The 72,089-nt window shown below is 36.1% G+C and overlaps 5 protein-coding genes, 1 long non-coding RNA gene, 1 other non-coding gene and 1 pseudogene across 8 annotated transcripts; 6 read left to right on the top strand and 2 right to left on the bottom strand.

Annotated features, from left to right (window-relative positions):
• The first annotated feature begins 4,662 nt into the window (after positions 1 to 4,662).
• Positions 4,663 to 5,769, top strand: LOC113324052 (bifunctional protein FolD 4, chloroplastic-like). The gene has a single exon (XM_026572390.1). The coding sequence runs from the start codon at positions 4,663 to 4,665 to the stop codon at positions 5,767 to 5,769; it is 1,107 nt and encodes a 368-aa protein (XP_026428175.1).
• A 1,521-nt stretch (positions 5,770 to 7,290) lies between these two features.
• Positions 7,291 to 7,364, bottom strand: TRNAE-UUC. Its single transcript has one exon. It is a non-coding gene; the product is annotated as a tRNA-Glu (tRNA).
• Positions 7,365 to 8,372: 1,008 nt separating this feature from the next.
• LOC113323200 (glucomannan 4-beta-mannosyltransferase 9-like) lies at positions 8,373 to 10,537 on the top strand. Its single transcript, XM_026571476.1, has 8 exons — positions 8,373 to 8,630; positions 8,707 to 8,805; positions 8,896 to 9,148; positions 9,237 to 9,484; positions 9,566 to 9,679; positions 9,760 to 9,959; positions 10,068 to 10,286; positions 10,378 to 10,537. The coding sequence occupies exons 1-8, from the start codon at positions 8,451 to 8,453 to the stop codon at positions 10,535 to 10,537; spliced, it is 1,473 nt and encodes a 490-aa protein (XP_026427261.1). The 5' UTR covers positions 8,373 to 8,450.
• A 12,330-nt stretch (positions 10,538 to 22,867) lies between these two features.
• On the top strand, positions 22,868 to 23,974 carry LOC113324051 (bifunctional protein FolD 4, chloroplastic-like). The gene has a single exon (XM_026572389.1). The coding sequence runs from the start codon at positions 22,868 to 22,870 to the stop codon at positions 23,972 to 23,974; it is 1,107 nt and encodes a 368-aa protein (XP_026428174.1).
• Positions 23,975 to 27,282: 3,308 nt separating this feature from the next.
• LOC113325429 lies at positions 27,283 to 30,613 on the top strand. The gene is made up of 3 exons (XR_003348029.1): positions 27,283 to 28,584; positions 29,325 to 29,452; positions 30,315 to 30,613. It is a non-coding gene; the product is annotated as an uncharacterized LOC113325429 (long non-coding RNA).
• Positions 30,614 to 31,445: 832 nt separating this feature from the next.
• Positions 31,446 to 33,885, top strand: LOC113322726 (glucomannan 4-beta-mannosyltransferase 9-like). Its single transcript, XM_026570867.1, has 8 exons — positions 31,446 to 31,847; positions 31,918 to 32,016; positions 32,079 to 32,331; positions 32,425 to 32,672; positions 32,742 to 32,855; positions 32,936 to 33,135; positions 33,225 to 33,428; positions 33,511 to 33,885. The coding sequence occupies exons 1-8, from the start codon at positions 31,503 to 31,505 to the stop codon at positions 33,668 to 33,670; spliced, it is 1,623 nt and encodes a 540-aa protein (XP_026426652.1). The 5' UTR covers positions 31,446 to 31,502; the 3' UTR covers positions 33,671 to 33,885.
• Positions 33,886 to 46,753: 12,868 nt separating this feature from the next.
• On the top strand, positions 46,754 to 50,016 carry LOC113323357 (glucomannan 4-beta-mannosyltransferase 9-like). 2 transcript variants are annotated; one of them, XM_026571648.1, is made up of 8 exons: positions 46,754 to 47,262; positions 47,684 to 47,782; positions 47,933 to 48,185; positions 48,356 to 48,603; positions 48,697 to 48,810; positions 48,899 to 49,098; positions 49,197 to 49,400; positions 49,600 to 50,016. In XM_026571648.1, the coding sequence occupies exons 1-8, from the start codon at positions 46,861 to 46,863 to the stop codon at positions 49,760 to 49,762; spliced, it is 1,683 nt and encodes a 560-aa protein (XP_026427433.1). In that variant the 5' UTR covers positions 46,754 to 46,860; the 3' UTR covers positions 49,763 to 50,016. The 2 variants fall into 2 exon arrangements, with proteins under 2 accessions (XP_026427433.1, XP_026427434.1); XM_026571649.1 differs by having other exon boundaries at positions 47,052 to 47,203; positions 49,600 to 50,014.
• Positions 50,017 to 50,192: 176 nt separating this feature from the next.
• Positions 50,193 to 52,783, bottom strand: LOC113323542 (annotated as a pseudogene).
• Positions 52,784 to 72,089: the final 19,306 nt, after the last annotated feature.

The raw sequence follows: 72,089 nt of genomic DNA, 5'->3' as shown, positions 1-72,089 counted from the left end.
GATGTCTTTAGTTATTGCCTTGACTTTTACTTTTCTGTTTTCTTGTTTTTGCTTTGGTCGAGTCCTTGCCATAAAGACTGTCGGAGATACTAGATCATGGAAGCCAACTAGCCATCTCCTACAGTCCCACAAGGATCTTGGCCTCAAAGGAGCTGGATAAGGCCTTATATGAAGACTCACCAAAATGGGAACAATATTCGGCTACGGGACGGTCTTTTGAGTCACCTTAAGATTTAATTTTAGATTACACAACAAATTTCAGGTCTAAAGATAAATATTGGGTGACAATATAATACTTCCTTAGTCCCAAATTAATTAAGCTATTTATAATTTGCACAATATTGTTAAGGCAGGGAGAAAATAAGAGTATGTTTAAGTATTTTTTTACAATTATACTCTTATAGATAATAACTAGTAAAACTTAGAAATCATTTATCTCTTAAACTATACCAAGGTTTTTCGTAAATGTTAACACCATTAAAAAGCATTTTAAAACACCTACGTAACGAATATAAACATGGATATCAAATTATACAAATTTCTTATGGTAACAATAATCAATTAAAAGGGTAGCTTAAGAATACCCCCTTGATTAGTGAGATAGTTCAATTATTTGTGGCACAAAATTTAAAACCAAATATCTCTATTAATTTGGGACGGAAGGAGTAGTATCAGGTTAAACAATAGAATCTGGACTGCTAATATAGCACTTCTTTTCTTTTTTTTTGGTCGACGGTTATCACAGATTCATCCATAAAAAATAAAAGTACGGTACAAGAACACGAAACCCTATAAACTCACGTTTCTTTAATAGTAGTAATTTGTATTACCTTTGTCGAAGCCACTAGGCTGAGGATCTTTCATCCGGCAAACCTTCAATTTTCTCCGACATCCCAGTCTATGAATTTTGTTTCTAAGCTGATGAGTATGAGATAATCTATTAGTTCGGTGTCCGTACCTTTACTCTGTTTTTTTAAATAGTTCTCTATATCGAAATAAACTGATTTATAGGAAAACAAACATGTAAAACTTACCAGTATTTTGTGTTTCATACATGATTTATTTTAGAAGATCCTAATCCCTAGAGAAAAGCATATCACAGGTAGCCTTCTAGATATAACAAAATCAGAAATTTTAGACTATGGTAACTTTTTTTTTAGATAAGAATTTCTTTTATTAAGAACTAATATGGTTCAGGCACAGAGTACCTTGACGATAAACTTACAATCCATGGAAAGAAGTTAGAGCTGTCAACGGAGCAAGCTAGAGTCAACTCGGCCCTAGCTTGACAAGCCATGGACGGGTTAGGGTCAGTCCTAGTATTGTTCATGTAAAAGCCAAAAACCCCAATCCTAACCCTAGACGGGTTGGCTTGTCAAATGGGGTGGCTGAAACGTAAAATCACTTAAACGTATAAAAAACTCAGTGGGCAGAGGGATTCGAACTCATCCCACCTTGGTTCATATTTGAAAACTATAACCACTCTTTCATTTCGTGGTTCTTGATTACTTTTGCTTGTTATTTTATATATAATGGTATATTTATGTTGGTCAATCCTTTACAAAACGCTAAGAAAGCACCCACTACTCCGTAACCCTAAATCAAATGAAATTTGGATCGTATTAAGAATATATGAAGTTTGATTTCTAGTACAAAACCCTAAAATCATCCTAATATTCCTAAATTAGTAACTTAAAATTCTTAAATTAGTAATTCATAGGAAATTGACGGGTTGGTGGGTAACCCGCTGGTTGACCTTATTGCCCGACTTGTTTTTACTAGGGTTAGATATGACAACCCTAACCCGGCTTGTTTAGACAACAGGCCAAGCCGAGCCGGGTTGAAACAAGCCAAGCTAGGTCCAACCCGCGGGTCGGGTTAGAAATTGACAGCTCTAGGAGAAGTCATTATACTCTTCCACATAAAATTTATCTAATATAACTTTCCTAGAGATGGCATCAGCAATGTGGTTACCATCTCTTCCGATAAAAGAAATTTTAAAATGTTTAAACGAAGAAAGAACAACTTGAATATCTCTTATAAACTTATTATTTTCCCATCTGACTTGAATGGAATCAGTGGTTACTGAATTAACTACTTCTTCTGCATCTGCAATTAGGTGAAAGTTGTCGACTTTCAAAATTGATAACCATCTTAGTGCTACCATCATATCCATACATTCTCCACCTTCAGCATCTATTACTCCAGCTGCATATGTGCCTTTGATCCCAACACGTTGTCCTGCAGAAGTATAAAGCACCATGCCAGTGCCAACTACATTAGTAATGTTATCAAAGGATGCATCCACATGAACCTTAAACAGGAAATTTTCATTCTGTATGACAATTGACTTTTGTACGGGAAAAACTTCAGGCATGTTTAAAGACATGTTAAAATTATGCAAGTGGTAATTAATTCTAGAAGCAGTAGAAAGAGGGTTGAGAGTTTTATCCTGGAATCCTTCTTTCCAAATAATCCAACAGCCAACCATGAGAGAGTTCCTCCAGCCATTTTGATCAGTAGCACTAGCATTCTGTAGATTATTAAACCAACATAGAATCCACTCCATAACTGAATTGCAGATGGCTCTAACTTGATCTATATCAATATTTACCAGTCTCCAAACAGCTCTAGCATGAGTACAAATGATTAGCAGGTGGTATAGAGACTCCTCTTCATTATTGCAGATGCTGCATTGAGTGTCCAAGCTGCTGTTATGGATGGACAGTCTGAGTTTAGTAGGTACAATCCCCTTGAGAGACTTCCAGATGAAAAACTTGATTATGTGTGGGAGCTTCATTTTCCATAAGGATTTTGAAGTACTTTTAGGAACATTGTTGAGAGCAGCTTGACTGTTGACTCTATTTTCCATCAGTTTATTATAATCACTCTTCACAGTAAAGGTGCCATCCTTTGTTGGTCTCCATTTGATAACATCATTCTCATAAGGAGTAATAATCATATTCTTGATTTTGTTTACTAGTTTAGTAGAAAGAGGAGTTGCAGCAAAGGCACATTCCATCCAGCTGTATCAGGAATTATAAGTTCACTTACCAAAGAATAAGAGAGATGTGTTGGACAAAGTGGAGATGGTTTAGTATCCAGACCAAAGATCCAATTATCATACCATATTCTTGTGACCTTGCCATTGTTGATCTCCATACAATAGTTTTCTTGAATAATGGCTAAACCAGTTCCAATCCCTCTCCAAACCCAAGAAGAATTATGTATCTTTTTATCAATGTGAAGGAATTCTTCATCCGTGAAGTATTTTGGTTTGATAACTTGACCAACCAGACTGTCTTGCTTAGTACAGATTCTCCAAGAAAGTTTAGTAAGAAGAGCATGATTTAGCATTTCAAGGTCTCTAAAAGCTAGACCTCCTAAACCCTTTGGTGAATGCATAGATTTTTCCACCCAATGAATTTAGTGCTTTTAATATCTTTGTATCCCCACCAAAATTTTCTTTGTTGAGTATCAAGTTTCTTGATTAATTTCTTTGGCATCTTGAAAATACTCATCTGGTACATGGGAACTGAATTAAGAACAGATTTGACCATAGTAGTTCTACCTGCCTGACATAAGTTGATTCCCTTCTAGTTAGATAGTCTTCTTCCAAAAGCGTTGGAGATCATTAAGAGAGAAAGATGACCAAAAAGATTTCAAAAATTTTGATCATAGGTTTCATTGTTTGATTTTGATAAGAAGAAGAGAGGAAGAAATCGGTGAATTGACGTTGGTTTTGAATTTCGAATTTTGAATTAATTTGATTTTAGGTAAAATAAATATCTAATGGGTAAATTTTACTTTTAACACACATTTGGTCTCCCCATATCCACATTATGTTATTAGAGTCCTATGAAGCCCCCAAACCAAAAAAGAATTCATCCCCAATAATAAAATTCTATCATGGGGAAATTTGACTTTTAATCCACGTTTGGTCTTCCCCTATCCATATCTAGGATATTAGAATCCTATGAAATGTCCAAACCAAAAATAAAAATCAGCCCCAATAATAGAGTTATATCCCCTATCCACATTATGTTATTAGAATCCTATGAAGCCCCCAAACCAAAAAAGAATTCAGCCCCAATAATAGAATTCTATCATGGGAAAATTTGACTTTTAACACACATTTGGTCTTCCTCTATCCATATCTAGGATATTAAAATCCTATGAAACGCCCAAACCAAAAATAAAAATCAGCCCCAATAATAGAGTTATATCACTAGGCTCCAAATTGGGCTTGCAATACTGGGAAATTAGTCGATAGAAGGTGAGCAATAGACCACCCATGACAATGGCCGCCTCGGGCCCTGTTTTTCCGAACTTGTACTTTGACAACATTCAAAACTATGGACCTTGATATGCTTGGGCTGCCTTTTTGGTATATTAATAGGACCCCCGGATCTCACCGGCCCTTAACATCTGTGGGTTGTTTCAGACCAATACGGTTTCTCGTATTTAGCAATCAATAAGCGTAGAAATTTGGAAAGATGTTGCTTCTTTTTTTTAGTATTTAAGAGAAACATCTAGCTTAATTAATTTACATCAAATTACGTTCGCTCTAAAAAAACCTTTATATTCTTCTAAGCCATCTCTCGTCGTCATCTTCGCTTGAGCACTTCTAAGCCATCTATCATCATCGTCTTCGCTTGAGCAATGGCGTCAACTATATTTTCGAGCTGTTCTTCATCAACATCAACAGCTCGTCTTCCCAAGTTCGATACAATCCGAAGAAGTGGTTCTGTTCGTCTAAGACCACCACCAGCTTTTCTTTCTTTCAAACCTCCAAATCCTGCTGGCTTTGGTGCCTCCTCGATCAGCATGCAGCGTCGAAGTTCTAATTATAGTATTACTGCTGTGGCGATGTCAATGAGTACTAGATTTCCTAGAGTGAAACTTAACGGAAAGGCGGTGGCAGAGGAAATCATAGATGAAATCACCGATGAAGTAATGGAGATGAGGGATGCAATTGGCGTCACACCAAAGTTAACTGTTATTGTAGTTGGGGATAAGAATCACTCGCCGGATCTTCTTGCGAACAAGTTGAAGGCTTGTGAAGCAGCAGGGATCGAAACCGATGTAGTTCGTCTGCAAGATGATTCCTCAGAAGAAGAAGTTGTTGATTATATTTCGCGATTCAACGAGGAACCCTCTGTTCATGGTATACACATTCAGCTGCCACTACCTCGTCATATGGATAAAGCGAAAATCTTGAATGCTGTTCGAGTTGAGAAAGATGTTGACGGATTCAGTTCACTAAAAACACGAGATCAAGAGCTTAAATTTCCTTCCGTAATTCCATGTACAGCCAAAGCATGCATGGAATTGTTGTATAGATGTGACCTTCGTATAAAGGGGAAATCAGTAGTTGTTATTGGTAATGGAACTGATACTGACATCGTTGCACCTCCTGCCGCATATTTACTACGGAGGCACGGTGCCAAGATCACTGTTGTGCACCGTGGAACAGAGAACCTCAAGGAGATCGTTGGCCAAGCAGATATCCTTATCTCCGCTGCAGAAAGAGCTTATCTGGTGAGGGCTCGCTGGATTAAGCCAAGAGCAATTGTCATTGACACCGGCAATAACATGATGAAAAGTCATCTAGGGTCCTATCAATTTGTTGGGGACGTTTGCTACGAAGTGCCTTATGAGTGGGCTTCAGTTATAGCTCCAGTACCAGGAGGAGTGGAATCCATGACCACCGCGATGCTTCTCTCAAACACGCTTCTCATGGCTAAGAGGGCTCTTAAGTTTGAATGACCTGCCTGGGACATATATATTTTCTGCAATTACGCCATCTTTTTCTTTCGGTTTTAAATTCTTTTGTATTTTGTGGGATGAGATTTATTATTAATAAAATTCTTTATAGGGATTTTAATAGTTTACGGTGTGATTCCTCTACTGTTTTATTCACTTCTCTCTTTTAAGCTTAATACCTACCTACTGCGACTGCATCTTTTGACTCATCAAATTATTTCCTGTTCGTGTATGATTTTAAACATTGAGTTCAATCAATCTTTATCACGTATTCAGTGTTTTAGTTGAGAAGCACAACAGTGACACACGATATATTGATCAACTAACCTATTTTGAGGCATACTTATTTATTATCCCATCTAGGGTGGTTTTATAAGGGGTGTCTGAAGGTAGTGCAATAACCTATATATCCTTAAACAATCTAATTACTAGATTTTCCTTATCCTCAAAAACCTAAAATCAAAAATCAAAGTAACCTTTAAACTTAAACATCTTGGAACCCAATTCAATCAATCAAACAATCAATCAATCAAAGGAAACGCAAATCGAAGTGAGCGATGTTGGAGTGCGAAATCCAAATCTCAGTTGCTCTTAGATGTATTTTAGAATGCATTTGTAACAAACCCATCTTGTTTTTGATTGATTTTATTTTGTTTGATCGATAAAATATGATTTCAAAGATGAAATTAGGGTTTCAAGAAGATCAGTTCCGCTGATCTTGGAATATCAATTTGAGCCGAACCTAGTCTATGATTTAGAGAAACACTATGTTCAGCTAATGCGATTTTGCTAGATTTTGTTCGAATCAACCGAACCTAAATTCGTTAGTTATAAAGTGAAGTTCGGCTGATAACTTGTCATCCGAAACTCTGTTATTTGAAAATACACCTAGGTTCGGCTAGCAACGATTTTTTTTCGAAACAGCCGAACCTAAATTCGTGAGTTACAGAGTGAAGTTCGGCTGAAAACTTGTCAGCAGAACTGTTCATCTGGCCTGTAGATCTGGGTTTTAAAAATTCAATTTTTTGACCGATTCACTTATAAAAAGGACATTAAACCTCGTATAGAAGTCTACCTCTGATTTGAATCACACATTTTGGTCACTTCTAATCACTAAAATCTCAAAACCCAAGTGTTTTTCACTTCTTCTTCTTCCTCTCAAAAATTCCAACTCTCTCACATAAATTTGATTTCTCTACTAATTTAACACTAATAATTTAATTTTTAATCAATACTTAAAATTCCTAACTAATCAAATCTAATCATAATTATTGTCACTAATTATGTAAGGGTAGTTATGCCATTATCAAAAAAATGGATAAGGAGTGATGTTGTTTTTTATCTAATGACCCTATTTTAGCATTATTTAGTATGCCTCAAAAAAATCCAATATGCCTCAAAACAGGTTTCTTGATCAAAACATGCTATATTGGAGGCACGGGATATAAGAGCATACAAAAAGAAGTTGCAAGTTGATAGAAGCATTTGCACTGTTTGGATACGTTGTGGTCAAAAAGGTAAAAGTTCCATTGCCGGGATTTGAACCCGGGTCGCCTGGGTGAAAGCCAGGTATCCTAACCGGGCTGGACTACAATGGATTGTTGAAAGTTTTAAGAAATCTACAACTTTGTCAAAACAGATTTCTAACATATACAATGATCCGCTTACATATTCCATCATGAACATAGATCTACTTCTGTTAAGCTAATGCTGAGATAATCAACATGTGGTAAGTTCCTGCTAAGATCCCCTATATTATTTCTTTAAATCCAAAGAAACAAAAACAATACTAAGAACTAAGGATACTCACATTTCCTTTAGTTTTTGTTTTACTGACAAGATCCATCCTGCTCGCTCTAAAATCCAAAAATGAAAATCGCATGTTTAGCTAGGAGCCAACTGTTTGTAAAAAGTTACATGGCTAGCTATGGGAGCTCAGTAGTTTCTTCCGGTAATCAAGAGAAATCTGAGAAAAAATTACGAACAACTTTCACAGCTAATTTAAAACTACGTCACTGAAAAGTTTTGAGAAAAAAATTATTGGAATTTCTCTCAATTGTGTATAGAAACCTTACACTGAAAGAAAGAAACACTTCAACAAGCACGTGAGAGCTCAACTAGTAAGAACAAACATCAAACAGACCAAGTACATTTTTTTATATCGAACCACTCAGGCATCAACCCCCATGTTCGAAAAACCAGCTTATGATAAAGATTCTTCAACCAATAATGAAGTACTAAGATGCAAACGAAGATTAATTGAGAAATTTGTCCTACATTACTACTACTACTAGTTGATTATTAGCAAGTGCAGTGGGAAAAGTTTGTGCATGAGACAGAATTATACTGTTAATTACAACCAGCTCAGTTTTTTGCACGCTACTGTTTGTCTCACTATCTTTTTGATATCTTTCTCTGTTTGGATCTCGGTAACTAAGAGAATTCTATGTAGTGGTTTTGGTTTATGTAAGTGTAAGAAGTGAGAAATCCAGTGGGTTTCTTTTCCTTTCACTTCTTTGAGTGAAATGGATTGGTTTCCATTGCCAACAGAGTTTGTTACAGAAACAGTGGTACTATATTTCACGAAAGATGATGCGGTTCGAGTACTTGGAGTGACATGGGGTTTTGTAAGAAGTTCAGTGTTAGCTCCATTTCTGAATATATGTGTTCATGTGTGTTTAGCAATGTCTATAATGGTATTCATTGAAAGAGTATACGTAGGTTTTGTAATTCTTTTCGTGAAGTTGTTTGGATGGAAACCGGAAAAGCGATATAGATTTGAAGCGATTCAAGTTGATGTAGAGAAGGGCAACTCGAATTATCCTATGGTTCTTGTTCAAATTCCAATGTACAATGAAAAAGAGGTTAATATTCTTCTGTCTCTGCCTATCTAGCTCCTTGAAATTGTACATGGCCTTATGGTTAGTTTAATGTTCGCAGGTGTATAAGCTCTCAGTTGGAGCTGCATGTGGTCTTTCATGGCCATCGGATCGACTCATAATTCAAGTTCTTGACGATTCTACTGATCCAATCATCAAGGTCTTTCTCCATCTCACATTTTTTTCAGTGTTTTCTAAACAACTCAATCAAAAAGTTACTGAGTAATATTTACTGGATATTTTTGTATAGGATTTGGTGCAAATAGAATGTCAAAAATGGGCAAACAAAGGAGTTAACATCAAGTATGAAATTAGAGATAATCGAAATGGGTATAAAGCCGGGAATCTAAAACAGGGTCTGAAACACAGCTATGTCCAAGAGTGTGACTTTGTTGCAATCTTTGACGCAGATTTTCAACCCGATCCCGATTTCCTTGATAAAACAGTACCTTATTTTGTGCACAACCCTGAAATCGGTCTAGTTCAAGCTCGATGGGAATTTGGTAACTAGCTTAATAACCCGTAACTAGTGCATGCCATTTATTCATCCATAAAATTGACTTAAACTGACTCGGATGTAAATTCGTCCAGTGAATGCGAACGAGAATATGCTGACCAGATTCCAGGAGATGTCGTTCAATTACCATTTCAGAGTTGAGCAAGAAGTTGGTTCCGCTACTTATGCTTTCTTCGGGTTCAATGGTACTGCTGGTGTTTGGAGAATGTCTGCTCTTAATGAAGCTGGCGGATGGAATGACCGGACAACAGTTGAGGACATGGATCTTGCTATTCGCGCTAGTCTCAAGGGATGGAAATTCGTCTATGTTGGTCATATCAAGGTACAGAACTAACCACTATGCCCTGCCGCAGCATTTTAGTCTGCTCACAACTAAATCATCCATTTTTGTAAAAAATTGAAGGTGAAAAATGAATTGCCAAGTACTTTCAAGGCATTCCGGTTCCAACAACATCGATGGTCGTGTGGACCTGCCAATCTATTCAAGAAAATGGCAATGGAGATCATTAGAAATGAGGTAATCAAAATTTCAACTCTGACTGTTGTAACTCTTAGTTTTAAATGTTGTGGTAAAGAATATTTATTTCCTGAATGCAGAAGGTTAACCTATGGAAGAGGCTTTATATAATCTATAGCTTCTTCTTTGTAGGGAAGATTGTCGGACATCTTAACACCTTCTTCTTTTACTGTGTCATAATTCCTGCAACCGTCTTCGTTCCTGAAGTCGAAGTTCCAAAATGGGGCTTAGTTTATATACCTTCTATCATTTCAATCCTCAATGCAATTGAAACACCAAGGTACATACGCATACATAATCAGTTGGTTGAGCTCAAGTTGCCATTCTCTTTTAACACCTTGCTTGAGCCCTTACAAGTTTTCGTATTCCAATATTTGAATCTTTGCAGGTCATTCTACTTGGTTTTTAATTGGATTTTCTTCCAAAATGTCATGTCAATGCATCGAACCAAAGCTACATTTATCGGTTTACTGGATGCCGGGAGAGTAAATGAATGGGTTGTTACTGAAAAATTAGGAGATGCTTTACTCAAATCCAAAAATTCTAACAAACAAGCTGTTACTAAGGATCCATCAAACAAATCTCGAATGACAAGATTCAGAGAAAGGTAATATACGAAACAAATTCTTTCGTCAAATGCAATGTTAATTGCCCATGTCTACTTACTAACTCTCTTCTTCTTGAATGAATATAAATAGAATCTATCCGTTGGAGCTTTGGGTCGGATTGTATATCTTGGTATGTGCATCTTATGATCTTGCATTTGGGAAGTACTGGTACTTCCATTACTTATTCGCTCAAGCTATCGCGTTCTTCGTTGCGGGTTTTGGTTATATTGGCAGCCAAATACCAAATTAAGCTATCAATTTTTTGTAATGTATTTAGTTAGTACCATATATATTTGTATATATACTAGGACTATTTGTATTTAGCTAGGATTCATTAATTAGTCCATGTTATATAAGATTGTCGATTCTGGATATGATTTTTTGATGTATCTACAAACTTGTGCATTGTATAAGCTTAAATAGGCCAGTTCACAGAAATTCGGAGATTGCAAAAGGCTGGTTGAGTAAAATCACAACCGAAATTCGCATATTTCTGCAGAAAATTGCAGGCTTACTTACCCTTTACGGGCATAACTGCAGAGATTTTCCCAATATACAATCGGCCGGAACTCGAATCTTTGACCTTAAGTTTGACCCTGACCAACTAGAGAAAATAAGTTTCATTAAAGAAGGGTTTACATAGGCTATTCCTAGAAAGTTTAACACTCTTTATTTATACAAACTCTTTTCTTGTTAGGGCTTTACAAACCTTCTTGAAAACCCTATTTTCTTCTTCTTCCTCCTCCTCCTCCTCTCATGCGAGATGAAGTTCAAGAAGAAGAAAGAGGCAATTGCGACAATTTCATGCTTTCCTGAAGAGATTCTCGAAGAATTTTTTTTAAGGCTACCAAGGAGGTCTCTTATGCGATTTAAGAGCGTAAGTAAGTATGTGTGTACCTTTATTGGTAACCCTAGTTTCCAAGATATGCATCACGAGCTTAGCAACATAAAAAACAACACTAGTATTTTGTATTGTGAATCTACACGCAACAAATTACAAGTCAGTATCATCTCTATTGCCATTGTCAACATCATCAACAACTAACTGTGAATTTATTAATCAGATGAAATTCCCATCTATATTTCAAAATTGTGAAATTGAGTTTCTGTAATGGCTTGGTTTGGGTAAGTCTTTTACTAGAAGTGATGAAGAATTTTATATCTGGAATCCGTAAGGAAAGTATACAAGAACATAACCATGGTGGGACGAGAAGTAAACAACAGCGACATATGTGGGCTTGGATTTGGTTATGATTACAAGAGTGACGATTACAAATTGGTCAGGCTTGTGGATAATCATGCTTCAAAGTGTGTTGATGTTGATGTCTATACGTTAAGTTCAGATTCATGGAAAACAGACTCAAACTCGAAGAATGTCTTGGGATCTATACAACACCGGGCCAAATTTTGGTGTGTTCTTTAACGGAGCTCTTCATTGGCTTGCGGGCACCTCCGAACAAGACTCCATGGTACTGGTCTGTTTTGATACTGCTAATGAGATACCAGTGCCAGAATCACCTATGCCATATCCAGAAGAACCTTTGAAAGGAGATATGTTTGATATAAATGTTGGAGAATTGGGAGGGTGCCTATGTTTGGTTTTTAATGTTTATGATGTACGCGTTGATGTTTGGGTGATGCAGAAATATGGAGTAAGTGAATCTTGGACTAAAAGTTTTTCCATTACGGAGAAGAATATAACCAGTAGCAAGTATTTGGAGTTAATGTGGAGTTTCAAGAACAAAGAAGTTTTGTGGGGAGATCAGCAGGGGTTTATGAACCAAAGAACAAAGTATACAAAGAGCTGGTGTTGGATTCTGATGTTGCTGAAAGGTTTGCTATAACACATAATTTATATGGTTAGTTCAGTTTCACTTTAACCAAAATACTTAAACGAAGGGCTAATATTTATGTGAAAGCAGAAGGAGTATCTGTTGTTTGGTTTTTATTGTCCCAAACAGTTAGCCAGTCGGAACAATTTGTGAATTTAGCTTTGCCCTCCTTTTTGTTCAACTTTTGTAAATCTCTCTTTGGGCGCTTGCAGTCCGAGATTTCTCTCTTGTCACTTCATCTTTTGGTTCTTTTCATTTGGTTTGGTATTTCTTCCTGGTTTCTTGGATTCCTTTTTGTAAATGTGAAATTTGCTTTACATAATATGAGCTTAATTAAAGTTTTGATTTTTAAGGTTTAATCTCTTGGTTGTTTCACAGATTTGGAACTGATTTTATTCGATTTGGTTTATACTTCAATGAATGCCTGGTTAACATGATTTCCATGTGCTTTGACTAAATCCAGACTTCTGGTGAGCTCTTTCTGCAGTCACCAACTACCGCTACAGTCGTAGTATATTTTTGGTACGGTAACTAGACATAATTTCAGCTCAGCGACACCTTTAATCAGTAGATTCCGTACTCCCCTGCCACTAGCTTCTTTTCCCAAATTACTAGCGTCGCAGACACCTTTGTCCTCTATAGATACAAAGGACTAAGAGCCTGTTTGGCAAGTCTCACCAGGGACCCGTCACACACAAACTCCAGTGATAATTTTGTGAGACGCAACGGGATTTATCTTTCATTACGTATATCATCTCCCTTCTCCTGAACCAAAAGTAGTTCTTAGATGTTAGAAGGAGATATTTATTTGCCTCGCAGAAAGAAAAAAATTCTACCCATTTCATACAGATTTCTAACTAACATGACAAATTTAAATGGTCATGTTTGGATGAAAAATAACATATCCAAACCAATTAGCAACTCCACAAATCAGTAGAGATGTATGATCAAAAGATCCAACTATTTCTCAAGGTTTTTCCTAAAACATAGGAAAATAAATGACAGATATAATAGGATCCATAAATCCAACCTTTAGTCAAGAGTTTTATCAACGTAACAGTAGCAAAGGTAACCTGAATCGGCCACCATGCATGGAACGGTATCTCCATGAATCGGTATAGGTCTTCGTCGAAATCGGTCTTGTGACACTGTTTGTTATTGGTATCTTTGGAGCCATTGTTGTTGTTGCGAGTGTCTTCAGTAAACTAGTTGTTGTTTCCGGTGTTGTAGTTTTCATGGTGATGTTGTTGTTGCTGTTCCAGTTCAATTTCAACAAAACTACAAACCAGATGAAAAACCCAATGAAAACTGTAAAGTTAATACCCAAATACAAATTTAAATCCGGAATAAGAAACCTAAACTATTACCGCAATCAAAAGAAAGGGAAAGCTAACCCTTGATTTGAATTCAGTAGAGAAAAGGGGAAAATGAAAAAACAAGATCTAGAAACAAAATTAAATGAAAACAGTAAACAGATCGGCTTATAGGGATAAAGATTATAGAGATTTTATAGAGATTATAGCTTTCTGAGTCAGCGAAAAAGCTAGGGTTTTTCTGTCTCAGTTATTGAGAAAGTTTGGAGAGAAAGCTTGGTATACATATTTATGAATGATTTTTTTACTTTTAGAATTTAAAAAATAAATAATCCAGAAATTAGGTTAGGACCAATTATGAAAAATATTTTTCCTCCAAAATTTTGATTAATAAGAAGGAATAAGGGTTAATTTTTGCTTTAGCAGTGAAGATAAAAGAGATCTTAATAACAAAGAATCCATCAAAGTTAGGAAAATAACGCCTTGCAAGTGGTTTCAGAAAGTTCAATATTGCATGAGATATGACACAGACCTCATGTGGCATACTTTTGTGGATTCGAGTCATGAGTAGTGAAAGGAAAAGAATGAAGATGAACAATGGAGAGAGCTAGACATGCAACTGACGTACTTAAAGATTTACTGAATCGTTGTTGAAACCAATAATCATAGACAACTACTCAAGCATTAGAGAAACGAGGTAGTACAATACAGACTTATATATACATTGAGATGAGGTTAATGTTTACAGGAAAACCGACACACCGATGAACAACATGTGTATTAATCATAAGACTCTAACATATGGGTAACTGCAACAAAAAGATAACAACCTGACAAAGTGTTATCAGAGTGTAAGAAATAAAAAGAAAAATATAAGACATGTGTGTTACTACCTTCCTTCACACTGAAAAAGAGACAAAACCTTCAGTTTGTGTATTAGAAACTCAAATCATGGAGCAAACAAACCCTTAGTAAAAACGTTAGCAACTTGCTTCATAGTCGAGAGATAAATCATCTATAGAGATTTATATTGAACTAGCTCTTTGACAAAGTGAAAATCAAGAGCTAGATGCTTCGTTCAGCTGTGAGAGATATAATTTGAATCTAAAGGGATAGGTTTTATATTATCAAAAGCAATAGCATGGAATTCAGGTAATAAAATATAGAGGTCCTTAAGTAAATGATAGAGCCAGACCACCTCTGCAATAGAGGCTAAGCTTTTGTACTCAGCTTCATTGCTATTGAAAATAAGAGGGCACCAAGTACACGGCCAACTTTTTTATTTGGAAACATGTATGGACAAAACCTAATACAATCACAAGTAGGTCAAAGCAAAGACCCTTGAAGAAGATTGTATATAAAGTTTTCTCTTTCTCTACCACAATCAATATGAAAGACCAAAGGGCCCGTGGATCTGATTGTTTAGAAGAATTCTTGGACGATCTCAAAAATCAATATCCAAGATCAATCTAGTCGTATACGAAATAAAATGATCTGAACTCAACAAGTATGAAATTTGCAATCTATCTTTCGAGATATGAATTCAACAAGAACGAGTCTTGTTTTTATCTCAAATAATAAAGACATCAACTATCTAGAGTAATTCACGTACTACTTGTGTTAATCCTATTATAAAGATAAACAATATAATGCAGAAAAAAAAAAACACAAGACACCAGAAATTTTGTTACGAGGAAAACTGCACCTGCTGATATAGTTGTGATAGTGATAAGAAAAGTGTTCGATTCTCAGGCTTGTAAAAGTTGGTTTTAGACCTAATTTGAAAAACTAAAAATAGCAAAACTCATACAAAGGTGATATCAAATTTAAAGAAAATTGAGGCTAAAATTACAATATTTCCCAATTTTCAAAATGATTTCATACAATTATAACTATGCAATTCATACGATCAACGTGATTCTAAATTATTGCAACTAGTGGAATCACAATTGTTTAAAAAAAACATTAAATCAATTTTTAATATAAGCAAATAATCATAAAAAAATTGCACAAATTAAATAAATAAGAAATACCACTTTTTCAATAGAAAAATAGCTTCCTCTGTCGCGTCAGCAATGGGGTTTAGCTCCTCATGTTGTACATTTGCTCAAAATATTGATTTATAGCTCAAAAGTATAAAAGAAGGGGGAAAATGAAGCAGAGAATTTGCAACAGAAATAAATGTTGTAAATTCACTGTTGCAGAGGATGTGTTGCAAATTTAAATTAAATATTGCAAAATTGTTGTTACGATGAAATTATAACATGAATGGTTGTCATTTATGAAGGTTAAGGCAATTGTTGAAAAACGAAGAAATTTTCTTGGTGTTCTTCAGTTGCATCAGCAAAAAAAAAAAAAGAATTTTGCAACTCGTGATCATGATTTTGTCTCTCTGCAACTATCTAAACTTCCCCAAACTCTCTGTGTCATTTCTATGGCTCCACAACACATGTTTTATACCCTGCAACACCTTCAAATCTCGGTAATTGATCCTGAATAATTCTCTTTTCTTTTCTGCCAGTCACAAGATTTCATTTCCTTTCTCTTCCTTGCATGCGTTAACTCGCAGTTGTCATACTTCAAACATGATGAAACATCATAAGATGAGTTAAACTCTCAGCATCCACACACCACTTCCAAAAATAGAGCAAAATACCGAGAAGATATTCCCACATGATATACCTCCCATATTTTACCATCTCGATTATCTGGCCCAATTTGATCGAACTGAACAACCAGATTAGCCCAAACAGGTCCATCCAAGCCAAAAATTGTGATTGAATCTCAACAAAACTCGCACAAAAATCGAACCCTAATTTTATCATTCGACTGTCATTTTTTATCGCCAAAATATATTTCATTTGAGAAGAAAGTAGAATCCCCATATCCTCCGTTGGGGTCCCTTTAGCACTTGCCTTCGGGGTGCCTTTAGCATTTTCTCGAGCCAATTTTTTGAAAATTTCTTTCTCAAAAGCACCTACGCATACATAAAATACTATTATAAGTACAAAAAGGAGCATTAACAATATATAGAATTGAGACACATTAGACACAAAAATGCGTCTATCACCTGCAGAAAACCCCGAGACCTCGTCCATCTTTCAATACCACACTTTATTGAACTTCTATAGTCATTAGCCTACTATCAGACATCGGACTGGAATGTAGTTGAGACCGAATTAACCCTCCAAGTAATTTAGCTGCACTCCTATTCCATACGCCTCTTGAATCTTGCAAGATTCTACGCACTTGATTCCCTTAGTTGGCGTCCCTTACAACCTAAAAGTTGCTTCAACCTCACTGAGAACTTTTGATACCTATTTGTCTCTAACAGAGAAGCCAATTTGATTCCCCTTTTGATATATTTCAATCTAGGTTCGGAAATCTTTTTGCAGTAGACAAAGTCGATCAAACCTCACAACTCCGGAACACTTATACTCAGTTAGTTGAGAAGCCTAGATTACTAACCACTTCTCGAGAACAATCCAAACAAATCAAACAAAAGTTTAGATATCTATCTTGATGAATCCCTAAATCTGAGAAGAAAAGAACTTTATGATTTCTATTTGTCTCGTTCATCTTCAAAGATTACATAATCCTCAAAGATCAATAGGAACAAGATCCGTATTCACAAACTATCATGTAAAAGATAATCTGACCAGACTTCGCCTTTCACAGAAAAAACCTAGGTTTTAGAGGTCCACTCTAGCTTAGCAACTAGGACACAAGAGTACCCGGGATTCGGAACTCCAGATGCAAGAGTCTCTCTATTTATAAATTTCCAAGGCTCCAAGTAACTTTGAATTTAAGCTAGGATTTCTTAGAATTCAAGCAAACACTTTAATTATTAGTTTAGATGAAATTATTATTAGGAATATATGTAAGCATGTGAGATGTCTTCCTCAAAATTACACAAAAGAATATGCATTATGGTCCAAGGTTCTGGAACCATCCACAATGATGGTTAAAATTGGGAAAGTAGCCTTTGAACTTACCAGCATATAGTATCAATGATCCACAAACACAAAGTGATTTAGTGAATAAAGTTATATTATAAGTGTCTATGATAGTCTTATCATAGACGAACAAACATAAAGAATAGTTCGTCATTTTTTGCTAATATTGAACCGGGTAGGTTTGCAAACCTTTGTCAGTTCATGGAACAGAACCAAAGGGTTCGCAAACCGGGTTTGAAAACCTTGGAAGTTCATGAGCGACAGACTTAAAGGGTTTGCGAACCTTGGCAGTTCTTGACCGCCATAACCAAGGTATTTGCAAACTGGGTTTTCAAACCTTTGCAATTCACAAATCAAGAAATAGTGGTTTGCAAACCAGGTTCGTAGCTCTCATAATTGATAAAAAAAAAAAAACTTTCCATATAGCCATAGGAAGTATGCATTGTTGCTTGGTAAATTTCCAGATGATCAACTTAAAACAAAAATAGTTTTTGAACAGAAAATTGTTCTAACTAAGATTGCTAAAGATCTATGAACATCCATTATTTGAATCATATTTCGAGAATTAATCCAAGACAAGCTTGAACTCAAAATTTATTCTCTACAATATTAAATCTACTAAAATTATGTGACAAGTCATATAAGATATAATGATAAATATCGTGAGTAAATATGATAGGTCATTCTTCACATACCTCTTTGTTGATGAAGTTCTTGCAAGTGTGTTTGTTTGTTCTTCACTCTTTAGGTTATTCAATAATGTCTAATACTCAATTACCATACTTTAACCCTAGTCCGAGACTTGACTTAGTAGACTAGAAATCAAGATATAGTTTTTTACATCTAACATTGACATCAACAAGTTTAAAAGAGCAAAACTTGTGAGTTCGACCGAGTGATGATCTGACAACTATACCTTGAGAGTAACTTGTTTCTTTGCAGATCGGTTGATAGGATTAGCACCAAAAAAGACACGGTAACCACAAGTTAATCTCGTATCATCTGGATTGTCGTCCAATCTACATCAGAATAACCTTGCAGAGAAGTAAATACTTTAATAATGAAAAATTGATGATCCAGAGTACCTTTGATGTACCTTAACGCCCCTTTATCAACAGTCAAGTGAGAAGTTAGAGGTTGTATAAACTGAGATATTTTATTAATAATAAGATATAATTCAAGTCTGGTCCAAGTGAGATATCATAGCAAAGATCCTATGACTGACCTATATTCAGTAATATTGAACAAATGAACTTCACCATTGGCACTGAATATGAAAGACGTAGGAAAAAGAAAATTGCAAGGTTTAATACCCACCAAGTTAGTATTTGTTAACCATTCTAAGGCATACTTAATTATCCCGACAAAGAAAAATCACTTTATCATTCCTCTTAACCTCAAGACCTAAGAAGTAATGTAACTCTGCTAATCCTTAATTGACATGAAACTGGGAACACATATGAGAAATAGTTAAGTTACAATGAGAAACACTATCTTAAAATACGAGGGTACCCATATATAGGGCTGTTCATGGTCGGTTTTGGTTCGGTTTCTAGCCAAACCAAAACCGAAACCAATACTATTGGTTTCTAAAAATCTAAACCAAACCAATCCATTAACCATTGGTTCGGTTTCCAAATGGTTCCAGTTGGTTTCGGTTTTTCCCAGTGGTTTTTGGTTAACCAATAATTATGTCAAACCAAAAAAAAAATACACAAATTTACAGATAAAAAAATCGTAGTTGCCGATAGTATTGGTTTACACAAATATACAGACAAAAAAAAATCAAGAATAGTTAAAGCTTACTCTAATTCTAGAGATCAAAAGAAGATATATAACATATCTTAATTTAGTTATTGACAAATAAAAAAGAAGGAAGACGGGAAGAAAAAAGTCGAGTAGTTGGGGGTGGAGAAGGGAGGCGGCTGAGAGAAGGAGAAAGAGAAAGAGGGAGAGTATCATAATGAAATATTATATTTAGGGTTTCTATTTATCCTCTAAATCAATGGGTAGAATCTAATACCTTTAAATCGACGGTAGAAACTAAGTTTAAAAATTAATCGGTTCCCCAATGGTTTTTGGTTCGGTTTTCAGGTCAAACCAAAACCAAACCAGTAATGTCGGTTTTTCAACTTTTTTTACCAAACCAATCCAAATCTAAATGGTTTGGTTCGGTTTCTTGCTTATTGGTCTGGTTCGGTCGGTTTCCAACGGTTAACCGACACCATGTTCAGCCCTACCCATATACACCACAATATTTTGTATATCAACCTATAAGTCCTCTTCCGAATGTGATCGTATATGGACAAAGTCGAGAGAATACGAAAATTCGGTTCACACTTTGTGTGATCGTCTATTGATTGAGATTGAGACAATATAACAATAAGATCACTTGTGTGATTGACTATAGATACAAGATCGAGACGATACGACAACAAAGTGTGTACTTGATAATAGGTTCGGTAATAACCAAAACTCTATAGGATCAATATCAAGTATTACGGAGTCAACTTACTTGTGTGTTTTACTTAATTATACTAACAATTATAATGCGAAAAATAAAGTAAAAGACACAACGAGATTTTGCTAACGAGGAAACCGCAAATGCAGAAAAATCCAGTGACCTAGTCCAGTTTTGTATACTCTCAGAATTAAGCCGCTATACAAAATCAAATACCAACTTCGTACAGTTGAGAACAAGCAGACTACTCTTAGGTACTTAGTTCCCTCACTATCCCTGCACCTTCGACTTCTAGAGTCACGCACGTGAATAGCAAGTCCTTTGGATCGTAGTCCAAACAGCGAAGGAATAATCTGTTTGGTAACCTCTCCAATCAATCTTGCTACATGATATAATGAGTCGTTGACAAAGTCTCTTAAGTTTAATCTAATAAACTCCATTGTATGGTTAGATTAATCTATCTAATAACTACTGAAATAGTAAAGTTTAGATTTACACTCAATCGATATAGATCTCAAAGAGAAACTATAGAGAATGTCGATATCACGCAACTAATCAGTCAGATATATCAAAGATAAATTGTATCTAGTTGGATCCAAACCGATCAAGGTTTGTGCACTAAACCTACGAGATACGAAAAATAATAAGAATTCTTCTTCGTCTTCAAATTTTCTATTGTCTTCAAGTACCTGCACAACACCACTTGAATCTTCTTGTGATCAATCACACACATAACAGAGTCTTTTAACAATGGGTTATCACAAGATGTCTTTAGATCAAAAGAGAAGATTCTCAAGAACAAACAAACTAGGTGCAATCAAAGTTTCAACAACCGTTAGTCAATCAAATCACATCGAAAACTGACAACACTGCAATTATCTAGTTTCCCACCAACGGTACTCGTATAGCTTCTTGATTCCACAAAAGTCTTTAAACGAGCAGTTGTAAGAGATTTCACCTAATTAGAGTACTTTCCTCTCTGAATAGACGGCTCCACCACAAACAACAAATAATGAAGTTTGCCTGGATCTTAGGATAGTTTGCTAAATACGCAAACTTAGGTATTTATAGACCAAGGATGTTTGGACACCAATGAATTTCCAAACCCAAAAATGCTCTCTAGATATGCAATGAATGCCCAAATTCAGTTTTCCTAATTCCAATAAATTTTTTTCCAATATTTCCGAAATATCTCATAGAAAATCTCCATTTAGTAAATGCACATTACTAAATTTTATTCTCTAGATCTACGCATTAATTGCTGGTAATTAAAGCATATAAAACCAAAACCTTAATTAAAATATTCTTAATTTATTTCGGTACAGGATCACCTTGAGTACCAAGTAATATATTTAAAACAATAAATTATAAGAGTTAATGCTCATGTTCAAAATATGTTGACATCTTTACACTGCAAACCCTAATTCTGAATCTACACAAGTTCATGAAGAAAATATGTAACTCCTGGAAAATCGGATTTGCATATTGAAATCGGTTCTACCACACTTTCAAACAAGTTTAGAATTGGTTCAACCAAAATTCCAAGACAACTATGTGATCGGTCATACCAAGTCACAATGGTTAGTTGTTATCGGTCCTACCAAGTCATATAGATGGGTTCGGATCGGTTATCCCAATCACATGGATCGGTTCTACCTAAACATGGTACCTAATTGTGATCGTTCACACCAGTCACCAGGATCGGTCATACCAATTACAAGAATCTGTTTCATCTACACATGGTATCTACTTGTGATCAGTCATACCAATTACAAGGATCGGTCACACAAACTCTTATGATCGGTCACACCAATTACCAGAATCGGTCACACCAATTACAAGGATCGATCATACCATCTCATGGTGATTACTTAGGATCGGTACACCAATTACCGGAACCGGTCTTACCAAATCATAAGTCTAGGTACTGTGATCGGTTATACCATTATACATAACCTGAGTCAAGATCGGTTCTACCAACTCACACATATTGGTCATCCAAAGAATATGCAAACAATAGCAGGACCAATATACCTATTGATTGCCCTTTCAATTCATGAAACAAGTTCACAAACTTACTTCCTTTACAAAAATGTAAAACATTGTTTTCTAGGATGAAATCTTCACCATGCACCTATACACGTAATCATAAAACTATATATAAGATTATGTTGATGTCATATGTTTTGAAAATCGATGAAGATGACCAAAAAGATTTCAAAAATTTTGATCATAGGATTCATTGTTTGATTTTGATAAGAAGAAGAGAGGAAGAAATTGGTGAATTGACGTTGGTTTTGAATTTCGAATTTTGAATTAATTTAATTTTAGGTAAAATAAATATCTAATGGGTAAATTTTACTTTTAACACACATTTGGTCTCCCCATATCCACATTATGTTATTAGAGTCCTATGAAGCCCCCAAACAAAAAAAGAATTCAGCCCCAATAATAAAATTCTATCATGGGGAAATTTGACTTTTAATCCACGTTTGGTCTTCCCCTATCCATATCTAGGATATTAGAATCCTATGAAATGTCCAAACCAAAAATAAAAATCAGCCCCAATAATAGAGTTATATCACTAGGTTCCAAATTGGGCTTGCAATACTGGGAAATTAGTCGATAGAAGGTGAGCAATAGACCACCCATGACAATGGCTGCCTCGGCCCCTGTTTTCCCGAACTTGTACTTTGACAACATTCAAAACTATGGACCTTGATACGCTTGGGCTGCCTTTTTGGTATATTAATAGGACCCTCGGATCTCACCGGCCCTTAACATCCGTCCGTTGTTTCAGACCAATAAGGTTTCTAGTATTTAGCAATCAATAAGCATAGAAATTTGGAAAGATGTTGCTTCTTTTTTTTAGTATTTAAGAGAAACATCTATCTTAATTAATTTACATCAAATTACGTTCGCTCTAAAAAAACCTTTATATTCTTCTAAGCCATCTCTCGTCGTCATCTTCGCTTGAGCACTTCTAAGCCATCTATCATCATCGTCTTCGCTTGAGCAATGGCGTCAACTATATTTTCGAGCTGTTCTTCATCAACATCAACAGCTCGTCTTCCCAAGTTCGATACAATCCGAAGAAGTGGTTCTGTTCGTCTAAGACCACCACCAGCTTTTCTTTCTTTCAAACCTCCAAATCCTGCTGGCTTTGGTGCCTCCTCGATCAGCATGCAGCGTCGAAGTTCTAATTCTAGTATTACTGCTGTGGCGATGTCAATGAGTACTAGATTTCCTAGAGTGAAACTTAACGGAAAGGCGGTTGCAGAGGAAATCATAGATGAAATCACCGATGAAGTAATGGAGATGAGGGATGCAATTGGCGTCACACCAAAGTTAACTGTTATTGTAGTTGGGGATAAGAATCACTCGCCGGATCTTCTTGCGAACAAGTTGAAGGCTTGTGAAGCAGCAGGGATCGAAACCGATGTAGTTCGTCTGCAAGATGATTCCTCAGAAGAAGAAGTTGTTGATTATATTTCGCGATTCAACGAGGAACCCTCTGTTCATGGTATACACATTCAGCTGCCACTACCTCGTCATATGGATAAAGCGAAAATCTTGAATGCTGTTCGAGTTGAGAAAGATGTTGACGGATTCAGTTCACTAAAAACACGAGATCAAGAGCTTAAATTTCCTTCCGTAATTCCATGTACAGCCAAAGCATGCATGGAATTGTTGTATAGATGTGACCTTCGTATAAAGGGGAAATCAGTAGTTGTTATTGGTAATGGAACTGATACTGACATCGTTGCACCTCCTGCCGCATATTTACTACGGAGGCACGGTTCCAAGGTCACTGTTGTGCACCGTGGAACAGAGAACCTCAAGGAGATCGTTGGCCAAGCAGATATCCTTATCTCCGCTGCAGAAAGAGCTTATCTGGTGAGGGCTCGCTGGATTAAGCCAAGAGCAATTGTCATTGACACCGGCAATAACATGATGAAAAGTCATCTAGGGTCCTATCAATTTGTTGGGGACGTTTGCTATGAAGTGCCTTATGAGTGGGCTTCAGTTATAGCTCCAGTACCGGGAGGAGTGGAATCCATGACCACCGCAATGCTTCTCTCAAACACGCTTCTCATGGCTAAGAGGGCTCTTAAGTTTGAATGACCAGCTGGGACATATTTTCTGCAATTACGCATCTTTTCTTTCGGTTTTAGATTCTTTTGTATTTTATGGAGAGAAATTTATTATTAATAAAATTCTTTTTAGGAATTTTAATAGTTTACGGTGTGATTCCTCTACTGTTTTATTCACTTCTCTCTTTTAAGCTTAATACCTGCCTCCTGCAAACCCTAATTCTGAATCTACACAAGTTCATGAAGAAAATATGTAAGTCCTGGAAAATCGGATTTGCATATTGAAATCGGTTCTACCACACTTTCAAACAAGTTTAGAATTGGTTCAACCAAAATTCCAAGACAACTATGTGATCGGTCATACCAAGTCACAATGGTTAGTTGTTATCGGTCCTACCAAGTCATATAGATGGGTTCGGATCGGTTATCCCAATCACATGGATCGGTTCTACCTAAACATGGTACCTAATTGTGATCGTTCACACCAGTCACCAGGATCGGTCATACCAATTACAAGAATCTGTTTCATCTACACATGGTATCTACTTGTGATCAGTCATACCAATTACAAGGATCGGTCACACAAACTCTTATGATCGGTCACACCAATTACCAGAATCGGTCACACCAATTACAAGGATCGATCATACCATCTCATGGTGATTACTTAGGATCGGTACACCAATTACCGGAACCGGTCTTACCAAATCATAAGTCTAGGTACTGTGATCGGTTATACCATTATACATAACCTGAGTCAAGATCGGTTCTACCAACTCACACATATTGGTCATCCAAAGAACATGCAAACAATAGCAGGACCAATATACCTATTGATTGCCCTTTCAATTCATGAAACAAGTTCACAAACTTACTTCCTTTACAAAAATGTAAAACATTGTTTTCTAGGATGAAATCTTCACCATGCACCTATACACGTAATCATAAAACTATATATAAGATTATGTTGATGTCATATGTACTAAGTTCAAAAGATAAGCATTATACTTCGTAATATAATTCCTTAATACTATGACCATACTATTATCATCATGTCTATCTACTAGAGTACTATTTATATACAAGCTCGCATGTTATGTTTTCAATATAGCACGACTTGAAAGATATGTTAGAAATGGAAACAAGTTCAATTCAATGTTACTAACCTCAAGTGGAAGGATGATGTCGTTGTTGTAGTCGTTACTTCTTCTCAACATTCCTAGACTTTCTAGTCTAACATAAACGAAGTTGACTCTAGTATTTAATCAAGCGACTCCAAATGACAACCAAACTTGACATATCAATGCTTGGTGAGTTCAACCGAGCTATGCTCTAACACTATCACCAGCAGTGATGATTATATTATTGAGATCCAATTTTCTGAACAAATAGAAGATAATTAGAAAGTAAGAAACAAAATATATATTACCAAGAGCCTCCATTGATTTTTCATACCATGCTCTTCGTAATTTTTTGAGTACATACAGTGATTTGTGAAACTTACAGACATAATGGATGTTTCTTATCTTGATATCCTGGGTCTGAGTCATGTAAACCTCCCCTTTCGAGTCTCAATCTAAAAAGGCATTATTTATGCTCTAGATGTTTGATATGCCAATCAAAATTAAAAACAAGGGAGAGAACTAAACTTGGTGTAACATGTTTTACTATCGGATTGAAGGTATCTGTGTAATCAAAGCTTATAATTGATGAAAGCTTTTAGCAACAATAAAGGTTTTATATCTTTTATCAACATCATGCTTCACCTTGAAAACCTATTTATAACCAATCAAGTTTTGTGACGTATCGGGAAGAACATAGGACCAAGTAGTCAACATCCATAGCTTTATGCCAGACTAGATGTAACACTTGCATTTACATATTCAAAGACGCGTCATTGAATGACATGATGAAACCTTCATCTCAACAATTATGTTGTGCGTGCAGTACATGTTTGCCCAGAACTCAAATTTTATTATCATGGTTCATCGCGTTTGTGGATGCTGGCCAAGAGATAAAATGCATCAGTGTGCATTATGTAAGTTAATTATATGTTGGCTAAGAAATAAAACGCATCATTATGGTGCATCTTCTCGAATTCATTATCGTGGAAGAAGGTGGACTCGGCCTATGGATAACATCTCCCCTTTTTCTACTTGTTAAAATATCGATAAGATATATATAAGGAATGGATGTTGGTTGAAGGTGCATTAATGGAAGATGCATCCTTAAGATATAAAACTTGTCCAGTGAAGCATATATGATGTGAAAGCATCATTATACCGTGTTGCTTACTCGAGAGAGCTTCATGATGCATAGGATTCATCATCGTTGTGATGTAAACCTAAGAATGCAAGACTATGATGCATTCCAAAGGAACGTTCAATGTCGCACACTTGTACATCAACTGCAAAGGCTCTTTGGAAATAGCTTTGGCCCTGCAAAAACGAGTTGGCTTTAGTTGCTAGTCCAGAAGAGGATGAATTATGATTTGTGCTTGACCCTTCGATCTATAGAGTAGGTATATAGGTAGTCGCAATGAGTTGGAGCATTTTTGGTCCAATACCTTGTCGCTCATACCATTTAATTGCAATATGATTGTGACACACTTGATGAGGTAGTTGCAGTTCATTCCTTGGATGCTCATATTATCTATCAAGTTGTTCAACATAGGGCATTCACCAATTGAGAATTGGGCATGGCCAGGAAAGGAAGCTAACTGGTGTACAAGTTATAATCCATTTGCATCACAAGGATAGTTCAAGGCAAGAATTACATGAGTCTGATTGATACACAAGCAAAACTTGTGCATTCTTTCATCTCACTTTGGAAGCAAAGTAAGCAAAATGAAAATAGACTTACAATGACCTATATACAAGTCCAGAGTATGTCTTATGCCTGGGCAGGACTTGGAAGCCAGTGATGCACGCATATTCATCATCATTAGTCTTCATGAATTTCAGACCTCGGTTTCGTCTCTGACACGTTGACAATTTTATTTAGGTAAAGAATCCTGTAAATTCCTGAAATCTTTATTTTCATATATATATATATATATATATATATATTATAACTAAATTTTCATATTGTCCTCGACTTCGTAACTGGTCTCAACATGTTTCTCAGCCGAATCTTGTCTCGCTAAACCTCTAGTCGGTCTCGACCGAAATTGACCGCATTGGGTAAAATCTCAAACTCAGATATCGATTATGAATCGTTTTCTAATTAATGAGTCAACTACGACTCCACTCCCTCGGTTACAAGTTCCAACTGCCCCTCCCTAAAGATCACAACTCCCAAGGGGTTTATCAGATTTCAGAAAAAAACCCTATTTCTTCCTTCCGGTGGTGGTGGTGGTGGTGGTATTTTGGTGCAATGTTTCGATCCTTGTGTTGTATAAAGCAGGGGTATCTCTGAAAAGGCAGTTCATCAATGGAAAATTTTCTTCACTAGCACTACCAGCTAAATATTCTCTCTTTAAATTTCAAAATCCAAATGTTGTAATTTCTAAATCTAGGGTTACTTCCATCTTTTATTCCTTCTCTACTACTACTACTAGCAATAATACATGGTAATGGTACTTCTGAATCTTCATTTGTAGTTTCTTATCTTATAAATTCATGTGGATTGTCTGAAAATGAAGCTATTAGTGTTTCTAAAAAACTCAATTTCAAAACCACAACTAAACCCGATTCAGTACTAACCCTACTAAAAGCATGCGGATTTACTGAAGCACGCATTTCTAAATTAATACCCAAAAACCCATTCATCCTCTCAATGAAACCAGATAGCCAAAATTCAATTTTTTCAATTCTAGAGAGGTTTATGGACTTGACCTTGCAAATTTCATCTCAAATGACCCATTGATCCTTGGGCAGAGTTTTAATAAAGGAATAATCCCTTCATTGGATATACTTAAGAGCATTGTTCAGTCTGACCAAAATGTGATTAAAATGATTATGCAATTTGTTCGGGTTAGGATAAGCATAGTTAAAGCTTTGATGGTCAACCTAAAGCTTTTGAGATGTGAAGAAGGTGTACCTGAAAATAATATTCTTAAGTATTTAATCAAAAAACCAGGATCGTTTATGGTAGATTCTAAAAGATTTGTAAAGATTGTTCGGAAGGTTAAGGGATCAGGTTTCAATCCTTCGTACACTATGTTTTTTATAGCTATAATCGTATTGACACAAATGAGTGAAGCAAGTTTGGGGGAAAAAAATAGATGTTTACAGGAGATGGGGTTGGTCTGATGATCGAATTCAAACAGCATTTAGGAAAAATCCTCAGTGTATGATGGTGTCCGAGAAGAAGATTATGGCAATAATGAATTTCCTTGTGAATGAAATGGGTTATGATTCATCAATTGTTGCTGAATACCCAAAAGTTTTTAATCATAGATTGAAGGAGAGGATTATCCCAAGGTGTTCTGTTATTAGGATTTTAGTCTCCAGAGGTCTGATCAAGGAAAATATTTCTTTAGGCACATTTTCAACAATGGTAGACAAGTCTTTTTTGGAGAAGTTTGTCATAAAGTATGAGCAAGAAGTTCCTGAACTGATGAAGATATTCCAAGGTCAGCTGAATTACCATCAGCTACTTCAGAACTGAACGATATTACGAGATGCATACTCAGTAGTGGTACGTAGATTATTTGAATTTCTTATATTTACAGCGCACATAGTACGTTTTTGTTTATACTTGTTTCGTTATTTCTGAAATGAAAATTGTGTCACCTCTTATGTATGAGCAGCATGAAGAATATATGTCTTGGTGCAGTTATTTGAATCTTTAGTATTATCGTTATGTTTATCTATGAGTACTGGATAGGATTTATGAAATTCAAGTTTGAAGCCAAGGGGTGTATATTTTTTGACAGTATATTGCTTCAATAGATAGAACGAACGCATATATTGGTTCCGTGTATTTTATGGCGACATGGTAGGATAGATAATTGGATGATTGAAAGCTTCACGAATGATCGCTGTTTCATCTGTTTCATCATTCTGTGGTAGTGAAATATCGCTGTTTCACTAATAGTCTACAGTTTGGTAACCACTAAATGGCCTATTCCTTTTCCTCAATAAGTTTTCATACTGTGACTAGCTATTGGCAATCATTCAGAGTTCCAGCTCCTGCAACAGCAGCATAATTGTCATTGCTGCTAGGAGAACTGGGCGTCCTCATGGACTGGCTGCTGCAAGAGCTGCTAAGGCAGTCAGAGCACAAACCTGATGATCATATTTTCTATTTTGTTCTTTTAATTTGTTTGAGTATCTTGAGCTAATCCTTCCTAGTTTAGTATAAGGCCTTTGTAAATATTTCTGTTAATACTGAAAATCGAAATACTGGGATTGAAAATATATTGTGCAACACTGCAGGTGTGTTCAATGGAGCTAGAAAAGGTACAGGGAAAGAAACAAGAAATGTGCAGTGCTTGCCTACTACAATACAGTGGCCTCCTGAGCTGGGAGCTAGCTAGGAGGGTACACTTCATAAGGACTGCCAGGTATTCATCAGTGCATTAATTCACTCAAAAGGGAAGTATGTAAACCCATTGGAGATTATTGAGGTCCTCCCCGTAATCAGTTGTTACGATTTTGGCACTTCTTCTTTGTGTCAGCATCCTTTTCCATTTGATTTTCCTTTTCCATCAAAGTAAAAACTGACATAATCCCCTAAAAAACATACTCAGCAGTTAGCCAGTTAGAATAAGTTGTGAATTCCGCTCTGCCAGCCTATTTGTTTACCTTTTGTACATTGCAGTACGAGATCTTTCTCTCCTATGTTTTCACATAGCCATCTAGCTTTGCGAATTGGTTTTTTACTTTTTACACTACAGAGTACAGACCAAGAATTTCGGAACTTCTTTTTTACTTGTATAGTCATAACGTGTATGTCGACGACAAGTTAATAATGCTGAGGTAATCATCACCATGTTGTTTGTTTATACTAAACCTGAAATGCATCACATGCTATTTTTCTTGTATCTGGACCAGGCTTATAAGTGTAATCATGCATCAAACATTCAATTAATGAAGAATAGAACTTAAATGTAGCCAAACAACATTAGTCCTACAAAATAGTAGCTGTGTAGTACGTAGTCATAGAGATCACAAATGTTTCATTCCTCACTACTGTATACAAAAACAAGAAAATGAAAGAAGAGATGTACTTGTAATAATTGTATTATTCAATCTCAGATTCCACATGGAAAAATAAATTAGTGTTGCACCAACTGTTTGGAGATCTCTGCATAAAGTTGATTGGCTTTTTCTATTTTCTTGGTTTTACTTTTAGAGCTCTTTTCGTGCCCGGCCCCTTGATTCATTTGGTGATGCAATTTTACCTATGCTTCTGATTTAATACAGGTGAAAATAAGCAAAATGATGGGGTCATTGGCTTGGCAGAATCAGTAACTACAGGGGTTCTCAGCAAATCTGTGCTTCAGAGCATTCCTGTCTTTTACTATGGCAATCTATAGGTGTTTTGCATATTTTGTCGACAGACATCGAACATAAAATGCTCCACTTGTATATTCCATTCCATTACTTAAATTGTCTCATGAACATAGATCTGGTCTAACATTGAGAAGCTTAGTTTAGCTGAGGTAATCAACATGTGGTTATGTTTCTGTAAGGCGTGAGATCCCAGGTATTCTTACTTTAGATTCAAGAAAAACAAAACCAAAATCAAGAACCAAGTAAAGGTTACATTATATAATTTGTCAAATTTGATCAGAAAGTCTCACATTTCCATTCATTTTGTTTTATTAATAGATCTTAGTTTAGGCACCCTCCTCCACCAGCCACATGCGACTAACTCACGAGGAACCAACTGCTTCGAATTTCTTCAGTAGAGCTCTAAACTCACCGACAGAATTTCGGGCTCTTCTGAATCCTAGTTTTACCTGTGGAATTATGGCTTCAAGTCAATTGTGAAAGCAATGGGACTTTCACGGACAATGGCTGGGTTTCACCCACAGGAAAATTTTCAATTTCTTGTTTACTAGTACGGACAGAATTTGATCTGTCCAACCAAATACTAAAAGAAGAAAAGACATCATCAAACACGTTAATATTAAACCAAAACCGAATGCATTTTATATTTTCGGTTGCGAGCCATTGACGCATCAATCCCATGTTCGCAAAAACGTGACCGAAAACCAGTTTCTCTGTACAAGATTCTTCAGCCTATGGTTAAGTATTAATCGAGAACAACTGGAAATACTACCTGTCTTTTGTTGTTTTGTTCAGACTCATGGTTTACTTTAGTTTAGAGCTTCGTCATACTAAATAATCATACAGTGCTAGTACATATGCAAATAGTAGTAGGGCATAACAACAAACTTGTCCTAGAGTATTTGATTATTGTGTAAGATTTCAAGTGGTGCGTGAGAGAATATCTTAAGACAGAGTCCTACTGTTTTGTCTACATGTCTTTCATCTCTTCCTATACATAACCCTCTGTTTGGATCTCAGTTTTGCATTATTGAGAGAATTGTGTACGTACTGGTTTTGGCTTAGGTGAGTGTTTTTCCGTTCACTTTTTTTAACGAAATGGATTGGTTTCCATTGTTGCCGGCGAGCTTTGTTCCGGAAACAGTACTAGTCCATTTGTGGACGAAAGACGATGTAATTCGAGTACTTGGAGTTGCATGGGATTTTGTAAGAAGTTCAGTGTTAGCTCCATTTCTCAACATTTGTGTCATTGTTTGTTTAACAATGTCTATAATGCTGTTCATTGAAAGAGTATATATGGGTGTCGTGATCCTCTGTGTGAAGTTGTTTGGCCGGAAACCAGAAAAGCGTTACAAATTTGAAACCATTCAGGTTGATGTCGAGAAGGGCCATTCGAATTATCCTATGGTTCTTGTTCAAATTCCAATGTACAACGAAAGAGAGGTATGAATGTTGGTTATGCATCTTCTTTGTTGTCTTATTTCTGATTCCACTATATGTGTAATGTTCGCAGGTGTATAAGCTCTCAATTGGAGCTGCATGTGGACTTTCATGGCCATCGGACCGAGTCATAATTCAAGTCCTCGACGATTCTACCGATCCAATCATCAAGGTCTTTCTCCATCTCACATTGTCTTTAAAATTTCATTTACTGAGAAATATTTGTTTGTACAGGATTTGGTGGAACTAGAATGCCAGAAATGGGCAAACAAAGGAGTTAACATCAAGTATGAAATTAGAGATAACCGAAATGGGTATAAAGCTGGAGCTCTAAAACAAGGCTTGAAACACAGCTATGTTGAGGAATGTGATTTGGTTGCAATCTTAGACGCAGATTTTCAGCCCGATTCCGATTTCCTTGAAAAGACAGTACCTTACTTTGTGCATAATCCTGAAATCGGTCTAGTGCAAGCTCGATGGAAATTTGGTAATTAGCTTGCTAACCCATAACTAGTTACTATGTTAGTGAATTGAGTTTCAACTGACTCTAATCAGAGAAAGTGTGCATTTTATCTTGCAGTGAATGCGGACGAGTGCATACTGACCAGAGTCCAAGAGATGTCATTGAATTACCATTTCAGAGTTGAGCAAGAAGTTGGTTCCTCTACTTATGCTTTCTTCGGGTTCAATGGTACTGCTGGAGTTTGGAGACTGTCTGCTCTTAATGAAGCTGGAGGATGGAATGACCGGACTACAGTTGAAGACATGGATCTTGCCATTCGCGCCAGTCTCAAGGGATGGAAATTCGTCTACGTTGGTCATATCAAGGTACAGAACTAAACACACCTCTAGCACTGCATTTCCAGTTACCTCCTTACACTTTTCCGTATAATGAAGGTCAAAAATGAATTGCCAAGTACTTTCAAGGCATTCCGATTTCAACAGCATCGGTGGTCGTGTGGACCTGCCAATTTATTCAAGAAAATGGTTATGGAGATCATTAGGAATGAGGTAATCAAAAGCTCATTCATTGACTGTTGCAATTCTTATAGTCAGCTTCTGGTGGTAATTTTTTTTTTCACTGAATGCAGAGGGTTAATCCATGGAAGAAGCTTTATGTAATTTATAGCTTCTTCTTTGTGCGAAAGATTGTGGCTCATCTAAGCACATTCTTCTTTTACTGTGTCATAATTCCTGCAACGGTCTTTGTTCCTGAAGTCGGAATTCCAAAATGGGGTTTAGTGTACATACCTTCTATCATTTCAATTCTCAATGCAATTGAAACACCAAGGTACAACTTTAGCTCAATTTACCATTTTTCTTTTTTTTTTTTAAAACCTTACAAGTTTGTGTTTGTTTTCGCTGTCTGAAACTTTGCAGGTCATTCTACTTGGTCTTTAACCGGATTCTTTTCGAAAATGTCATGTCAATGCATCGAACCAAAGGTACATTCATCGGTCTGCTAGATGCAGGGAGAGTAAACGAATGGGTTGTCACTGAAAAATTAGGAGATGCTCTACTCAAATCGAAAGATTCTACTAGACCAGCAACTAAAGAATCATTAATGACACGATTCAGAGAAAGGTAACATACGAAATTCTACTTTTGTTTTTCTTAAAATGCAGTTTCAAATGGTCATTTCTTGTTTTTGAATGAACATAAACAGAATCTATCCGTTGGAGCTCTGGATCGGATTCTACATATTTGTATGTGCATCCTATGATCTTGCATTTGGGAAGTACTGGTACTTCCTTTACTTATTCGGACAAGCTATCGCGTTCTTCATTACGGGTTTCGGTTACATCGGCACCCAAATACCAAAGTGATCTGCACAACAACAATAACACCAATTATCTTCTTTTGTAATGTATTTAGTATTACTACTATAGGATATTTGTATTTAGCTAGGATTCATTATAACTACATGTTGTATAAGATTGTTGTTTCTAGATATGATTCTTTGATGTACCAATAAACATGTGCACTATGATAGATAATAAATTTTGATTAGCTAAATGCAATGAGATGTTACTCGTTCCAAGTTGCCATAATAATAGACTAAAAAGTTCTTCTTTTCTTTTCCTTTGGATTACCAGGAACAAGGGCTTGGGATTTTTTCTTCTTATTGGGCCTGCTTTTCATGCTGTAAAATTGAACTATGATTTTAGGCATGATGAAATCTTATTAGGGGAAATTAGGGGGAGACCCAAAAAAAATAATATTCTCGTTTTCAGGCCCATAATTAATTTTGTATACCGTGACACCCATAATTATATGAAATTATTATATGAATCAATACATAACTGGTTATGCATACTATCTTTTCAGGCATAACTCGTTATGCATACTATCTTTTTCAGGGGTATAATTGGCAGCGCAACTTGGACATAACATATCTAAAAATCCGCGTCTTAGAATTTTACAAATTTTATATCGTTGGAAATCTTTTTAAAAGAGCTACGCAACGAGTACAAACAAGAATATCAAATTTTTATTTTTAACGAAAAAATCGGAGGTGATCCTCATTTTAGGGAAATTTTTTGAAAACTTGATACTTAACCATTATGCAGTCACCAAAAACGATGCACAACACATTCTGCAGACGCATAACGAACTATGCAACCATTTTCTCGACTGCATAACAATGTTATGCATGTATAACAAGTTATGTAGCCATTGTTTTGGTTGATTTTAGCCGTACATATAAAAAATTGATGCATAATGCAGTATGCATCCATATTTACGGATGCATATCAGGTTATGCATCCATTTTCTCGATGCGTAAAATATTGTGCAACAATTTTCTCGATGCATAATGCATTATGCAGTCCTATTTTCGGATGCATAACAGGTTATGCATCCATTTTAACGACTGCATAACATGTTATGTAGATATTATTGTAGGTGCGTGACAAGTTATGCAACCTTATTTTTTGTTGGTTTCAATACTAAGAAAAAAGTAGCTGCATAACGTGTTATGCAACCGTTTTCTGGATTGCATAACTTGTTATGCACACAAAAAAAAGCCGCAAAACGTGTTATGCAACCAATTTCGAGAATGCATAACAAGTTATGCAACAAATTTTGTAGATGCATAACCTGTTATGCATCATTATTCACACCTCCATTTTCTTTTAAATACACGTTACACGCACACCAAATCCATCTGCACTTCCATCTTGCTGGCTTGCACCAGGCATGTGCTTGCTTCCGTCTCAACTCTACTTCTGCAACACAACCCTACTCAGTGCATCGGCTGCCACTGCCATATACCACCAGAGCTGCAACTATCTTTCTTCTTTGAGTTCACGGCCATTCCATTAAACCTCAGATCATAACTTGAGATTTATTCGCGGCACCACCATTTCAGCTTATGACCAGTACCACCGATTCTTCTTCCAGGCAACAACTTATAACCAGTACCACCATTTTAGCTACGTTTAACTATGCAACACGTAGTAAGAAATTTTGTCGTGAACTAGTTAAAAGAGCCAGTGGCCCATCGAAGTACTTGATAAAGTTTGTCAATTAAATTCATGGGTCAGTTCTTTAGAAAAGCATCAGGCTAAGCACACATACAAAAAAAGAAGAAGAAAAAGATAGAAGGTCAGGAACGGTGACTAGAATCTACATCGCCAAGGTTCTCTGACGTTTATGCTCCTTGTGGTCGCCATTGGTTAATTTTTTACATTTGAGACTTATCTGTCGATCTCTCCACATAGTAATTTTGGGAACTTTTGTTGTACCACAGTACCCATGTTTTCCCCATCTTGCAGCGGTATCTTCCTTGGCACCCCAACCCGTGTTTGCATCTCTTTGTTCATTGTGTGAAAACTTGCATGAAGTTCCACGATTACCAAGAAATATAAGCACCATTCCTTGCAGCTATTGTTCTCTGTTTCTCACAATCCAGTGCCATCAATTCCATTGCTTCAATTACTAACAACAGCAGAAATCCATTTCAGTCTCGAGCTCAACTCATCAGCAGCAACATCTTGAACACAACAACCAAAAGTATTCTCTTATCATGACTGAGCATCAGTGGCTTCATTCCTTAACCGGCAACAACATTGACTTCCTTGGCTGAACTTTAACTAATTCAGTCACTTCCTCGAACACCTGATGTGCAAAGTTGGTGGTATGTTGAGATCTGTATTCTGAGTCGTTCTCCATCTTCATCTTCCATTCATTGAAACCCTATCTGTGAAATTCAATTTCCTAAAAAAACCAAAATTAAACCTCTCACAACCATTTCTACTTCAATTAACAACAAACTCATCGACAATTGATCGATTCAAATCGATTTCACATAAAATATCAATCATTTACGAAACCTTGAATTAGCTTACCTTTTTCTTCTTCTTCCATAACTCAATCGACTTCAGTGCCATCACCTTCTCCCTCGACTCATCAAGCTACTAAACTTCTTAGAGATTATTCACACAAAATCAAACTCAATTCCTTTGAATTGAGGTCCACAGAGAGACGAGAAGAACAATAGAAAACGAGAGAAAGATAAAGAAGAGAAGAGAAAAATAGACCGGAACATAATTTTATAAATTCTGGGTTTGTGAGAAATTTTCTCACAGAAAATGGGTGCGCGCCTGAATTTTTCTGGGCGTGGGTTTCACAGTGGAAAAAATCTGGAAAATGGGTTTGTCTGTAGTTTTCACATCTTATTAAGCATATTGAATAAAGACAAAAAAATGATGTGAAATAACAAAATCAGAAATCCCCTTAACCAAATTTTTTTTAATATCAAATCTACCCTTTACGTATTAGTGTTAGTAATTTGGATTAGTGATTAAAACTTTTGTTTAGTGATTAAGATAATTTTCAGAATAATATAGGTGTGTTTAGATGAAAAAATTTGGGGGAAAAAAATCAAAGTTTTTATTGAGAAGGAGAAGGAGAAAGTGAGAAAAATTTTCTTCTTGATTCAATGGAGGATGAGGAGGGTCATTCTTCATCTAAAAAACCTAGGAAAATACATATCAACAACAACAATGATCCAGAAATGGCTGATTTCTTAGATTATGAGAATGATTTTACACAAACTCAAACTCAAGATGATGATTTTTATGAGCCAAATCCAGATGATGAATACATAGATGAGGAACCCAATGCTTCTAACACACATATACACTTCTATTTTATGTTTAATCTCATTTTTGTAGCTTGAAATCATTAAAAAATTGTATTTTTCATCATGGTTCGGCGAACCATGACTATGTTCGGCTTAAAAATATTAGCCGAACCCACTAAATTGATGAACAGTTCGGCTAGCTGAATTTGTTAAGGTTATACGCCGAACCTTCATTTTCCAACTTCCAACCTATTTGCAAGATCCTAGTTCGGCTCATATTAAATTCTAATAACAAGCCGAACTTATTCCTGAGAGTTAGGTTTGGTTCTCACTCTAAATATCGTATCAGCTGAATTATATATTTTTCCAAGTCCGGCTCATATTCAAAAAATCACATCAGCCGAACATGATACTGATTTTCCATGAAACACTTAAATTCATACACATTTAGGGGTTAGGCTTTTTATTACATATGTTTTCTATTGTGCAGCCTTTTCATAGGATGAACCAAACAAAAAAAGTTGAAATTACTAAAAGTGTTAAGAAAGTGAAGTCTAATGATGGAGAATACCAAGGTCCGTATTAAACTCATTAAAATCAATTAGATCTTATCTTCAACTTCAAGAGAATGAAAAGACAAACACAACGCAAAAAAATGAGGTCATTCCGACATCTGACGAAAAAGTTATGGCCAAAACAAGATCGAAAAAATTGAGTGTGCAAAGAGAAGGTTCGGCTGATAACTCAACAACACGAGCTAGCCGAACCTAGAGCCTGCAAATCTATATTTTCGAAGTGTTTACAGAGAGAGGTTCGGCTTGAAAGTGATCTAATCGAGTCAGCCGAACCTGACAACCACCTGGGGTAAATTTCACTTCTCAGGTTCGGCCGGGAAGGTTTGCAAGGTATTAGCCGAACCTGACACTGTTCTGGGACGTATTCAATACACATTTTGGGGTTCGGCTAAAAATTGACATTTACGGTTTAGCCGAACTGTTCATAGACACTTTCAGGGTGAAATTTCAAGAACAGTGCGGCTCAAAACTCAACTCAATTATCAGCCGAACCCGCTACTGTAACCATCAAAAACCCTAAGTTTTTAGCAATTTAACCCATTCAATTCATGATAAACAACAAATAAAATATTGGGTTTGTAGGGAATACCTTCTTATCCTCATTTCAGTATTTGGAGCTTCAAATGGTTGAATTTCCGATTCAATTTCTGGTTCAATTATAGTTTTTACACCTTCATCTTCAATTGGTTCTTCTTCTTTAATTCATGGATTGGAAGAGGATTTAGAGCACCTGACGTTTGCTTTTTTCTTTGTACGATCCATTATATAGTTCAATTTAACCGATGAACGAATTTTCACGAATCGATAATTAATTACAGTGATGAAAAAAAAATCTGAGAGAAAAGGAAGGTGGTTTGGCTGGAGAAAGAAGAAGAAGAGATGTTTAGGATAGTTTATTTTTTGATTTTAGGTTCAAGGGTATATAGGTAATTGAACTATCCAATAAACACCCCTTATAAGGTCACCTAGGATGGGAAAACTATTTTATATGCCTTGAAAGTTTTCGATATGCCTAAAATCATAGTTCGTAAAATTTCACAGCTGAGGCAATTTGCATCATTTTGGAAATTAGTAAACGGTGATGACTGCAAAATCTGTAGCCAAATTTCGACTTACCAAGCAATGTCAAATTAGATGGGCCTGCCAATTCCCAAGCTTGCAAAGTAAAAGACTAATCAGGTTCTTTGAATAAATTTTGAGAAGCTTGCTGTTTGGCTTCTAGAAACCAAAATTTGTAATCAACCAAGACCTAAAAAATCACAATTGCTTCTCCCAAAGTCTTTTTTTTTCTTTTTTTTTCCGAAGCCATTTAAGAATTCATTCTCAATCAAATTTTTCACTCTTCAACATCATTAAGTTGAAAATCTAGTCCTTGCGGCTGTTTGGTAACCGTTATTATAATGGATTACGTATATGTTTGGTAACCATTATAATAATTGATTATTTTAATCATAATTAAAAAAATCCATTAGAAAAAAGTTGTTTAAAAATTATTATAATCAATTATTTTATTTTTAATGAAATTGAATTGAGTTTTTCCTTGTTATTTTCCATTAACTATCAAGAGAGAGTTAAAAAAATCACTAGGGAACTTAGAAAAAAATTCTAGATCATTGTTTTTCCCACTCCTTTTCGAGAGCATTTTTCAAAGATAATCAATTATTTGAGAAAGGTGTTTGTGATAATTTATTATAAAAATGATTATACTAAAATCATTTATCTATTTATGATTATCATAAATTTTGCCAAACAATGTCGTTATCCAAATACTTTCTAAGTGCCATGTAACCTGTTAAATACCCGCAGTTGACATTTTGAGTACTTGTACAAACACTGCAAAGCCGCAAATACACTTTAATGGGCTTATGTGGGCTTGAATTTGGGTGGGCAACACAAATGATATCCACAAAATAGTTTGCCAGGTTATAGTATGACTTGATTTGCAGGTAACTGTTTCTTGAAAACGAAGTTATGGAATCTATATAGATACCTTACAGATAATTAATGCAAGAGGAAAATATAATTACTTCTATTTTAACTCGTCCGATTGGGATACACTCACATTAATTGGGTATACAGGAATTTAAGTGGACTTAGAAATAAGACTAAAGGGTGTCAAATAAGGCTAAAGGGTATCAATAATGGGTAAACCCACGAAATTATCCTTGTCAATTTTAATTAAAACCAACTTAATTCATCTTCTATTTTTTTGTCAAACCAAAAAACACAACTTTATTAAAAATAGTTACAAAAGTTACAGAGAGAGCTGGTACCCAAGAAAAAACCCAAAATCCAAAATGAAACAAAAAAAATACAAAGTAAAAGCCTACAAATCCACACAACATCATTTAAAATCTGATATAAACCTTATAAGGCATTTCCATACAATGTAAAAAGATCGGCTTTCTCAAACCAGCTCCTCTCTTGGCAAAGCAATCAGCAGAGAAGTTAATTTCTCTATAAGCATGTCTAAAATAGATACTGCTAAGACAAGATTTAATTTTGTGCCATCGATGCTAAAAAGACCAAGGAAGCTTCTTCTCCATGAAAACATAAATGATGGACCTAGAATCAGTATGAATAATGATGTCCCACTTCTGACTAACAATAGCCCACTTCATAGCTCTAATTGCAGCCATTATTTCAGCAATAAAATTAGTTGTCACCCTTATTCTACCTGATTCACTCACTACAAAGTCACCCTTAGGATTTCTTGCCACAAACCGATAACCAGCCAAATCAGGGTTACCTTTAGATGCACCGTCACAACATTACAGAGTTGTATGATCTTCTGGCAGAACAAAATAACATCTGATAGCCTAGAAACATTTGACATGTCTATACTCAATACTGAAGAAGTTTAGAATGTGGATATCATAAGCAGAGTTCCACATAGACCCCTTAAGTCTAAATCTACAATCATGAGTGAAATGCATAATTCTTTTCTTTGACTGTTCTAAATTACTTACTCCTTCAGCAAAGAACAACTTATTTCTGGTAAACAATGGTTCCACCATAGTGCAGAAACTAGCAATTAACCAAAGTTCTTGTATAACAGGGATTTTATATTTGTTGAAGGTTAAAATATCATCAAAAAAGAGGGTTAAGGAAATAGAAGATGCCTCCTGGCCAGCTCCGCAGAAACTGAGCAAATTTGCAATGCCACATTATGTGATCTATATAATCATGATCCTTATGACAAATGTAACATCTTGAAGCATTACTGGAACCCCTCTTCTTCATATTCTCATCAGTAGCACATACATTTCTTGTGATTTTCCACACATTACTTGTGGTAGCAGGATGAATGCATGGATTCCAAATATTTTTATATCAGTAGAGAATGATATTTTTAATCCTGACTTTTCCAATAGCAGATGCAACTGAAAATCTTCCAGAGATATAACCACAACATATCAATTAATCCTCCTTATGCATAATGGGTAGATCATTTACGGAAAAAAAAGGCTCTAAGAAAGCTTCAGGAATTACCCATTGATGATTTGTAATCAGATGACTCATTTACATGGTCGTCAAGATATTCATCCTAACACCTTGACGACTAGTGATGTGGTGTTATTATTCTTCAGGTTTTGAAATCCCTAAGCCTGCCAACTAATAGATTTCAAAAGTAGTTTTTTCCTGTGTACAGTTTGGTTATTGGTCGTCATTTTATTGGAGTAGTATCTTGATGACTACGTGTTGGTTGTCACTTTGTAGATTATCTACCATGAGGAATAATAACTAACCAAAACAAAGTTTTCCTTTGTACAGTTTGGTTACTAGTCGTTATCGTTTTGTAAAACAACGTTGAAAACCAGGAATTGGTCGTCACTTTATAAAATTTTCCACCATGACGACCAAATACGAATTTCTACCATGGTTTCCTGTGTACAATTTGATTATTGTTCGTCAAGTTTGTGAAGATATTACCATGAAGATTAAGTCCATAAAATAGTTAGTCGTTATTATGTTTGACTGTAGACCCTGACGAATAATTGGAATGCATTTTCATTTTTCTTGAATTTGTAGTTTGTATACGCTAACGATAATTGAATCCTTGTGTATTGTGTTGTTCTTTAGGCTCCAAAAGTCAAGCAAGTAAAGAAACATAATGCTTCTCATTCAAAACCTCCTCACAAAGGCGACAAACTCTTCACTGTGGCGCTTAGATGAGGATTCGTACAACCGGGAATCCTTAAGATCCGTGAACGAAAAGAGACTCATCCACCACCTGAATCAAGTGTTCTAATAAAATTGATGAAGACCAATCAATTCCACCTGGTAGAAGAGGTAATGTTGATGATGATCAAAGAATTTCAACTGGCGAATGAGATATGATCAAGGAATTCCACCTGCTGGAAGAGTTAATGATGATGATGAGAATGATTATGTGATTCATGATGATAGAGATGATACAGAAGATGAAGTTATTGAAGAGGAAGAAGTTCTTAAAGAAGGTAGTGGTCAGAAAACGGGGTTCGGGTTCAACAATTACCAGAAGGTGCAACGACAAAAAAAGATAAGAAACCAAATAAACCTACTGATTCCCACATACCGCCCTCTCACTTGAAGAAGGAACATAAATAAGATGAGTCACTTGTTATTACACTCTATCTATAATTTGCTTTAAGTGTTTATATCTTTTTTTGTAATTGTGTGTTTTTAGTTTTTGTTATTTAGGACCATAATAATTCCATCCATCTTTTGAGACGCCAAGCTTCGAATACTCTGATGAAAAAATTGCCACTTAAGAAGGAATGGGACACTGTGAAAGATATTGTCAAAAACTCTGGGTTGTGGCATGTAGTGAAGAATTCAATTGTCGAGTATGACAAAGTTATTATATTTGCATTATGTGAGAGGTTTTATGGAGAGATGGATACAATGTACTTCCCATTTGGCGAGATGGCGATAACTCCCGATGATTTTTAGTAAATTCTAGGCCTCGAGGTTGATGGAAAATACACCAAAGACGGCTACGATGATTAAATTTCTTGGGAGGATCTCCATAAATTGACCGAAAGCTTGTTCAGTTGGGATGAAAAGAGGTCGGAGTCTTGTTTGTGTTGAAGGATGGTTATAAAAGCAAGAAGCTGAATCTAAATAAGTTGTGAGACACATATAGTGGGATCAAGGCTATCTTTGAAGATGAGGGAAGTGTGGACGATTTACGAGTCAGGGTTATTGCGTATTCTTATTTGATATACATCCGGGCCAACGTGTCTTCCCCGATAGTGCCGGAAACAAGGTCGAATGTAAGTATCTCCAACTATTCATCCCCTTGATGAGATGCATAAGTATTCATGGGTACTACGGTGGTTTGCTATTTGAATAGAGAGTTGACAAAGGATTTAAGGGACCTCACTAAGCAAGTTAACAGGAATATAAGTCTCTTCCAGGAAATTCAATTGGTTTTATCATTTATATTTCCCGGCTTGTGTAGTTGATGTTTGGTAAGATGGGATTCTTACTATATTTTATGTTTTCATATATTTGAATATACGAGAATTTTCCTTCCTTGGTGAAAGCCTATCCCAACATCGAAATCAAGGATGATCTCCAAGAGCACAAGCTTAGAGGATGCAAGAACAGATTCAAAGGTTTTCATGAGAAGCATATGCCTCAACAGCTGATCAACATGTGATTTTCCTTGGACAACATGACTGCAAATGAAGTAATCTTCAATCTGTATCGAGAAGATAGAACTAATTGCGTACTTATAAGGAGAGATGGGGTTGCATTTTACAATGGTCCTTTGTTTTTCTCCAATATTTTTATTTTTAAAATTGGGTTAATGTCCAATGGATACATTAAAATTTAAACCTAAATGAGGTCTACTACCTACAAGCCCGGGTAGCTAGGAGAAGAAATAAAAATAAAAAATAAAAATAAAAACACCTTGATGCTGACGAGTTTCGAACTCAGGTCGCTGGTATCGTCATCCAACGACTTTACCTCTGTACCACAATGACATTTGCTCTCCAATGAATTTCAGTGTATGATCTCTGCCGAGTAAGCGACAACTTGGTTATGTTCAAGAAGAACCCAATCTCGGTGATGAACCATGATTTAAAGTGTTAAGGAAGGAGTCCAGCACGTCCAAAAAAACTATTGACGTAGTTTACATTCCAAAGCTAGAAACTTCTCATTAGGATGAGCGGCGTGATCATAGAGTTGATATGAGTCTTTTGGAAGAGGTGACCGACGGTCATGAAGATCATGATAATTACATGTCTTGGTACTCCGGGCATTGCACACCCTCATGTAATTCGAGAAAAAATTGCTCAACCGGCTTGGAAGAAGTTAATCACTGTGAAAGACCCAATAACGAGTCTTAAGAATTTTTTAAGTATCGTGTCTTTCTTATTGTTTAAATATTTATATACATTATTGTATAAGTTTATTGATCTTTTTTCCTTAACTATCTTCTTAAGTCAGACTCTAGTTAGCATGTGTAACTCTTAGTTACACAATTCAGATGCATGTGTAGCTGCAAGTTACACATACTAAATGAATGTGTAGTTTATAGTTACACATTCTAATTTACACATGATACGCTAATTGAAAGCAGTACCTTTCTTCCCCTAAAGTAATCAACTACATGAACTACCTGGAAGAGAATACTTCAGTTGAATTACTGACTTGACATAGTTGCTTGATAATTTGAGTTTGGTTTGACTTTTTTTTTTCTTTGTAGGTTGTTGGTGTTGTTGGCTTCATGAATCGTCGACTAATATTCCAGAAACACTTGATCAACGACTTGAATCCATATAGAGGATTGTTGGCGAAGGTAAATGTATTTTATGTAACCGTTGCTTTCTTCGCAACTCAATTAAGTACGCCAACTGAGACCCAGCTTCTGTTATGTTCAATACACACGGTGAACCTGGGAGTTGGCCTTCATTCCAAGAACTAATTCAAAGGATTACATAATTGGTACAAAAGTTCTCAGCTGGTGCAATTCAAAATAACTCTAAACCGTAGTGGTATATGGAATAGTATAGTATATGTCAAAAAATTGCATGTGTAAGATCTAGTTACACTATTCCAATGGATGTGTAACAGCTAGTTACACATGCTAATTGGATGCGCGAAAATTTGACTGAACCGAAATAATGCGTAATTCTGTTTATTGGCTGTTTTTATTTGTGTGTTGATGTTGTACTGATGGTAGTGGTGGTATTGTTGGAGTTGGTGGTTTTCCGTTGATATTCGTTGGTAGTGGTGGTATTGTTGGAATAGACTCTTAAAAACCAACATGAATGAACTTCAAGATTTTTTTTTTCTTTTCACATGTGTATTCAATTTGATAAACTATCTTCTGTTCACATCAGGTTGAGCCCCTGTACGTGTTGGCCTTGTTGCTCCTATTGATGTTATTGTACCACCAGGAAACACATGATTGTATCCATCACAAATATCCTTCTTCCAGGTAAACTTTCAATTCGACACTCATTACCACGGACGAATTCCCTTATTAGCTCTGATTTTACTTTTCTTAATTTTTAGTTAGTTTAACTAGCTACTATTTAAATTATTTAAGTCCAACACTTGCATGAACATTCCTATTAAGGAATCATCATTTTGAAAATATGTTTATTTTATGATGTACTTTAGTTTTATGTAGTTGGGCTCCATGCATTGAATGTGTGTTCTGTGAATTTATTTCATGTTTGAAACCTTGTCTGCATGATATATGCATGTGTAATTGTTTGAAATCATAATTAGCAAAAGAACTAATTGGTTCTTAGTTGTTGTGAATATCACAAGTAAAGTCGGTAAGCTAAAACACAAGTCATACGTAGGTGTAACTCCTAGTTACACATGATATATGCATGTGTAACTCATATTTACACTAGACAGATGCATTGTAACTCCTAGTTACACATGCTAAAATGAACAAACTTGCAACCAAAAAATTTCACATGTTAGGTATCCAAGTCATATTCATGTGTAACTATCAATTACGCATGACGGATGCATGTGTAACTCCCAGTTACACATGCTATGATAGGTTATCATGTGTATTTTCTGTGATCTTTGTTCTATAATTTTGCCTTATAATTGTCTTTTATATTATTTATTTTTTTGCTTTTTGTTCATCCAATCTAATCCATGGATGTTTATTTCGTTGCAGATTTGCAAGCATTTTGGAGTGAAGAAGACAAGAAGGAAAGGCAAAGATTTAAACTTCATAAAAGCTAATTGCTTAAATGTGGTAATGGTGTCGTTGGAATTGGATTTGACGTTGAATACACAAATCAGATGCATGTGTAACTCTCAATTACACAAATAGTTGGAATTAGTTTTAAATTTTATTTAATTAGGGGTTTAGTGTTAAATTTTATTTAATTAGGGACTTGACAATAAATGTAAGGGTATGAATGTCTTTTAATAATTAGGACCCTAGATTTAAACTTCTTTTAATTAAGGGCCTCATATTATGGGTTATCCATGGGTTAGGCTTTAGACTAATTTTCCCGGAACCAAAAATCTAAAGTATTGAACCGGGTCATGGACACTTATTAGAACCCGCGTGTTTGGTTTAAATCTTAGCCGTCTAAACTTACAAGATCGATTGGTTTAGAGACTTTGTGACACCAAGTCTGTGAACGGATGGCGCCTCGATTTTATTAAGCTGAACTTTCTTAGAACATGTACTGGTACTCTGGTAGTTGAGTTGGAGTGGAGTCCATTGACTCACCGTTATTACCTTCTCACGGTTGCAACTTGCTTTTCTTTTAAACTTGGAGCAGTATTTATTGGATATAGTCCAAAATAATTAAAACCATTAGAATTTCCAGAAAGTCATGTTTACCGACTACTATATGAGATCAAGTGATCAACTACTATGCTTCTTAATATATCTCCTTATTAATCTTACTACATGATAATCAAAGAGTTTCATTACGTAACTCCTAAACTTAAATAAAAAGATGAGATCAAAATGTCACGCGAACGTCAATGATCGATTCAGTGGACATACAATCGAACTCCATTAAATGCCCTTCAAGTGTGTCCAACCAAAAGAAATTAGGTTATCAACTGAATTTTCAAGCATTATTATGATTATAAAGAGGAATATATTACCTGGCATGGCCCAAAAGAAGTACATAATCCCCTGTATAATTAAAACATAACAAAACATGTGCTTACATCAACTTGTTCTTCATTATAGGCGACCCAGGCACATATCTCACAAAAGGAGATAAAGGTCAAAATTCGTAGAGCCAAGAAAGGAAGGAAAAAACACCTAAAATTCTTTGCTGTATAGATCTGTTTTTGATTTTAGGAACCTCAAATTGTCATACAATGAGTGATTTCTGAAGTGGGTTTTCAGGGATACAGAGAAATGAGGTTATTGAAAAAAGAGATTTTTGATGAATGGGTTCCGTTGATAACAAGTTTTGTTCCAGAAACATTACTCGAGCTATCAAAAAACGAGTTAACTGAAGAACTCAGTTTGGTTTGGAACATATTAAGAAGCTCATTCATAGCTCCGGTACTAAGAATACTAGTTTACACATGTCTGGTTATGTCAATTATGTTGTTCACCGAGAGATTATACATGTCACTAATCATACTCTACGTCAAACTGTTCGGTCGGAAACCCGAAAAGCGGTACAAATGGAAACCAATTACGGACGTCGACGGGAACAATGGCGGCGGCGATAGTAGCAGCGACGTTGAGAAAGGTACATCATCAGATTACCCGATGGTTCTTGTTCAGATCCCAATGTACAACGAAAAAGAGGTTCATTTGATTCTTTCTTCTTCTGCTGCAATTTTTAATTGGCTCTACTCTTCTTTCAAGGGTACTCTTTTATATAGTTAATGCTTGAGAATAGGATCAACTTGCCAATTTTTGTGGAGAGCCATATTAGTATCTGTTTGGTTGCAACTTGCAAACAATCTAGTACTCCCTTGAATCTCTTGCTTGCACTGCGCCATGCCAAATGGACCCTAAAACCGATAAATGAGTCAACTACTCGAGATATCCATAAACAGCTGTGTGGCTGCCATGAAATGTGCTACCCACCACATTCACATTGTCTATTAACTTTGCTTTTCTTCTATTGCAACTATGTATTGACAAAGCTGGGGATTATTTTAATGGGGATGGCATTAAACAATTGTGTATTTTGAAAGGAAGAAATTTTTTTGGATGTGTGCAGGTTTATAAGATGTCAATTGGAGCTGCATGTGGACTTTCATGGCCACCGGACAGGATTATAATTCAAGTCCTTGATGATTCTACTGACCCTATTGTCAAGGTTTTCATCTCTCCTATGTTCATGTATCCAAAACATTTCATTGAGGTTTTCTCCAAAACAATGGCATGGCATTGTTTGAAATGTTAAGTGTAACATGGTACTAATGACTGTTTTTGAGAACTAAATTTGGTATTGTTGGGAATTTGATAGGATTTGGTACAAATAGAATGTCAAAAATGGGCAGATGAAGGGATCAACATCAAATATGAGATTAGAGATAATCGAAATGGGTATAAAGCTGGAGCTCTTAAAGAAGGTTTCAAATGCAGTTACGTTGAGGCGTGTGATTTTGTTACAATCTTCGATGCTGATTTTCAACCTGATCCGGACTTCCTCCACAAAACCATTCCGTATTTTATACACAACCCTGAAATTGGTCTAGTTCAAGCGCGATGGGAATTCAGTAAGTTAGCTTTGCCTCCTATTCATACTTTCTAGTTTGAGCTGATGTTACTGTTGGAGGCTGCAAGCCTGCAACTTTGGTATTACCCAGGGACAATAGTTAAGCTCATGGGTGATAAAGACTTAATGAAATATGTGTTAAGGGATGATATGATATGTTTTTTCACGCAGCGAATGCGCGCGAATGTATAATGACAAGAATTCAACAAGTGTCTTTGAACTTCCATTTTAAGGTGGAACAAGAAGTTGGGTCCTTTACATATGCCTTCTTCGGTTTCAATGGCACTGCTGGAGTTTGGAGAATTGCAGCTATTAACGAAGCTGGAGGGTGGAATGGACGCACAACGGTTGAGGATATGGACCTGTCTGTCCGTGCCAGTCTCAAGGGATGGAAGTTCGTCTATGTTTCTGATATCAGGGTACCATATTCTATCCCTGTAAACCCCAAAACAGCTTACATCCATATGAATTGACATTCCACTTTACCAATGAATAGTTTGTCTAATTTTAAGGTTAAATGTGAACTGCCAAGCACTTTCAAAGCTTTTCGTTATCAACAACATAGATGGTCATGTGGACCTGCTAATCTATTCAGAAAAATGTTCATGGAGATCATCAGGAGCGAGGTAAGTTACGTTAGGTTTCCGTTTTACTTTACTTTTTAATACGTCCCTCTATTGACAAACAAATGTATAAACATTACGCTGCCTGCAGAAAGTAAGTTTGTGGAAGAAGATTCATGTGATATATAGCTTCTTCTTAGTTCGAAAGATCATAGCTCACATTGTGACCTTCTCCTTTTACTGCGTTATAATTCCTACGTGCGTTCTATTTCCTGAAGTCGTAATACCAAAATGGGGTGCTGTTTATATACCCTCTGCCATAACTATTCTCAATGCTGTTGAAACACCACGGTAAATTCAATTTTATATACAATCAGTGTACAGTGACCAACACTTAGAATCTGCTTGCGCTGCTACTTTAACTGTACTCTTTCTTCAAATGTGTGCAGGTCTATCCACCTACTTGTTTACTGGATTCTTTTTGAAACTGTCATGGCTATGCATCGTAGCAAAGGAACAGTTATAGGTCTACTGGAAACAGATAGAGTGAACGAATGGGTTGTAACAGAGAAATTAGGAGATGCTCTACTCAAATCCAAAAGTTCGGATAATCTACCAATTAAACCATCAGAGAAACCTCCACTGTTAGAAAGGTAAAAGAACACTCTTAAACTAGGAACTCCTAGATGCTTCAACACAACAATGCAATGTTAAGGCGGCATAGGTCACAAGTCATGACCTAGATAGCCTAATTTCTGACACTGACCCCAGTTTGTACACTCATACTTAAATGCATATCTGACGATTAATTCACATTTCTTTCCTTTGCCATTCTTATATAAACACAAACAGGATTTACTTGATGGAGCTCTTCATGGGCGGGTACATTTTCTTATGCGGATGCTATGATGTTGCATTTGGGAAGAACTGGTTCTTCATATACTTATATGCACAAGCCATGGCCTACTTTATTACTGGGTTAGGTTATGTCGGCACCCGCAAACCGAATTCATAGCAGGGGAAAGTGTTGAATAATGGTACACATCACTATTCTCATCATCTGTAAACATTCTCTATATCATCATTTCTCTAACACCATAAGCTCGTTAGATTTATTAATACTAGTTAGTATATCATATACTTCAGGATTAGACTAGCAAAGTAGGATAGATGGTGAAGTTTTCAGTTGCTTAGCTTTTTATACGATTCTTTCAACTATCAATTGTAATTGTGCACAAATATTAAAATTTTCATTATAAATAAAAATCATTCTTTGTGTAAAATTTATTTATTTCTTCAATTACTTAAGTTTATAGCAGATGAAACTGACTGAAAGTAGAAACAAAACCCAACAGAGATGCTTCAGAAATCTCACCAAATTACTACTGCTGCTGTTTTCAAATGCCCACATCTTTTTCTAAGTGGTGCTCGTGTAAGGCCTGAACAAAAAGACTACAAAGACTTCTATTTATTTTTACCAAAAGACTAAAAAGACTTCTATTTATCTTTTTCTAAGTGGTGCTCGTGTAAGGCCTGAACAAAAGGTACAGTTTGACATATAAGTATGCCTTCGTATATTTTAACAGCTGATCAGATACAATCAGGGGAACCTTGATTTTTCTGGCAGCAACAACAAAAAACTGGACAAAGCACAACAAAAGGTGAACATCTCTGGTATCAAAAACTACACTTGATAACTTCAAAAAAACTGCATGAGAAACAGTATAGCAACATTAACAAGTCCCCATTAGCACGACGGTTTCAAGGTTCATTGTTGGGACCTTCCTCTCCCTTCTCCTCTTTTGGATTGTCTTTTCCTGCCAGTAGATTTGGTGTTTTTGTTGGTGCTCTCCTCTGACCTATACCGATGCATCACAGTATCCACAGCGTTTTTTACAGCATAGAGGGTCAGTTTCTTGACCTCCAATTTGTCTTCCTTAGCTCCATGGTTCTGAGGGAGCAAACGAAACTCCTCAGCCAGCCGCATGCATTCAGGAACACTCTCAGGTGAAACAAAACTAACTGCAACGTTTGTACATGATTTTAAGTTCCTCACTTGGTGAGGACACCCAGCTGGAATGAGCACTGCCTCACCAAGTTCTTGCACAAAGGTCCATGGTTCAATTCCATATTCCTCCTTAAGCTTCCTTTTCTGATCAAAAGTCAAGTAGAATGACTGGTCGTGAATTGGGTGAATTACCTGTTCCACTCGAGAACAGTATATGTGTCTGAATTCCCAAGAATGCTTTCTAAGGTATTCCTGTAGCCTTGGAACATCTTCTCGGCGGAAGATATCCCAGAGAGCACCACCAGCACTGCTAGAGTGACAATCAGGCTCAAAAACATCACATTCTTTTCCCATTTCAGTAATGTTAACACTGCAGTTCCCGTTTCGATAAGTTTGTATGGTCAACCTTGACATACTCCTCATTTTCTTTTTTATCCTGGGCCATGTGCCTCTTTTTCACTGCTTTTATCTTATCAAGTTGTGTCTCTCTTAGAGATACCTCGTGTATGTGTGTCAGAATATTCACCACGTCAGACATGTTGCAATGAAGTTTGGTAACAGAATCACCTCGACCAAGCTCTTCAGCACGCCCATAAGCAATGTATGGCTTTGGACCTAAGTCTGGTTTCAAGGATTTTGGTGGCAGCTTGGTAGCAAGATTAAGAAATCCACGCGTCGGGTATATGTACTGTTGATAGGGTAAGGAGCTAACAAATTCAACACAATGTCACGGTAACAAGACCACATCTTTCAGTTTGAGCATCTCAGACCACATGTTTGGGAACATACGACCTTCTGAATAGCCTCTGAAAAAGTCAAATATCTTAACCTCAATCTCGCACCAATCCATACAATTCATAGCTTTCACATCTAAGCGACCTTCACCTTTCGCCACCCTCGGATTAGTAAACTCGCGCAATGCTTTACACATAACCAATGGCGCCCAGCTTAAGCCAGTGGTCAGTTCATTCACCTTGCGCACAATTACTGGCTCACCTTTGCACCAGTGCTTCTGGAAATGCTCCAGCTCCCCAAGTTGGATGTCTCTTGCAGTTGGACAATATAGATAGTTGTCATCCACTACTCGGGAAGCAGCTCTCCGCAAGTTATAGTTGACAATTTCTGCATCGGCAACTGGGTTGGAACAGGAGCACTGCTGTGTAGGAGTTGCTGAAACATCAAATATGTTGAATTGTGTTGCTATATCTTCCGCATGTTTTTCCAATTTAGATACCCAATTTTTTGGAAGGATACATTTCAGTTGTAGAACACCAGAACCACAAAATGCACAAGGGATGCTGCAATCATCCATGACTTTCCACTCAGACTTTAGCTTCACATGATCCTGTATCAGTAGGTTCAGGAATCATATCACTATGTTCTGGGTTCTGATCAATTGATTCAACGCATTTTTCTACTGAGAGTTTTGCTCTCGACTTTGCTGTACGGATTCCCTCTGTTGACAAACTTCACATTTACTTCCTCTCCACCCCCTTGAAAGGAACCATCACGGATCTCTCTGCAACAGGCAAGGCAAAGATCATACTTACAGTTTAGGCAGCTCCGGTGACAGTCCACCATAGAAGTTTTGCAATTGTTGCAATACATACGCTCACCGTCATCACAATTTGCACTCTCAATTTCTACTTGTGATGGTAGCCTCAACCTCCTTTTCATTTTCATCCTTTCTATTCCAATTCTGACCCTCTTTCTCTTCTTCACTAGTAGTACCCAAATTTACTACAAAACCCTCAGTTTCACCACCAGTACCCCCTCAGATTTCTTCTTCGTTACCAAAATCTCTTCTTCCTGAACCTTTCGATTCCAATTTCGACCTTCTTCAAACCACTTAGTTTCACCACCATTACTACTCAAATCCCCATCATCTGCCTCTTTAACTTTCTTCTGCATCTTAGAATCGAGATCTTCTTCCCCATTCTCTCTACCTTTGATTGTTGGAATTCCACCAGTTCGTTTTCTATTTCTTATTCTCATTTTTAACCTAATCTCCGTCTTTCACAAAATTCCCTCTTGTTTTTTTTGTTTTTCGCTCTTGGGGTTTCCTTAGTAAGTGGGAAAAGGGGTTTATTAAAAATAATTAGGGATTTTGATAAATTCAGAAATTTGGAAAGTTATTTAGACTTATCTCGCCCAAACTGGAATAATAGAAGATACTTTGACTTATTTATGGTCACACAGGATATTTTCCTTAATTGACCAAAACCATAATAATATATATGGCCATTATCTCTCGAAAGGGGTAAGGGTGTTTTATATAGGGTGTTTTATACACCTAATTACGGGTTTTGAAATTTGAATTTTGAATCAGGAGTTAATTATCCCGCCATTTTGTGTCTTCAGATGTGACATCGGATTCCTATACCAGCAAGGCTTGTTTTCCGTCGATGGAGAGACAAAATAGAAAAAGTAGGGCACCATTGGCTCAGATTTTGTATTTTGTAGCATGCCTTGCTGTGAATTTTTCAATTTTTTTTATGAAGACGTGCAAAACATCATGCGATGCTATGTCCCTCTCTCCCTCACATATCATCGAATAAATCAATCCAGAGATATATTTTTTTTGCTAAGGTTTACTCTTATCGGGAGTCAAGATTTAAGATTCAACATTTATCATACCAAATACCGGCAATGATTTTGCGTTGTGACCAGGATGAGTATGGGCCGGTATGGACCGATTTTAACTTTATTCGTATCCAATCCAATACATTATGGATTTCAAATTTGGCATCCTCATCCAATCCAACATCCATCGGATTTGTATTCCAATGGATGCACGGATGAACGGATTGGGTGTGGATAATCCAATGGATTTGTGTTAGTTAAAATTTATAATGAAAAAATAAAGTCTGTTTAGATGACTTTTTATAGAACCTATACATTTTATATATGTAAATAAATATAGAAGTGCCATGGACAAAACTCCAAGTAAACACCTAAATATTCTAAAACTATCCATATAGTTTCTAGAAATTATATAAATGCCCTTAATCTAACGGATATGGATGTCCAACGGATTTTCAAGGTTGCATCTGGTCCAATCCGTAACCCGTTGGATTTCAAGAATTCCATCCGCGTCCAACCCAATAGCGGACGGTCCGGGCATCCATCCGCACAAATACGGTTGGTCCGGTTAAATCCGCGGATTACGGATAATATGCTCACCTGTAGTTGTGACAAAAGAAGTTGTTTCTAGCAAATCATTTGGTGCATGACCGAGTCAAAGTGGTGAGAGCGTAAAATGGTTGGTCCCCATAACGATTCCCTCAAAACCCATAATAGACTCGGTTTTCTCATATTTCTTTTTTTTGTTCTCCTTTTCTAAGAAAAAACTTGAATTTGAGCTGGATTACAGTTCGGAAAAAAGAATAAGAACAAATTTGTGTGAAAGTACTCGAATTTTATTTCAAATTATATTATCTTTACTTCTAGACATTTGAAGCAACACCAATAGGCTAAGTCTGCTACTCTCTTTGTTAGCGAGGTAAAAATCAATGCTCAATTAGATTCCCAAAATGTTTTTGATAAGATAATGAGTATGTTTGACTATCTTATCTTATGATGAGATTCATGTGTAGAGATCTTATTGGAAAGAACGTGAAACCTCAGTCATAGATTAAAACGTCTCTGATCTAGTTTAATGATAGTTTCGGAGATTTCGACCCTAATTTTGATAATGGTGATGCATTCAAAGGCTCGATTTAGAATGAAAATAAAGATTTTGGAAGGTGGGTTGTTTTCTGTTTCTTCTAGTACTTTTGGAGTTTTTTGAAACTGTATGAATTTAGATATTTCTTGGTTGAAGTTTGTTCTGTTTTTTTTTTTTGCTATCCGAAGGTTCTGAATTGCTTCTTTGTTGACTTTGCTATTTATTTATTTTATTTTATTTTATTATTTTTATTTATTTTATTTGATTTTTATCTTTGATATCACTCGTGGTGAAATCTTTGTTTTATTGGATTTTTCCCTTCTAGTTTTTTTTAAGCCATATGTGCCAGATCGGTGTAATTTTTGGGGCCATATAGAAAAGAGAAAACCAATATTTTCAAGCTTTACATCATTCATCAGAAATGTTTACAATGACAATAAAAATGCTAGCATCCACATCAGTATTGTCGGCTTATGCTTCATTTGTTGGCACAATGATGTTCGTATGGTAGACTGCTAATGAAAAAAACAAACTCTTGGACATACTTTTAAATCGATTTTATATCACATTTTCGCTATTAATCTTTTTCTTCTTATTTTCGCTACTCAAGAATTCGATGGTATGTGTTTGACCAAATATTACGAAGATTTGGAGATTTTGTTGCATAGTAAAATAGATCCACCTATAAATCGTCTTAGAATTAGCAAAACCCGGAGAGATAAAAATGTTTCAACATGAAACAAGGTAAAGAAATTATGGATGTATTTGAAATTGAGAAACTTTAAATTTAATTAAAGGTACAATTATCGAATAATGACTCGGACTTTAGTAGCTCTTTACAGCAAAAAAGAGTCAAAGAGAAACAACTTAACCAACTAAAAAACTCGACTTAACTCAGACGAGATTATGGTGAACCAGAATATTAATTTTAACTGCTAACAACTAACATAAATAATACCTACTTGCTATTGCTAGAAAATTAACCTGGTAAAACTATATAAAAAATGGTTTCTTAAATTTACTCCTCCTTGATCCTTATATTTGCCTTCAAGCAATACTCTAGATGAACAAGAAGCTTGAAAACAACATATTACCTATACCAAATCAAACAAGAATGGACAAACTCGGTCGCCCGTCAAAATGGTTTGGATGAAGAATCGTCCAAATCGGAGAATTGATTGACTTTTTTTTTGCATATTAGTACTGAAAAATAACAGTTAAGATTAACAAAATTATCTAAGAGTGATCTAGGTGGAAAAAAAGAAGCAAAATACATAAAAACTAGAATGCCAACAAAACTAAGAAAAATCATATTTTTATTTGTCATGAATTTGAATCACATCAAACTCTCCCAATAAATTGGGTTTTGGGTTTGCTTCCAAAAGAGTGTTTCTGTGCGGTAACATGCCAAATAAGGAGGTCCATATGCACTAAAATTTTGCTGCGGTATATATGGAAAGGCTAGTTGGTTATTTGAGATTTTTCCCTATACGAGTTAAAAATTTAAGATATCAAAATTGTTTTACATGCGGAGAATAAAACCGAGACTTATCACGTGCGAGGAGTGTGCGGGACTCATTTCTTAAAATCAAACTCATTACGAATCCAAATACTTGAACCGCTTCCTCTCAACCCTAGATTTTCTCTCGTATTTTTTGACACAACAATTCACGGTGAATGCCGAATCATATCTAGATTAAACAGATTATTTGAATATGAACTTCATTCAATGCCATTATAATTTTTTTTTAAAAGATACCTGTCTCAAAAATAAATAAATAGCATTTTTAACACCAAGAGAATCAAAGTATAGAAGTACGCATGGCAAACATCCTTAAGATCTATAGTGGAAAAATATCTTATCACCTTTTACCCGGGTTTTTGAATTAAGAATTATTGAGATTTTGATAGACTTTTAATATAAGAGATTTTCTACAAACACAGATATCTCGGTAGATTCTATAGGAGCTTATAGTGATTTGCAGAAAGGGGAATCTTGAAGAGTCTCTATGAATTCTTTGAGACACAATATATGTAAGTTTTTATCTTACCAATTTACGACGTTTTCCTTCAAAGGAATGGAGTAGATACTCCTAGATGGCGCCCATCAAACAATGGCATGTTTCCTACTCAATCTCTTTATAAGGCTATTCAAGATATTCCAAGTGAAACTAGAATCTGTAAATGCGACAGAATTTGGTCTCTATAAACAGCCCCTAGGATTCTAATTTTTGCCTATAAATGTATACAAGATATGGTTCCCACTGTTAGGAGTGTGGTTTGCTTCAAACCACATTCCTTTCCCCCTAGTAATGTACTTTTGCATATCTGTTAAGCAATAGATTGCAACTTAGAGCGAAGATGAAATGGAAAAGTGCTACTACAACATCTGAAAGCCAGGTGCCACTGATTGAGGACTCTCCCGCACACTTATATGCAAATTGATGGTATGTAAGGCTCAAAAGCATTACAAGGATAACAACGACTGGAAGGCCCTACCTTTACTTGCTCTTATGAAGGAAATGTCCAGAATCTTATTGTTTTAATTAGTTGTAGTAAATCTGCTAATCATGTGGTATCTCCCTGCCAAACAAGCTACCCACTTAGTTGTATTTTCGATCTCCTAGAGCTGAAGGCTCAAACTAGCCGTATCAGATGGATCAAGATGTAATACTCTTTTATTCCAATCGAATCTAAATTTTATTATCAAAATAAAAAATTACAAAAATTCGTTATTGCATATACCTTTAAAACCACCAAAACTATTACAATTTGTGTTATTTATGCATGTATAATCATTATATATAAACATATTCAAGAATTTAATCCCTTTGTTATATAATATCTCAACGCACTAACCCGACCTCTGTAATCATATGTTTTTATAATAAGTTGTCATATATACAAACACATTTTCACTATTTTTTTCCATAACTTAACTAGTTATATGTAATGTATGATAGACGAATAATATGTTAATACTAGCAAAAGTGTAAATCAATTTACATGCAACTTACAAGATTTGATTTAGTATAATATAAAGTAGTTTAATAAAGTAAAATAAAATCAAAATTAGTTTAGAGATCTCCTAAAATATCAATTGTCTTGCAGAGATTTTTCTTATGCAATTTTTTAAGGATAGTTTCACCTAAGCCATCAAAAACAGAATAAAAGAGATTTTGAAAAAACTACTTAGCCAATTTCTTTTGTGATTCTTAATTAAAAATTATCTATAGAGCAAACAATCTATAGATCCAATTATATTCTTGGACAGAATCAGGAAAACTCTGTAGATGTTATAACTAGTGCGACATGAATTTGATTGTATCTCTTTTTGGCCTGCCTAAGTTTTTGTATAAAAGAAAAGAAGTATATTGCAGGTAAAGTGAGTTAGTTCCCCATTAGCAGTATGTGTGATTTTTTTACTTCTCAATGGCGTAAATATTTTATTTTTCAAGGTACTTTGTTGTTGAAACAAACGTTCAGGATATTCATTTGATTTGATATACATGTACCATGACTTAACCGACTCACGAACGACTTTTGTTTTGTACTTTGTACACCTACTTGCCATGTCAATTAAATCCTTTGAATAATCTTTAAAACACCATAGACATATTTGACCACTTGATTGTGCTTCGAGTTAAGTCTTCAGTGTTTATGAAAATGAATATTGAGCTTATAAGTTCAAATTGGCTAGTTTCGGCTAACCACCTTGAACATAGTCTTTATACACAGTTCGAATGTATATCTTATTTACGTCAAATATATTTCAAAGATTCATCTAAAGGTGAATATTGATTTCTTGGTTCCAAAGTTATCTTAGCTTAAACCTAAAGCAACCTATTATTTGAAAGTTTATAAAAGGGCCGAGAACCTCAAGCAACTGGGATCTTTGAATCCCGACACTACTTTTCTTGGTGTGTCCTAGTTGTAACTAGAGTTGTTCTCTTCCTAAAAACTTTTTAGGGTTTATCGACTAAAAAGATTTCGTAGGAATTTGTGAAGCCAAGATCTGATATTTTTTATCTTGATAGGTTGAGTATCCTGATCTTGTTTGATTGTTGAGCTGCTCATTTGAACAATATAGATATAAATCACCAAAGTTCTCTTCATATCAAACTTTGTCAATTCCACAAGTTTTATACTTGTGAGGTGAATAATAATCTAGGCTGCACTTCGGGTAACATAAGTCCGGATTTGGTTCACAGACTTGGTTCAGTAAATGTTCTAATTGTGGGAGTTATGAGATATAAACTCGCCGTATAATTCCTTGATTGAGATTCATTTAGTTGAGCTCTCGGAATTGTATTGGGTGTTGTCCATACGGATTGCCTAAGATAAAGTTAGTGGTGTATTTTGGTACCCCCACATTTTCATCAAGAAATAATGAACATGGGAACTTATAAATGGTTTAAATATCCATGCTTTTCGAGATGATTGGATCCATGATATGTATGAGTTAGTGTATCTTAACTACCCTAATCCTGATTATATGGTTATAGTGATTTTATTGACACTTCTACTAGAAGCTTTGATCATGATTTTGTGGATGCTTTTTTCACCCCAAATAATAACAATAAGATTCTTAATACTGGAATCCCAGTTTCAAATTCTGAATGACTGATTTGACCTCATACTAAATCTGACACTTCCTTAGTTAAGTCATGTCATAATATATCATATTTCGGACAACTAATAATAATGCAAATATGTTAGTAAATGATCCAATTTATAAAACCATTTGGGGTTTGCCTGTTATTCCTAATCTTCAGTTGTTTTATGGAAAAGCTATGAAAATATCATTCCCTTTAAAGACAGAGTTGGTAGATGTAATGCTACCCATAACCTTATTTCCAACATTTTCCAAACTAATGTAATTGAAACCACTGAGCATATTATTTTGCACTGTGATATTGTTGTCTATATGTGGAACTCAATCCATCAGGGATTCACATTCAACAGTATCAAAATTCTGCAACCACTATCAAAGATCGACTGGGTAAAAAACCTTCTAGATAGCACTCTATACATGGATTGGAAATGTGATATTATCACAACTGCTTGATGTATATAGAGGCAAAAATGTACGCATGTTTTTCAAAACTTCAGCCTGAACAAAGATTCCACTGCTAGGCGTGTTATTAGGTTAACTAACGATATGCAACAGGATACTAGTGCCCCCTTTAGTATGCAGGTTGGTGTCACAACCCCAAATGCATTAAGACATCCTAGAAATGAAACTAATTACCTCAACATTTCATGTTAATTTTCTGTAATGCTTCTTATGATATAAATACTAACCGAGCAGGGATTGATATTGTGGCTATTAATATAACATGCACCTACGAGGAATGCAAAATTCATCTGGAAATAAAAATAGATGCTGAGGAAGCTGAGAGTTTAGCGATTTGGGAGATTAATTGGACAAAAAAAAGGATGGATAACATTTGTATTCCCAGTGATTTCAAGAATGTTATTTCCTATTAATCAATGCCAGACCAGTTGGTACAACATCACTATTCTGGATGACTGCTCCTTAGTATTAGAGTCTTTTCAATTTTTTGAATTTCAAAAAATTCAAAGAAATTTCAATTCGCTGGCTGATAAAGCAGCCAAGCATTGTAGGCAGAACAAAGTAACAGGTGAATGGTTGTCTTATCAGCCTCACTTCGTTATTCAAAACTCTGTACTTTGTTCCAATACACCCCTGAGTTTAATTTTCAAATTGGTTATAACCACTTATAAATCTCAAAGTTAAACCCTATATTATTGAGGATCATTTATTAGCTAGAAAGTAACATTTCTGCAAAATGTATAAACCTTTTTATAAATAAAAGTCTAAATTATACCTCCACGAAAGATTCTTAACACCACACTATTGGAGATGTTCTCGAGCAACGTTTATTTACCGAGATGTTCTCATTATTCCGGAAAAAATTGGTTTAAACAAAAAATTACCTTCATGTTTTGAAAAAAGAACTCTTGACTTTCACTCTTTTCTGAATAGACCGGAATAATTGGGGGCCAGGACACATTTTATACCCACACCCAAAAATATATGGGTCTTCCAAAAATGAGGGTTAAATACCTATTTTATCCTTCTCTAATAACTAAACCTAAAATCCTAATACTAATCGAGTGAGGCCCCATTCTATTTTCAAAACAGAACTCTTCTTCTTCTCCTCCCATCTCCTCTCTCTGCACCTCCATCTTCTTCATTAACGACTCGAAGGAGATTTTTTTTTTCAATCGATTCTTCGCGTAATCGTCGATTAATTTTAATCGACGATTAACGATTAACTTCTTATACAAACATGGATCGTACAAAGAAGACCGCTAGAAAGGCAAATCAAATACCTAATATGGTAGATGCAGTTAATGCAGCGAAGCAGCATCAGAGACTGAGCAAAAAATCTAATCATCCGGTGAAGGAAATGGCTCCAATCAGAAGGTATGTTCACTATAACCCCCAACTGTAACTTGGGTTTATGTTTAATTTGATGTTCTACTGAAAAATTAGGGTTTGAATCGGGAAAATAAGATTCTCAGAAATTGAGTCGTTAATCACTAGGTTTTATTTCTTAACAATTTTGCGGATGCATGTAAATTTCATCAAAAATCATTAACCATTAGGGTGGCGGAGAAAACGATCCTTGCTGTAATTTTTTTTAGAGGTTAGAATCGTTAACAAATATTTTTTCTTCTTAACGATTTTTGATCTGCATGTTAAGTTAATAAAAAATCGTTAACCATTAGTAATATGTGAAAACGACTCTAATTAGGTTGTGTGCTAGTTTCTATAGACGACCCTTTTTATTCATCAACGACTATATGATATTCCTAAACACATATCTGTCCCAAATAATGAAAGGGTCGTTTATTTTTAAAAAGAATTCTGACGACCCTATGGTATGCCTAAACACATCTCTGTCCCAAATAATGAAAGGGTCGTTTATTTAAAAAAAAATCTGACGACCCTTTGATATGGCTAAACAGACCTCTGTCCCAAATAATGAAAGGATCTTAAGTGGTCTAAATCCCTTCATCTGCCTAACTTTATCCATCTGATGTGGTTTCAACCAAGCATATGCAGGGTGTCCATATAAACTTGTGGGTGGAGGATGGTTGTGACGACCGTCCAGAATGCTATACAATCGGAATAGATCGGCTTCATGGCGTCTTTTGAAATCAATCCTGAACAAGCATTCACATTTCTTCGAATTTGTTGTATAGACCCTAGTCGTCTTCTTCTCATACTTGTAATTCTTGCCTTTGTGACTTTCTCCCTTCTTACCCGCTCTCTCGCATACCATTTCCATCTTGTTACCATCGACGTGTCTACTTTGAACAACCACACACATCTTCTCTTTTGCCTTAGGGATAAGACATTCCTTGATGTCATCCTTGGTTTCCCATGTCTACATTGAGCAAACAATTAAATTAGACAACCATGATATCACTAATAAAATTATTTGAATATATAAATATATCGACTCGGTTAAGGTAAACGTACCAAATCAATCATATAGTGTTGGGAGGTATACGGACCCAATGTAGATACGGGTTCTGGCTGGGAGCATTGTCGAACTACCAACTAAAAAAAAAACACAAAACCATTAAATTAGAGGGCCGTCAAGATATTATATGCAGATCAACGACACCACATAAAGTCGTCAACAAATCTTTTGCAGATTAACGACTTTGGTTCATCTTACATTAGAGTCGTCAATCTGCTAAAATGACAATTGCCGACACTTTAACAAAGGTTGACGACTCTCCATGTACACTAACGACTCCTGATAAATATATATACACCATTTTGCTCGGTTTTCTTCTAGAGTCGTAGGGTTATATATGTCCAACCTGACGACGAAATATACTGAGTCTAAGAGTCGTTTAGTTGTAAACGAATTTTAGTAACGACTCATGATAGTATTTGCATTTATTGGAGAATTTAACTCAACCAAATGTGGTTGAGGCAGTTGGGTCTCTCAATTTTATAAATAGAGACCCATATCTCACCTCTTCCTTATCAAAACCCTAATTATCAACCTTCTATTCTCCTTCTCAAAACCAGAGCAAACACTATGACTACTCCCTACACTTCCGAAGAGAATTGCGCCATTGCGAGAGCTTGGTTGACAGTCACAAACCACTTTGAAAGTCTAGACAAAGACATTGATCAAACATTGGATGCTTGGTGGAACCGTGTATTCATCATTTTTGTGGCATTAGACGGAAATCGCAACTCAAGGTCTTTGAAACAAGTCAAGGAACGCTTCAAGGAGATAAAATTCAAGTGTGATGTTTTGAAAAGAGAATTAACGGCCGTAAAGGAAGCCTTTCCGGATATGCTGAGTGTTATAAGAGTAAGTATTTAAACAAGACGTATAACTTATCCAAAGCTTTGATCGATACTAACTAAGTATGTTTGCGTTTGGTTTTCAGATGAAGAAGGTGTATGCATACTACGAGCTGCTTTGTGGGAAAAATTTTGAGTTAGACGATTGCTACTTTATCTTGAATGGAACCATGTATAATTACAGGCTTTATGATTGAGTGTAAAAGTGTATCATTATCATGTATTATATTTAACCCTATGAAAGATGTATGACTTTTACAATTCAATGAAATGGTTCTATGAAATCAGAAATTATTAAAAAAAAAAATTGAGTCGTCAATATTAGAGATGTATAAAAAAACGACTCTCATTTAATATGAAAGGGTCGTCCGTATATAGTAATGCTTAACTAACGACCCTTAGAGTGATAGCTACAGAGAGTAAAAGGTTTTTTAGTCGTTCGGTTCTAAATATATAGAGTTAACGACTCTATATGACCTAAAAGATGGAGTCGTCATCTTTTAGGAACCTCATTGACGATTTTTCATAACTGAACAATGGAGTTGTTTATTTTGGTGCCAATTCATTGACGACTCTACAGGGTCGTTAGTTAATTATACTCACGACCTAACGACCCTCACACTAAGTTGTTGCATAGTGAGCATGAATCGACCACTTGGAGCACCATTCATGCGATTTGAAGAGTATAGGAAGTTTACCTGATTGTTTAGAGCTTGGGGTTCCTCATTTTGAGTGTTGGTTCCTTCATTTTGAGCAATGGGATCTTCATTTGCACCATTGTTCATAGCTTTCCTCTATCAACATCTCCTCATCAAACATCCGATCCGTATGCTTAGTTGAGACAATCTTGCCATCAACGCAATCATTGTTGTTATTTGAAGCTTCACCAACATCATTTCCTCCACGAGAATCACTCATTTCAAATAACCCTAAGTTTTCCCCCAAAACTCAACTTCTTCTTCTCCACAACACAAAAACACAATTCTTCTTTTATCAAATTTTTATCCCTAAATCTGATTTTAGTCTACCCAAATTAATTAACAACTAATCAACACTCAATTAACACCAATAATCCAGGGATAGTTTAGCCATTTCTAAAAAGTGGGATAAGGGATAACTACCGATTACTATTTCATGACCTTTTTTGTCTTGTAACTAGAGGTCCCCAATTACTATTTCAGGGCCCCCAATTCATCCCTGCAGAATAACTCTTTACTTTCACTCTTATTTTCTGAATAAGAACTACGATTTTGGGCATACTGAAATCTTTCTGGGCATATTGAATAAAGACAAAAAAGGTTGTGAAATAGCAAATTCAGATAACCCCTTAACCCAATTTTTTTTAATGAAAAATCTGCCCTTTACGTATTAGTGTTAGTAATATTGATTAGTGATTAAATATTTTGTTTAGTGATTAAGATAATTTTCAGAATTATAAAGGTTGTTTAGATGAAAAATTTTGGAGAAACAAAATCAAAGTTTTTATTGAGAAGGAGAGAAAGAGAAGGAGAAAGTGAGAAAATTTTAATTTTTGATTCAATGGAGGATGAGGAGGGTCATAATTCATCTAAAAAACCTAGGAAAATACACATCAACTACACCAATGATTCCCAAATGGCTGATTTCTTAGATTATGAGAATGATTTTACACCCACTCAAACTCAAGCTCAAACTCAAGATGATGATTTTTATGAGCCAAATCCTGATGATGAAGACATTGATGAGGAACCCAATGCTTTTGATACATAGGTACACTTCTATTGTATGCTTAATCTCACTTTTATAGCTCTTAATTATCAAAATTTAGGTTTTTTGGATCATGGTTCAGCGAAACAGGTTGAGGTTCGGCTCATATCTATGAGCCGAATCTACACATTGATGAACGGTTCGGCTTATATGGAAGTTTCATAGTAAGCCGAACAACATCCTGAATAGCCCGGAAAAAAACACAATTACTGGTTCGGCTTATATTTCGCAAATAGTATGAGCCGAACATCAATTTGTTATTTTTTGGGTTAAAATATTGCTATTGGTTCGGCACATATTGAGAATATCGTATAAGCCGAAACCTCTAAATGTTTATAGTTCGGCATATAATATGATTATCGTATGAGCCGAACATAAATTTTTAATTTTTGGGTTGAAATATTTTTATTGGTTCGGCACATATTGAGAACATCGTATAAGCCGAAACCTTTAAATGTTCAGGGTTCGGCACATACTATGATTATCGTTTGAGCCGAATATTTCTATTATTTTTCCTTTCAAGTATTTGAACCTTGTGATATTCTTTGTAGATCGTACCCATGGAAGATCAACCTGATCCAGTAGACATAATTCACGAGGATACCAAGGATCACTTCCAAAATGATTTGGTATGTAAGAACCTTTTGTTTAACTTAATGTTGTCGGAATATTCCAAAGTTTTGGAATGAAACTTTCTAATTACTTGTTTTGGAATGAACGCAGAGATGGAAAACTAAACCGAAAGTTCTGGATTGGCTTTAGGAACACGCGATGAAGATAAATTGTGTACTAGTTAAAGGACAACAAAGCCGATGGGATCGGTTTGAAATGATTTGTGAGCGTAGTGGAACCGGCGCTAGCAAGGTTAAAAAGGGTACTATATACGTTGGGAAGACCGGGAGAAATAATATGACGAAGACGAAGAAAAGAAATTGCCCTTTCAAGATCGTTTTCAACCTCAAGAATAAGTCCTTGAACAAAGAAGATCAATATTGGATAATGAATAAAGATATGGATTGTCGTCATAACCACCCACGTCCCAAAGACCTGCATGGACATGCGAAAGTAGCGCGACTCAAACCCGATGAGATGCTAGAAGTGGATAAAATGACACGAGCACGTTTGCCACCGTCTAGGATTCTTAGAAAATTGAAGGCGGACACAAGAATAACAAGTCTACTATGCAAACTATCTACAATGCAAGACAAAAGATTAGAAGACTCAATTTGCAAGGTAGGATGGTGATGCAACATGTAATGTGGTTAGGGGTGAAGAATAACTACGCTTTCCAAAAGAAGTTGTATGAGTTCGGTCAAGTCACACACCTTTTCCTTGCCCACCCGGAATGCGTCCAATTGGCTCTATGCTTCCCACAAGTTATTATATTGGATTGCATGTACAAGACTAATAAATATGAGATGCCGTTGATGAACATTGTGGGGCATACTTCGACAAAGGCACCGTTCACCGTGGCTTTTTGTTTATTGAAAAACGAAAATAAAGAGAGTTATGTTTGGGCATTAGAACAATTGAAGTTAATCTTCCGGGAGGGTGCTCTTCCTAAAGTGTTCGTATCCGATCAAGATTCATCGTTGATGTATAGTATTAAGAAGGTATTTCTGGATGCATTCAATTTTCTTTGTACGTTTCACATATGGTGCAATGTGAGGATAAAATGCCAATCGAAAATTCAACCACTTAAGTTGAAGGAATTAGAGAATATTGCTAAAATCCAACCGGAGGAGACACGAGTAAAGAAAAAGAAGGAATTCTTGAAATAATATGAACATAATGAGATGTTTTGGGATTCTTTCCAAGGCGAATGGGAAGCTTTGGTATGGTCAATGACCGGGGATGTCTACGAAGAAAATTTTAAAATGCTTATTAATCATTGGAAGACCGGCTACCCCGATGTCATTACTTACTTGGTCAAAGATGTGTTGGAACCTAATAAAGAAAGGTTCGTGTTTTTTTTCACAAATCGGCACAAACACTTCGACAACCAAGCCACAAGTATGGTAGAGTCGGCTCATTATCGGTTAAAGAAGAACCTTTTTGGATGTGTTGACAATTTTGTCACGGTTTTTGATGCAATTGATGAATATTTCAAAAGTGATGTTGTGAGAATTAAAGCCGCCTTCGAGCATAACCTTATGTTCAGGCACAAGAATTATGGTAGTAAATGGCTACGGGAATTAACTTGTAGAGTCTCACATCTAGAAAATGAATACATGACCGGAATCATGATTCCAGGCACAGGAAGAGTAAGAAAATGAATAATTTTCAAACTAGACAAGCCAACAAGGAACTATTGGGTAATAAAAGGGATCCATCCGGCGTTGACTACCATGATGCAACGATTGAAAAGGCAAAAAAGGAAATTGAGAAGTTGATGAAGGAGGAAGAAGTCAAAGTTCCAAAAAAAACGAGGTCGTCCAAGTATTCAAAAAGCCGAAACAAGTAACAAAGAGGTGAATAATAATGATTGTTCGGCACAAGCAAAGGATAGTAAAGAGGATGTCAAGAGGAAGGCTAAGATGTATCCTTCACAAACTAAGATAAAGGAGAAAAGGACCGTACATGAAATTGGTAGGATGAGAGGACCTAGAAGAGATAAGTCTGGTAAGTATTTGAGGCCTATCAATTTTATATACGATAACTACTTGGAAGATTTATCGCCAATAATTCATGAGCATATTGTAGCAATGGACGACGTGCAAGGTGATGTAAATTGCGGATATCACGTCACGGCGGAACAACTTGGTCCTTTTAAGGAAGTGAACAATCCCGTGCCCCCTGAAAATGAAGTTAACTATATTCGGAAACGAATGTTACAAACCCTACGTAAAAACAAAGATTTCTATAAGACAATGATGAGAACAGGTGCAAGAGGAGATGCAGGGGTGGCAATGGAGTACATTGCATTCGAACGTCGTTTGCATGGGTATTTTATCATTATCGAAGAACATTGGATGTCAATGCCCATTTGTGGGTTTTTAATAGCAGAGAAATTCGATTGCATCGTACATTGTTTCTCATGGACGGGTAGTAGATTTACTTACGCGCCTCCAACAAAACCTTGCAATTAAGGTGTAAAGGATAAAAGACTTATTCTTGAAATTGTTCGTCTTCCCATGGTGTTGATTGATACATGGGTGGATGGTCGTTAGGGTTTATAAATGATTGATCGCAACCTACAAAAGGTTGATTATGGTCCCAATAACTACCAACATAATAATCTGTAGGTTCTTCAAACCTTGGAATTTCTCTAGTCCGCCTAAATTCATGGAAAATATAGCAATTCTCAACAGGGTGGTCTAGACTACCACATGCGGGACATGCATAGATTTCAGGTTGCCTAAGAAAATTAGATGTGACAGATTCCTCATGTGATTGCATTTCTAAAGCTGTGATTCGAGCTTCTAATTGATCCATAAGTGATGATTGTGTGAGTGAGGCTCTAGCAGAATGTTCATTTTCACGTTGCGATGAATGATGCATGTATGAATAGTCATTAGGGTTCATGTATTGCGGCTCGGGACTTTGAAAATGTCCATAATAATTCCTATGACTATTGACATCATGGTCCGTGGAAGGTTCATAACGTGAAGTTTGTCCATATGCAAGTTCTCTAAGGGATTTGTTGTACTCCCCAACTGTAGAAAAAGATCTATTCATGATTGGCTCAAAAGCTAAGTAAAGAATGTACAAAGCTCAGAATTTGGTTTTTAAAGGGTTTGGATTTTTGGGAAAAATTTGGTTTTTATAGGTAACATTTGGTTTTGTCGGGTTTGAAAAGAAATTTGGTTTTTAATGGGTTTGGATTTTTGGGAAAAATTTGGTTTTGGTGGGATAAAAGAAAAAAATTTGGTTGTTAATGTGGGAGCAAGTAAAATTTGGTTTTTGAATGGGAGAAAAGTTTTGGTTTTTTGAAATTGGGAGCAAGCCCACTGTTGATTTTGTGTTTGCTTTGGCTCAGCTGGTTTGAAAAAGTTTGGTGAAACTGAGTCCAAAATCTCGGCCTAGAATTTGGGTACTCGGCCCACTAACGAGTTAACCTAGCGTGATCGGTTACAAGCTCAGCTGGGTTTAAAAACCCAGAATACAAAATACAAGTCCAAATTAAACAAGCTCACAAAAATTAAATACAAGCCCACAAATTAAACAAACAAGCCTACAAAAATTAATTACAAACCCAACAGAAAATAAAAAGCCCAAAAATTGGCTTTAATATTACAAGCCCACAATTAAAAGTTGGAAGCCCACAATTCGGGTTCTCTGAATGGGTTTACCTTTTTAGCACAGCCCAGCTGCTCTGATATTGTTGCAAAAACCCAGTTGGGCTTTGTTTCTTTTCCTTGGTGGCGTCCCAGCAGAGGAAAAACTGGTTCAGAACAGCAAGTCCAACAGCAAATGAAGTGAAGCAGATGCAGATGCAAATGCTATGCAGTGAAATGCAAAAATAGCTAATAAAACTACTAGAGAAACAAACCGAGTCCCCGGCAGCGGCGCCAAAAACTTGGTGGGCCCGAAGGTGTGTGAAAATTAAGCGATAAAAACGGGCCTACAGTAATATCGCAAGTGCACGGTCGTCGGTTGTAGCTCGTGCAAGTACGGGTCGATCCACAGAGACTGGGGTGTTTGGAGTTTCTAGATATTTGGGCTCTAAATTGCTATTGGGCTTCTAATTGTGCTTTGGGCTTAGTGGGTTTTTGGATTGACTGTGAACTTATGGGCTTTTGGTCTTTTGAATTGCACTGGGCCTTGGGCTAACAGTGACTGTGAATTGGGCTCAATGTCTTTTGATGTGAACTGGGCCGTTGGGCCTTAGGTTTCTAAACAGATACAGTGGGCTTTTGTAATGACTGGACTTGTAGCCCAGAATTGAACTGGACCTGGAGCAGCAGCAGTGGTGGCTTCAGCAGCAGCAGCAGCAACAGCAACAGCAAGTAGTAGCAGCTGGGGGAGAACTGGCAGCAAGGCCAGTGAAGGAAAAGGGCAGAAAAGCCAAAAAGACCTAGTGCAGCTGGAGCTAAACAAGGCAGCAGAGCACTAGGCCAAGGTAAAACATGGATATTTACAATGGCAAAAGCAAACAGCACAAAAGTATTATGAGAAGGTGACAGAACAATGAAACTAAACAAAGAACAAAAGCAAAACAAAATGGAACAAAATGAAAGTGAGAAGGTGACAGTGAAAGTGATAAAATGTGAAACAATGAACAAGTAAACTAAAACAGCAAAGAAACTACTAGGTGATGACAGTGACTGGAAAAGTGACAGTGACACAAAGAATGACAAAGAGATAAACCAAGGCCTAAGCCAAGGGCAGTGGAGATGAGAAATTAAGTTAATAGTGAAGTAGAAACAGTGACACAAAATGGTAATAGGGCAGTGACACTGAGGTTTTTGATTTCACCTCAAACTTATGCTAATCAATCTTCAATGTGACTCAAATTTCTGCCTCTTGTTCTTCCTATGGGATATCCTAATTACAGCTAAAATACTTACCAAAGTACTAATTGTCTGATTAAAGTACAACTAGTCAAAGGGCTTAGCAACAACTGTGCATGAGCTGCAGCACCATTAGTCACAAGGCTAGCCTAACTAAGTGCTTAAATTATGATTATCCTGCACAATTTCAGACCACAAAACTCTTCTCTACATATCAGTTAACTAGCATTCACATGAAGCTTCATCTTTTTCCTCAGCAAGGTGACAAACTAAAACATGGTAAAACTGAAATTAAAAGAAAACAACAACAATAACCTCACAGTAACAGTTAACAGTGGATAAAACAAGAGCAAAATATGAACAGCACAAAGATTGGAGAGACTGGCTAATCCAGCTCTCCCAAAATCAGACCAAATGACACTGGCTATTCCAGCATACCCAAAACATTACACCCTCACTTTCTATTTATAATCAGAACACCCAATTAGGGTTTTTACACCAAACCCCCAAATTTAACAAAATTAGGGTTTATAGGAATTTGGGAAAAACTCACCATACCCTCTGAATTTGTTGTCCCCTTTGCAATTGAGCGCTGACCCATGCTTCAACTTGCTTCTGCTACTCGAACGCTGCTCCAATTTCCTTCTTCTCTCCAATGTGAAACCCTAGTTCCATCTCTGTCTTGGATGTAGCACCTAAGAGTGGTGGGTGCTAAGAACAAGAAGGAGAGTAACTAGGGTATGGTTGTTCTGATGATGGTCGGCTGGGGAGGTGATGGTGGCGATGGGTGAGGTGATGACTGCAACTGTCGGGGGAGGAAGAGGTTTTTGGGAGAATGGAATTTTGGGGAAGAAGAAGGTGGGTGTTTGTTTTTGGTCGATGGGTTTGATGTTTAGGTGTTGGTCAGGTGCAGCGGAGTTTGATGAACAACGAGTGGAAGGCGTTGGATCATCAACTTCAGATTGAATCTAACGGCAAGATAGAAGAAGGCTCTGAGCGACCGTTGGATTAAGTGATACAACGAAGCTGACGGCTTCAGATGGAGTTAGGTACTATGGTGTTTGACCGGAGCTTTGGATTTTGATGCACAATGATGAGGCGACCGTTGGATGACAAGATGGATCCAATCTGACGGCTCTCATGGAAATGGGTATGGATAATGGAAATGGATTTGGGTAAGGGTTTTGGGCCTTGGGTATGCCAAGCCCATATATTCTTTAAGAACAATTCTTCCTCTTCAAGCCCACTTCTAGTTGATCCGGCTCTTGCAAACATCATTCTTCGCTTCCTCCTAGCGAGAGTCTTTGCCGTTTCTTTGCACTTTTTGCTCCCTGAGTTAACCAGGCTTTATTTAGTACCTAAAAATGCAAAATTAATTAAGAAAAGTATTTATTCTTGAAAACAACGAAAACACAGAATATGGGATAAAATGTAGAATTAATGCACAAAAGATGAGTTAAATGCCAAGAAAAATATATAGAAATATGCACTTTTTAGCACTCATCAAAATTCTTTCCTTTCCATCTTCGCCATTCCTCTAGAGCTCGATCTTCAATCTCAGAGTTTGTTTCACCCTTGAGACGATATAGCCTCACAATTCAAACTAAAGCTATAAAGTTTTTCACCGTTTCTTTAATAGTTCCAATTCGGCAAAACAAGGCCGCACTATCCCGGTTGTGAGGATTACCCGTTTCGGTGTTGAAGGCTTCATGAATTCTAACCAAGTAGTACATACTCATCAATCCCTTCACTCGTCGTTCTTCACCCTTCTTTGGATAGTATGCTACGTAATTAGTGCAAAGAGACAAATCTTCTTCTAAAGTAAACTCATGAGTTGAGGGTGCCATTTTTTTAAGTATATTCTCTGAAGATCATGAAAAACCATGTATGCCTATATATAATACAGGTTACAACGGCTATATATTTTCAAAAAAGAGTCGTTCATAGATTTTTGTGCAAAACTAGACAATGTTCGGCTCGTAAGAAGGTTTGAACATAAGCCGAATCCGTTTATGTAACGGCTAGAATTTCAAATTTTGAAACTTCTTACAGATTCGGCTTATACGAGTTTGAAGATCTAAGCCGAACCTTCCACTGATTTAC

The sequence above is a fragment of the Papaver somniferum genome, chromosome 11, assembly GCF_003573695.1.
Source record: "Papaver somniferum cultivar HN1 chromosome 11, ASM357369v1, whole genome shotgun sequence".
In the NCBI taxonomy this organism is placed as follows: Eukaryota; Viridiplantae; Streptophyta; class Magnoliopsida; order Ranunculales; family Papaveraceae; genus Papaver; species Papaver somniferum.
This window is presented reverse-complemented; position numbering and strand designations above follow the sequence as displayed.

Bases quoted from the DNA above. Each gene is read 5' to 3' on its own strand.
- LOC113324052 (XM_026572390.1), top strand. From the start codon at position 4,663: ATGGCGTCAACTATATTTTCGAGCTGTTCTTCATCAACATCAACAGCT.
- LOC113323200 (XM_026571476.1), top strand. From the start codon at position 8,451: ATGTCTATAATGGTATTCATTGAAAGAGTATACGTAGGTTTTGTAATT. The intron at 9,680-9,759 runs GTAATCAAAATT...TCCTGAATGCAG, and splicing joins TGGAGATCATTAGAAATGAG to AAGGTTAACCTATGGAAGAG. The intron at 10,287-10,377 runs GTAATATACGAA...GAATATAAATAG, and splicing joins ATGACAAGATTCAGAGAAAG to AATCTATCCGTTGGAGCTTT.
- LOC113324051 (XM_026572389.1), top strand. From the start codon at position 22,868: ATGGCGTCAACTATATTTTCGAGCTGTTCTTCATCAACATCAACAGCT.
- LOC113322726 (XM_026570867.1), top strand. From the start codon at position 31,503: ATGGATTGGTTTCCATTGTTGCCGGCGAGCTTTGTTCCGGAAACAGTA. The intron at 32,332-32,424 runs GTAATTAGCTTG...TTTATCTTGCAG, and splicing joins GCAAGCTCGATGGAAATTTG to TGAATGCGGACGAGTGCATA. The intron at 32,856-32,935 runs GTAATCAAAAGC...CACTGAATGCAG, and splicing joins TGGAGATCATTAGGAATGAG to AGGGTTAATCCATGGAAGAA.
- LOC113323357 (XM_026571648.1), top strand. From the start codon at position 46,861: ATGAGGTTATTGAAAAAAGAGATTTTTGATGAATGGGTTCCGTTGATA. The intron at 48,604-48,696 runs GTACCATATTCT...TCTAATTTTAAG, and splicing joins TCTATGTTTCTGATATCAGG to GTTAAATGTGAACTGCCAAG. The intron at 49,099-49,196 runs GTAAATTCAATT...AAATGTGTGCAG, and splicing joins AATGCTGTTGAAACACCACG to GTCTATCCACCTACTTGTTT.